At 50.4% G+C, this 72089-nt stretch overlaps 1 protein-coding gene across 1 annotated transcript; it reads left to right on the forward strand.

Moving 5' to 3' along the window:
- Positions 1–8362: 8362 nt before the first annotated feature.
- IP6K1 (inositol hexakisphosphate kinase 1) lies at positions 8363–60619 on the forward strand. Its single transcript, XM_088466222.1, has 6 exons — positions 8363–8497; positions 34889–35230; positions 40717–40936; positions 43870–44051; positions 44128–44303; positions 55962–60619. Exons 2-6 carry the CDS (start codon positions 35008–35010, stop codon positions 56385–56387), a joined length of 1227 nt encoding a protein of 408 aa, XP_088322348.1. The 5' UTR covers positions 8363–8497; positions 34889–35007; the 3' UTR covers positions 56388–60619.
- The last annotated feature ends 11470 nt before the right edge of the window (positions 60620–72089 follow it).

Consider the following 72089-nt stretch of genomic DNA (forward strand, 5'->3'; position numbering starts at 1 on the left):
GACTGCATATAACATGTATTATATAGGTGGTACTATACTCCTGAGAGACTGCATATAACATGTATTATAGGTGGTACTATACTCCTGAGAGACTGCGTATAACATGTATTATAGGTGGTACTATACTCCTGAGAGACTGCATATAACATGTATTATAGGTGGTACTATACTCCTGAGAGACTGCGTATAACATGTATTATAGGTGGTACTATACTCCTGAGAGACTGCGTATAACATGTATTATAGGTGGTACTATACTCCTGAGAGACTGCGTATAACATGTATTATAGGTGGTACTATATATACTCCTGAGAGACTGCATATAACATGTATTATAGGTGGTACTATATATACTCCTGAGAGACTGCGTATAACATGTATTATAGGTGTACTATATATACTCCTGAGAGACTGCGTATAACATGTATTATAGGTGTACTATATATACTCCTGAGAGACTGCGTATAACATGTATTATAGGTGGTACTATACTCTTGAGAGACTGCATATAACATGTATTATAGGTGTACTATACTCCTGAGAGACTGCGTATAGCATGTATTATAGGTGGTACTATATATACTCCTGAGAGACTGCATATAAAATGTATTATATAGGTGGTACTATACTCCTGAGAGACTGCATATAACATGTATTATAGGTGGTACTATACTCCTGAGAGACTGCATATAACATGTATTATATAGGTGGTACTATATATACTCCTGAGAGACTGCGTATAACATGTATTATAGGTGGTACTATACTCCTGAGAGACTGCATATAACATGTATTATAGGTGGTACTATATATACTCCTGAGAGACTGCATATAACATGTATTATAGGTGTACTATATATACTCCTGAGAGACTGCGTATAACATGTATTATAGGTGGTACTATACTCCTGAGAGACTGCATATAACATGTATTATATAGGTGGTACTATATATACTCCTGAGAGACTGCGTATAACATGTATTATAGGTGGTACTATACTCCTGAGAGACTGCGTATAACATGTATTATAGGTGGTACTATACTCCTGAGAGACTGCATATAACATGTATTATAGGTGGTACTATACTCCTGAGAGACTGCGTATAACATGTATTATAGGTGTACTATACTCCTGAGAGACTGCGTATAGCATGTATTTTAGGTGGTACTATACTCCTGAGAGACTGCATATAACATGTATTATAGGTGTACTATACTCCTGAGAGACTGCGTATAACATGTATTATAGGTGGTACTATATATACTCCTGAGAGACTGCGTATAACATGTATTATAGGTGGTACTATACTCCTGAGAGACTGCGTATAACATGTATTATAGGTGTACTATACTCCTGAGAGACTGCGTATAGCATGTATTATAGGTGTACTATACTCCTGAGAGACTGCATATAACATGTATTATAGGTGGTACTATATATACTCCTGAGAGACTGCGTATAACATGTATTATAGGTGTACTATATATACTCCTGAGAGACTGCATATAACATGTATTATAGGTGGTACTATATATACTCCTGAGAGACTGCGTATAACATGTATTATAGGTGTACTATATATACTCCTGAGAGACTGCATATAACATGTATTATAGGTGGTACTATATATACTCCTGAGAGACTGCATATAACATGTATTATAGGTGGTACTATATATACTCCTGAGAGACTGCATATAACATGTATTATAGGTGGTACTATATATACTCCTGAGAGACTGCATATAACATGTATTATAGGTGGTACTATACTCCTGAGAGACTGCATATAACATGTATTATAGGTGGTACTATATATACTCCTGAGAGACTGCGTATAACATGTATTATAGGTGGTATTATACTCCTGAGAGACTGCGTATAACATGTATTATAGGTGGTACTATATATACTCCTGAGAGACTGCGTATAACATGTATTATATGTGGTACTATATATACTCCTGAGAGACTGCGTATAACATGTATTATAGGTGTACTATATATACTCCTGAGAGACTGCGTATAACATGTATTATATAGGTGGTACTATACTCCTGAGAGACTGCATATAACATGTATTATAGGTGGTACTATACTCCTGAGAGACTGCATATAACATGTATTATAGGTGGTACTATATATACTCCTGAGAGACTGCATATAACATGTATTATAGGTGGTACTATATATACTCCTGAGAGACTGCATATAACATGTATTATAGGTGGTACTATACTCCTGAGAGACTGCATATAACATGTATTATAGGTGGTACTATATATACTCCTGAGAGACTGCATATAACATGTATTATAGGTGGTACTATATATACTCCTGAGAGACTGCGTATAACATGTATTATAGGTGGTACTATACTCCTGAGAGACTGCGTATAACATGTATTATAGGTGGTACTATATATACTCCTGAGAGACTGCATATAACATGTATTATAGGTGGTACTATATATACTCCTGAGAGACTGCATATAACATGTATTATAGGTGGTATTATATATACTCCTGAGAGACTGCGTATAACATGTATTATAGGTGGTACTATACTCCTGAGAGACTGCGTATAACATGTATTATAGGTGGTACTATACTCCTGAGAGACTGCGTATAGCATGTATTATAGGTGGTACTATATATACTCCTGAGAGACTGCATATAACATGTATTATAGGTGGTACTATATATACTCCTGAGAGACTGCGTATAGCATGTATTATAGGTGGTACTATACTCCTGAGAGACTGCGTATAACATGTATTATAGGTGGTACTATATATACTCCTGAGAGACTGCATATAACATGTATTATAGGTGGTACTATATATACTCCTGAGAGACTGCGTATAGCATGTATTATAGGTGGTACTATACTCCTGAGAGACTGCGTATAACATGTATTATAGGTGGTACTATATATACTCCTGAGAGACTGCGTATAACATGTATTATAGGTGGTACTATATATACTCCTGAGAGACTGCGTATAACATGTATTATAGGTGGTACTATATATACTCCTGAGAGACTGCGTATAACATGTATTATAGGTGGTACTATATATACTCCTGAGAGACTGCATATAACATGTATTATAGGTGGTACTATATATACTCCTGAGAGACTGCGTATAACATGTATTATAGGTGGTACTATATATACTCCTGAGAGACTGCGTATAACATGTAATATAGGTGGTACTATACTCCTGAGAGACTGCATATAACATGTATTATAGGTGGTACTATATACTCCTGAGCGCAGTCCCCCTCCTTCCGCCCATGAGTCCACACATGGACTCATGGGCGACGATTGATGTTTACTCTTTAGAAGATGTTTGATATGTACTGATTGTTTGGTCGATGTGTCATGTCACCCCCCCCCCTACTTTCCCTCCTCCTGCCCCCTGTTTACCCCCCTCTTTTCTACCAAGTATTTTGAGTAGTTTTTTTCTGTCTATTATAGTTTATAAAATTTGGTCTGTATTGGGTTTTTGTGACCCCCTCTATTTTCTTCTATGTTAAATTGTTCTCTGATTGACCATTTACAATAAAGAATTACAAAAAAATGTTTTCCTTCTTCATATAGACCTATGAGTTTATTAAATGTATATTATAAACTTTTAGCCAAAATTATGGCCACTATACTCCAGACCAGGGGTGGGGAACCTTTTTTCATCCGAGTACCATTTTAATATATATAACATTATTAACGGGCCTGGTGCAGGCCACGCCCCCTCCATGTGATGTCACACAGGGCGGGACCACAATCGCCAGTGATTACAGCTTGAAGGGCAGAGCTGTGACCGTCCGAAGTATCCTAGGGGAGCCCCAGGCGGCACTGCTGCATAGATTCCGGCTGCAGGGTGCTATGCTAGGCCAGATGAGGCTAGTAGTAAAAAGCTCAGAGGGCCAGACCAAATGATTCCGAGGGCCTTATACGGCCCCCGGGCCTGAGGTTACCCATCCCTGCTCCAGACAATACTTCCCTCAATTCTAACCGACCATGTGATGGGTTTTATGAGAGGGCGTCATGCTGTGAAGAGTATTCATACTGCACTTGCGACTGTCTCTCATTATTCTCCTGTACACCAGAATATGCGTCTGTCTCTCATTATTCTCCTGTACACCAGAATATGCGGCTGTCTCTCATTATTCTCCTGCACACCAGAATATGCGGCTGTCTCTCACTATTCTCCTGTACACCAGAATATGCGGCTACCTCTCACTATTCTCCTGTACACCAGAATATGCGGCTGTCTCTCATTATTCTCCTGTACACCAGAATATGCGGCTGTCTCTCATTATTCTCCTGTACACCAGAATATGCGGCTGCCTCTCATTATTCTCCTGCACACCAGAATATGCGTCTGTCTCTCACTATTCTCCTGTACACCACAATATGCGTCTGTCTCTCACTATTCTCCTGCACACCAGAATATGCGTCTGTCTCTCGTTAGTCTCCTGCACACCAGAATATGCGGCTGTCTCTCATTATTCTCCTGTACACCAGAATATGCGGCTGTCTCTCGTTATTCTCCTGCACACCAGAATATGCGGCTGTCTCTCGTTATTTTCCTGTACACCAGAATATGCGGCTGTCTCTCATTATACTCCTGCACACCAGAATATGCGGCTGTCTCTCATTAGTCTCCTGCACACCAGAATATGCGGCTGTCTCTCATTACTCTCCTGCACACCAGAATATGCGGCTGTCTCTCATTATTCTCCTGCACACCAGAATATGCGGCTGTCTCTCATTAGTCTCCTGCACACCAGAATATGCGGCTGTCTCTCATTAGTCTCCTGCACACCAGAATATGCGGCTGTCTCTCATTATTCTCCTGCACACCAGAATATGCAGCTGTCTCTCATTATTTTCCTGTACACCAGAATATGCGGCTTAGTGTAGATGCTCACAAAACATTCGATGTGGTTTTATGGCCTCATTTGTGGGAAGTGCTGGAAATACGGGGAGTTGAGACAGAATTTATAAATGTGATAGGTAACTTCTATCATTATCTGGTTACCTCACTGCTGGTGAACAGAACGGTGGGGGCTCATTTTCCTTCTAGAGAGAGGCACACAACAGGGTTGTCCTCTGTCCCCCTTTCTATATAATATGGCATTAGATCCCATGTTGAGGCTACTTCCAGACTGGTCTCCTTCGGCTTTGGCAGAAATTCTGCTATATATATATATATATATATATATATATATATATATATATATATATATATATATATATATATATATATATATATATATATAACCCCCCCAAAGAATAACTCTAGAGATATTGTATAGGATTGCCCTCTTCTGAGCCATTCCAGCTTTCCCGATAAATGGAGATAAATCTGCTGCATTGCTACTTCAGGGTAGATTTGTCCGTCCACCATGGGCAGCTTGTCTTCCATTACAATGGGCCATAACAGAATTACCCTACATAGGAATAACTGTACCTAGGCATCCCTCTGAATTGTATACATTAAATGTAGGTAAGTCCATACTAAATAAAACCAATGAAATCATTTGGGAGAGCGCTGGAATAAGGAATAATATTCCACAAACAGCCATTAGAAAACATAAAACAATTAAAATAAAAAATAAAATTGAAGGAGACAGTAATAATAATTGCCCAAATAAAACAGATCACTGATAAAATGAAAAAAGTGGGGGCCCACATAGGGTATAGGAAGCTGTCAGTCACACACTGGGTGGTAAACCCTCCACAGCGGGAGCCAGCGCAGAGCAACCGCGATGTCTAAACTCCCTGCAGCAATCAGCGCCACACAATTGCCCAGTATCACCTGTAGGGGGCGTCCCAGTCAGCAGCAATGGTGATGGAACAACCACACTGAGGGCAGATGTACTAAGCTCTGGAAAGTGATAAAGTGGAGAGGGATAAACTACCAACCAGCAGCTTTGCCTACCCTCCCGATTCGGCTGGGAGCCTCCGGGTAATCAGGGGCAGCTCCCGGCCCCCCGGAAAGGCAGGCAAGCTTCCCGGCGGCCGCCGATCCCCCCGACCCACCCTGCGATTAACTGTTAAACCCCCACAGCGTGGGTGACCGGTGACGCGATTCAAGCTGAATCACGTCATTTTGGCTCCGCCCCATGCTTCATAATGCCTGTATTATAGGCATTGTGTAGCGGGGCCAAAATGACGCGATCGTGTGACCCCCAACTCTGTCACGCCCACAAACGGTAGTCATACGCCCAACCACGCCCTCTTTTGTTAGCCACGCCCCCTGTGCCCTACCGATCTGACTGCTCCCTTCCAGAAGGAGCAGCCAGAAAGTCGGCAACTATGCCAACCACTCAGCTTCTGTCATGTTACAGGCTGTGTTTTGAAAATGACAGTTAGGAGCTGATTGGTTGGTAGTTTATGACTCTCCATTTTATCACTTCCGGGGTTACTCCCTGGTCTGAGGTCAAAGATACCATCACCTGACTTTTTTCTCGGCCATTGGGGAAGGGTTTCATTAGAGGTGTTCAATATTCCAAAGAACAAAAAAGAAGTAACTCGCGACCACAAACCGCTGCTGTGTCCTATCTAAGGTATACCCAAAACCTAAATATACAATTTCAAAACAACAAGATAGTGTCACTAGCGCAGTCTGTATGGAGAGGTCTACAAGGTATCCATCTTCTTCTCACAGAATGTCTTCACCACTGTTTCATTTCGAGACACGGAACCGTATTCTGGATAGAACTCACCACTGGCACTCTAATACCGTTCACTGAAAGGTTTCTTTAACACCTCCTTTTTCTTTCAACACATCACACTTCTTAGGGGTCTATCAACAGACACTCACCATAAATCCACCTTGGTTCATACGTATAAAGGTTTCTTGTTACGACTCCCCTTATATATCCAATTGATGAAAAAAATGTATCTATTTTCTTAAAACGATTCTTTATTCCAAATCGGAACCATAAAAAGTAAAAAATAGTCACATCACAAAAAAAAGCACATATAGCAGTATTGGAACTATAGGTGGCAGTAGGATATTCACAATATGGTTTTAAAACCTTTCTGATGACCCGGGCATAATCAGAGAAGGTAATCCAACTGGATGACATGTGGAAGAAAAAAACATTTAGAGAAATATCCAAAAAAAGATTGTATAATACCGCCTGTTGTCCAATTCCTGCTGCTTACTCCACCATCTACGCATTTCGGACTGATTGTCCTTCCTCAGGATGTGGAGCTGTAACCCAGGAAGGGCTTAATATACTCCTCCTCTAAATTAAAAGACAATTAACTAATTATACTAAAATTCTCAAAAAACCCTCAATAGACCACATTGTGAAACCTCCTATTACCATCTGAAGTCCCTTACAGGATATAACCTTACTTCAAAATTCATAGACATGATAATCTCCCATAGAGTATCCAAAATAACATAAAAAAGGATATAAAAAAAGGATAATATGCATTGCCACTGCCACCTATAGTTCCAATACTGCTATATGTGCTTTTTTTTGTGATGTGACTATTTTTTACTTTTTATGGTTCCGATTTGGAATAAAGAATCGTTTTAAGAAAATAGATACATTTTTTTCATCAATTGGATATATAAGGGGAGTCGTAACAAGAAACCTTTATACGTATGAACCAAGGTGGATTTATGGTGAGTGTCTGTTGATAGACCCCTAAGAAGTGTGATGTGTTGAAAGAAAAAGGAGGTGTTAAAGAAACCTTTCAGTGAACGGTATTAGAGTGCCAGTGGTGAGTTCTATCCAGAATACGGTTCCGTGTCTTGAAATGAAACAGTGGTGAAGACATTCTGTGAGAAGAAGATGGATACCTTGTAGACCTCTCCATACAGACTGCGCTAGTGACACTATCTTGTTGTTTTGAAATCATCAGAGGTGTTGCCCATAGCAACCAATCAGATTCCACTTATCAATTATATAGCACCTTCTAGAAGATAATAGCTGGAATCTGAATGGTTGCTATGGGCAACATCTCCACTTCTATAATCTCTCACTATAGCAAATATAGTAATAGTAACATTGTGCACAGAGCTCAGGCTGCCATCTGCAGCTTCTCCGCTAGAGGGCGCCAGCCAAGGTACGCTGTAAACATGGGGCCCCGCTATAGCCAATCACAGGGTAGAGGGGAGAGCACGTGACGGGACTGTGCGAGAATCTGTCAGCGAGTGACAGAACCCGCGGTGGGCGGCACCATGGAGAGTGACTGACACGGCTCTCAGCTAATAGGAGAGAGGGAAAGAGCCGGCGGCGAGAGAGTGCCGTCTCTTGATTGGATGACACTCACTGGTGGGGCCGGGTCTCAGGACTCTGTTGCCATGACAGCGGCAGCCCGCGCCGCCTTTTTCCCGGCTGGTCGCCATCTTGTTGTTGATTTGAACTGGTTCGGAGCGGGTGAGAGGAGCCGGGTCTGGGAGGAAACACCCGCGGGCAGCCGCCCCCAAATCCCAGCCGGGAGCAGTGCCCGGGAGGCGGTAACAGGTGAGGGGGCAGCGATGGAAGGAACATAGGTGGCACAGCGAGCATTGGGGTATGGGGCCCGTCATAGAACGGGGGAGGGGCATAGGCTGGCTGTGGGAGGGGCAGAGGATGTGGGAGGGGTAAATGATAGATGTGGGAGGGGCAAATGCTGGGTGTGGGAGGGGCAGAGAGAATATAAGGGGTAAATGCTGGGTGTGGGAGGGGTAAATGCTGGGTGTAGGAGGGGCAGAATCTGGGTGTAGGAGGGAGTTCTGGCATTAGCGGGGTAGAGGCAGGGTGTTTGGGGCTTGTAGAATAAGCAGGGTAGAGACTGAAGCTGCCCAGACCCCATACATACCCCATACCTCATACCAACTTTACTCCAACCGTCCAGCTAGTTGGTTGGTTGGAATGATGATCCGGTGATGTATGGGAGGAGGTGACAATCAGCCATTGGCTCCCCAGCAGCCTCTATGGCGGCAGTGCAGTGATGGGGGAAGGTTACTGCTCCGTCCACATTGTCATTTGCACCCAGACATGTAATAAGTCAGTGACTTTCCATGTGTCCTAACTCAGGATCCTCTTCCCCTCTCGCTCCTTCCCATGCTCTAACCCCTGCTAGGCCATAGAGGGTTATACAGACATGTAATAAGTCAGTGACTTTCCATGTGTCCTAACTCAGGATCCTCTTCCCCTCTCGCTCCTTCCCATGCTCTAACCCCTGCTAGGCCATAGGAGGTTATACAGACATATAATAAGTCAGTGAGTGACTTTCCATGTGTCCTAACTCAGGATCCTCTTCCCCTCTCGCTCCTTCCCATGCTCTAACCCCTGCTAGGCCATAGGGGGTTATACAGACATGTAATAAGTCAGTGAGTGACTTTCCATATGTCCTGACTCAGGATCCTCTTCCCCTCTCGCTCCTTCCCATGCTCTAACCCCTGCTAGGCCATAGGAGGTTATACAGACATGTAATAAGTCAGTGACTTTCCATGTGTCCTAACTCAGGATCCTCTTCCCCTCTCGCTCCTTCCCATGCTCTAACCCCTGCTAGGCCATAGAGGGTTATACAGACATGTAATAAGTCAGTGACTTTCCATGTGTCCTAACTCAGGATCCTCTTCCCCTCTCGCTCCTTCCCATGCTCTAACCCCTGCTAGGCCATAGGAGGTTATACAGACATATAATAAGTCAGTGAGTGACTTTCCATGTGTCCTAACTCAGGATCCTCTTCCCCTCTCGCTCCTTCCCATGCTCTAACCCCTGCTAGGCCATAGGGGGTTATACAGACATGTAATAAGTCAGTGAGTGACTTTCCATATGTCCTGACTCAGGATCCTCTTCCCCTCTCGCTCCTTCCCATGCTCTAACCCCTGCTAGGCCATAGGAGGTTATACAGACATATAATAAGTCAGTGAGTGACTTTCCATGTGTCCTAACTCAGGATCCTCTTCCCCTCTCGCTCCTTCCCATGCTCTAACCCCTGCTAGGCCATAGGGGGTTATACAGACATGTAATAAGTCAGTGAGTGACTTTCCATATGTCCTGACTCAGGATCCTCTTCCCCTCTCGCTCCTTCCCATGCTCTAACCCCTGCTAGGCCATAGGAGGTTATACAGACATATAATAAGTCAGTGAGTGACTTTCCATGTGTCCTAACTCAGGATCCTCTTCCCCTCTCGCTCCTTCCCATGCTCTAACCCCTGCTAGACCATAGGGGGTTATACAGACATGTAATAAGTCAGTGAGTGACTTTCCATGTGTCCTAACTCAGGATCCTCTTCCCCTCTCGCTCCTTCCCATGCTCTAACCCCTGCTAGGCCATAGAGGGTTATACAGACATGTAATAAGTCAGTGACTTTCCATATGTCCTGACTCAGGATCTCTTCCCCTCTCGCTCCTTCCCATGCTCTAACCCCTGCTAGGCCATAGGGGGTTATACAGACATGTAATAAGTCAGTGAGTGACTTTCCATGTGTCCTAACTCAGGATCCTCTTCCCCTCTCGCTCCTTCCCATGCTCTAACCCCTGCTAGGCCATAGGAGGTTATACAGACATATAATAAGTCAGTGAGTGACTTTCCATGTGTCCTAACTCAGGATCCTCTTCCCCTCTCGCTCCTTCCCATGCTCTAACCCCTGCTAGGCCATAGGGGGTTATACAGACATGTAATAAGTCAGTGAGTGACTTTCCATGTGTCCTAACTCAGGATCCTCTTCCCCTCTCGCTCCTTCCCATGCTCTAACCCCTGCTAGGCCATAGGAGGTTATACAGACATATAATAAGTCAGTGAGTGACTTTCCATGTGTCCTAACTCAGGATCCTCTTCCCCTCTCGCTCCTTCCCATGCTCTAACCCCTGCTAGACCATAGGGGGTTATACAGACATGTAATAAGTCAGTGAGTGACTTTCCATGTGTCCTAACTCAGGATCCTCTTCCCCTCTCGCTCCTTCCCATGCTCTAACCCCTGCTAGGCCATAGAGGGTTATACAGACATGTAATAAGTCAGTGACTTTCCATATGTCCTGACTCAGGATCTCTTCCCCTCTCGCTCCTTCCCATGCTCTAACCCCTGCTAGGCCATAGGGGGTTATACAGACATGTAATAAGTCAGTGAGTGACTTTCCATGTGTCCTAACTCAGGATCCTCTTCCCCTCTCGCTCCTTCCCATGCTCTAACCCCTGCTAGGCCATAGGAGGTTATACAGACATATAATAAGTCAGTGAGTGACTTTCCATGTGTCCTAACTCAGGATCCTCTTCCCCTCTCGCTCCTTCCCATGCTCTAACCCCTGCTAGGCCATAGGGGGTTATACAGACATGTAATAAGTCAGTGAGTGACTTTCCATGTGTCCTAACTCAGGATCCTCTTCCCCTCTCGCTCCTTCCCATGCTCTAACCCCTGCTAGGCCATAGGAGGTTATACAGACATATAATAAGTCAGTGAGTGACTTTCCATGTGTCCTAACTCAGGATCCTCTTCCCCTCTCGCTCCTTCCCATGCTCTAACCCCTGCTAGACCATAGGGGGTTATACAGACATGTAATAAGTCAGTGAGTGACTTTCCATGTGTCCTAACTCAGGATCCTCTTCCCCTCTCGCTCCTTCCCATGCTCTAACCCCTGCTAGGCCATAGAGGGTTATACAGACATGTAATAAGTCAGTGACTTTCCATATGTCCTGACTCAGGATCTCTTCCCCTCTCGCTCCTTCCCATGCTCTAACCCCTGCTAGGCCATAGGGGGTTATACAGACATGTAATAAGTCAGTGAGTGACTTTCCATGTGTCCTAACTCAGGATCCTCTTCCCCTCTCGCTCCTTCCCATGCTCTAACCCCTGCTAGGCCATAGGAGGTTATACAGACATATAATAAGTCAGTGAGTGACTTTCCATGTGTCCTAACTCAGGATCCTCTTCCCCTCTCGCTCCTTCCCATGCTCTAACCCCTGCTAGGCCATAGGGGGTTATACAGACATGTAATAAGTCAGTGAGTGACTTTCCATGTGTCCTAACTCAGGATCCTCTTCCCCTCTCGCTCCTTCCCATGCTCTAACCCCTGCTAGGCCATAGGAGGTTATACAGACATATAATAAGTCAGTGAGTGACTTTCCATGTGTCCTAACTCAGGATCCTCTTCCCCTCTCGCTCCTTCCCATGCTCTAACCCCTGCTAGACCATAGGGGGTTATACAGACATGTAATAAGTCAGTGAGTGACTTTCCATGTGTCCTAACTCAGGATCCTCTTCCCCTCTCGCTCCTTCCCATGCTCTAACCCCTGCTAGGCCATAGAGGGTTATACAGACATGTAATAAGTCAGTGACTTTCCATATGTCCTGACTCAGGATCTCTTCCCCTCTCGCTCCTTCCCATGCTCTAACCCCTGCTAGGCCATAGGGGTTTATACAGACATATAATAAGTCAGTGAGTGACTTTCCATGTGTCCTAACTCAGGATCCTCTTCCCCTCTCTCTCCTTCCCATGCTCTAACCCCTGCTAGGCCATAGGGGTTTATACAGACATATAATAAGTCAGTGAGTGACTTTCCATGTGTCCTGACTCAGGATCCTCTTCCCCTCTCGCTCCTTCCCATGCTCTAACCCCTGCTAGGCCATAGAGGGTTATACAGACATGTAATAAGTCAGTGACTTTCCATATGTCCTGACTCAGGATCTCTTCCCCTCTCGCTCCTTCCCATGCTCTAACCCCTGCTAGGCCATAGGGGTTTATACAGACATATAATAAGTCAGTGAGTGACTTTCCATGTGTCCTAACTCAGGATCCTCTTCCCCTCTCGCTCCTTCCCATGCTCTAACCCCTGCTAGGCCATAGGGGTTTATACAGACATATAATAAGTCAGTGAGTGACTTTCCATGTGTCCTAACTCAGGATCCTCTTCCCCTCTCGCTCCTTCCCATGCTCTAACCCCTGCTAGGCCATAGGGGTTTATACAGACATATAATAAGTCAGTGAGTGACTTTCCATGTGTCCTAACTCAGGATCCTCTTCCCCTCTCGCTCCTTCCCATGCTCTAACCCCTGCTAGGCCATAGGAGGTTATACAGACATGTAATAAGTCAGTGAGTGACTTTCCATGTGTCCTAACTCAGGATCCTCTTCCCCTCTCGCTCCTTCCCATGCTCTAACCCCTGCTAGGCCATAGGAGGTTATACAGACATATAATAAGTCAGTGAGTGACTTTCCATGTGTCCTAACTCAGGATCCTCTTCCCCTCTCGCTCCTTCCCATGCTCTAACCCCTGCTAGACCATAGGGGGTTATACAGACATGTAATAAGTCAGTGAGTGACTTTCCATGTGTCCTAACTCAGGATCCTCTTCCCCTCTCGCTCCTTCCCATGCTCTAACCCCTGCTAGGCCATAGGAGGTTATACAGACATATAATAAGTCAGTGAGTGACTTTCCATGTGTCCTAACTCAGGATCCTCTTCCCCTCTCGCTCCTTCCCATGCTCTAACCCCTGCTAGACCATAGGGGGTTATACAGACATGTAATAAGTCAGTGAGTGACTTTCCATGTGTCCTAACTCAGGATCCTCTTCCCCTCTCGCTCCTTCCCATGCTCTAACCCCTGCTAGGCCATAGAGGGTTATACAGATATGTAATAAGTCAGTGACTTTCCATGTGCCCTAACTAAGGATCCTCTTCCTCTCTCGCTCCTTCCTATGCTCTAACCCCTGCTAGGCCATAGGAGGTTATACAGACATGTAATAAGTCAGTCACTTTCCATGTGTCCTAACTCAGGATCCTCTTCCCCTCTCGCTCCTTCCCATGCTCTAACCCCTGTTAGGCCATAGGGGTTTATACAGACATATAATAAGTCAGTGAGTGACTTTCCATGTGTCCTAACTCAGGATCCTCTTCCCCTCTCGCTCCTTCCCATGCTCTAACCCCTGCTAGGCCATAGAGGGTTATACAGACATGTAATAAGTCAGTGACTTTCCATGTGTCCTAACTCAGGATCCTCTTCCCCTCTCGCTCCTTCCCATGCTCTAACCCCTGCTAGGCCATAGGGGTTTATACAGACATATAATAAGTCAGTGAGTGACTTTCCATGTGTCCTGACTCAGGATCCTCTTCCCCTCTCGCTCCTTCCCATGCTCTAACCCCTGCTAGGCCATAGAGGGTTATACAGACATGTAATAAGTCAGTGAGAGACTTTCCATGTGTCCTGACTCAGGATCTCTTCCCCTCTCGCTCCTTCCCATGCTCTAACCCCTGCTAGGCCATAGAGGGTTATACAGATATGTAATAAGTCAGTGACTTTCCATGTGCCCTAACTAAGGATCCTCTTCCTCTCTCGCTCCTTCCTATGCTCTAACCCCTGCTAGGCCATAGGAGGTTATACAGACATGTAATAAGTCAGTGACTTTCCATGTGTCCTAACTCAGGATCCTCTTCCCCTCTCGCTCCTTCCCATGCTCTAACCCCTGCTAGGCCATAGGGGTTTATACAGACATATAATAAGTCAGTGAGTGACTTTCCATGTGTCCTGACTCAGGATCCTCTTCCCCTCTCGCTCCTTCCCATGCTCTAACCCCTGCTAGGCCATAGAGGGTTATACAGATATGTAATAAGTCAGTGACTTTCCATGTGCCCTAACTAAGGATCCTCTTCCTCTCTCGCTCCTTCCTATGCTCTAACCCCTGCTAGGCCATAGAGGGTTATACAGACATGTATTAAGTCAGTGACTTTCCATTTGTCCTAACTCAGGATCCTCTTCCCCTCTCGCTCCTTCCCATGCTCTAACCCCTGCTAGGCCATAGAGGGTTATACAGACATGTAATAAGTCAGTGAGAGACTTTCCATGTGTCCTGACTCAGGATCCTCTTCCCCTCTCGCTCCTTCCCATGCTCTAACCCCTGCTAGGCCATAGAGGGTTATACAGATATGTAATAAGTCAGTGACTTTCCATGTGCCCTAACTAAGGATCCTCTTCCTCTCTCGCTCCTTCCTATGCTCTAACCCCTGCTAGGCCATAGGAGGTTATACAGACATGTAATAAGTCAGTGACTTTCCATGTGTCCTAACTCAGGATCCTCTTCCCCTCTCGCTCCTTCCCATGCTCTAACCCCTGCTAGGCCATAGGAGGTTATACAGACATGTAATAAGTCAGTGACTTTCCATGTGTCCTAACTCAGGATCCTCTTCCCCTCTCGCTCCTTCCCATGCTCTAACCCCTGCTAGGCCATAGGGGTTTATACAGACATATAATAAGTCAGTGAGTGACTTTCCATGTGTCCTGACTCAGGATCCTCTTCCCCTCTCGCTCCTTCCCATGCTCTAACCCCTGCTAGGCCATAGAGGGTTATACAGATATGTAATAAGTCAGTGACTTTCCATGTGCCCTAACTAAGGATCCTCTTCCTCTCTCGCTCCTTCCTATGCTCTAACCCCTGCTAGGCCATAGAGGGTTATACAGACATGTAATAAGTCAGTGACTTTCCATTTGTCCTAACTCAGGATCCTCTTCCCCTCTCGCTCCTTCCCATGCTCTAACCCCTGCTAGGCCATAGAGGGTTATACAGACATGTAATAAGTCAGTGAGAGACTTTCCATGTGTCCTGACTCAGGATCCTCTTCCCCTCTCGCTCCTTCCCATGCTCTAACCCCTGCTAGGCCATAGAGGGTTATACAGATATGTAATAAGTCAGTGACTTTCCATGTGCCCTAACTAAGGATCCTCTTCCTCTCTCGCTCCTTCCTATGCTCTAACCCCTGCTAGGCCATAGGAGGTTATACAGACATGTAATAAGTCAGTGACTTTCCATGTGTCCTAACTCAGGATCCTCTTCCCCTCTCGCTCCTTCCCATGCTCTAACCCCTGCTAGGCCATAGGGGTTATACAGACATGTAATAAGTCAGTGAGAGACTTTCCATGTGTCCTGACTCAGGATCCTCTTCCCCTCTCGCTCCTTCCCATGCTCTAACCCCTGCTAGGCCATAGAGGGTTATACAGATATGTAATAAGTCAGTGACTTTCCATGTGCCCTAACTCAGGATCCTCTTCCCCTCTCGCTCCTTCCCATGCTCTAACCCCTGCTAGGCCATAGAGGGTTATACAGACATGTAATAAGTCAGTGACTTTCCATGTGTCCTGACAGGATCCTCTTCCCCTCTCGCTCCTTCCCATGCTCTAACCCCGGCTAGGCCATAGGGGGTTATACAGACATGTAATAAGTCAGTGACTTTCCATGTGTCCTGACTCAGGATCCTCTTCCCCTCTCGCTCCTTCCCATGCTCTAACCCCTGCTAGGCCATAGGGGGTTATACAGACATGTAATAAGTCAGAGACTTTCCATGTGTCCTGACAGGATCCTCTTCCCCTCTCGCTCCTTCCCATGCTCTAACCCCTGCTAGGCCATAGGGGGTTATACAGACATGTAATAAGTCAGTGAGAGACTTTCCATGTGTCCTGACTCAGGATCTCTTCCCCTCTCGCTCCTTCCCATGCTCTAACCCCTGCTAGGCCATAGGGGGTTATACAGACATATAATAAGTCAGTGACTTTCCATGTGCCCTAACTCAGGATCCTCTTCCTCTCTCGCTTCTTCCCATAACCCCTGCTAGGCCATAGGGGGTTATACAGACATATAATAAGTCAGTGACTTTCCATGTGCCCTAACTCAGGATCCTCTTCCTCTCTCGCTCCTTCCTATGCTCTAACCCCTGCTAGGCCATAGAGGGTTATACAGACATGTAATAAGTCAGTGAGAGACTTTCCATGTGTCCTGACTCAGGATCTCTTCCCCTCTCGCTCCTTCCTATGCTCTAACCCCTGCTAGGCCACAGGAGGTTATACAGATATGTAATAAGTCAGTGACTTTCCATGTGCCCTAACTCAGGATCCTCTTCCTCTCTCGCTCCTTCCTATGCTCTAACCCCTGCTAGGCCATAGGTTATACAGACATGTAATAAGTCAGTGACTTTCCATGTGCCCTAACTCAGGATCCTCTTCCTCTCTCGCTCCTTCCTATGCTCTAACCCCTGCTAGGTCATAGGTTATACAGACATGTAATAAGTCAGTGACTTTCCATGTGCCCTAACTCAGGATCCTCTTCCCCTCTCGCTCCTTCCCATGCTCTAACCCCTGCTAGGCCATAGAGGGTTATACAGACATGTAATAAGTCAGTGAGAGACTTTCCATGTGTCCTGACTCAGGATCCTCTTCCCCTCTCACTCCTTCCCATGCTCTAACCCCTGCTAGGCCATAGAGGGTTATACAGATATGTAATAAGTCAGTGACTTTCCATGTGCCCTAACTAAGGATCCTCTTCCTCTCTCGCTCCTTCCTATGCTCTAACCCCTGCTAGGCCATAGGAGGTTATACAGACATGTAATAAGTCAGTGACTTTCCATGTGTCCTAACTGAGGATCCTCTTCCCCTCTCGCTCCTTCCCATGCTCTAACCCCTGCTAGGCCATAGGGGTTTATACAGACATATAATAAGTCAGTGAGTGACTTTCCATGTGTCCTAACTCAGGATCCTCTTCCCCTCTCGCTCCTTCCCATGCTCTAACCCCTGCTAGGCCATAGAGGGTTATACAGACATGTAATAAGTCAGTGAGAGACTTTCCATGTGTCCTGACTCAGGATCTCTTCCCCTCTCGCTCCTTCCCATGCTCTAACCCCTGCTAGGCCATAGAGGGTTATACAGATATGTAATAAGTCAGTGACTTTCCATGTGCCCTAACTAAGGATCCTCTTCCTCTCTCGCTCCTTCCTATGCTCTAACCCCTGCTAGGCCATAGGAGGTTATACAGACATGTAATAAGTCAGTGACTTTCCATGTGTCCTAACTCAGGATCCTCTTCCCCTCTCGCTCCTTCCCATGCTCTAACCCCTGCTAGGCCATAGGGGTTTATACAGACATATAATAAGTCAGTGAGTGACTTTCCATGTGTCCTAACTCAGGATCCTCTTCCCCTCTCGCTCCTTCCCATGCTCTAACCCCTGCTAGGCCATAGGGGGTTATACAGACATGTAATAAGTCAGTGAGAGACTTTCCATGTGTCCTGACTCAGGATCTCTTCCCCTCTCGCTCCTTCCCATGCTCTAACCCCTGCTAGGCCATAGGGGGTTATACAGACATGTAATAAGTCAGTGAGTGACTTTCCATGTATCCTAACTCAGGATCCTCTTCCTCTCTCGCTCCTTCCCATGACCCCTGCTAGGCCATAGGGGGTTATACAGACATGTAATAAGTCAGTGAATGACTTTCCATGTATCCTAACTCAGGATCCTCTTCCCCTCTCGCTCCTTCCCATGCTCTAACCCCTGCTAGGCTATAGGGGGTTATACAGACATGTAATAAGTCAGTGAGAGACTTTCCATGTATCCTAACTCAGGATCCTCTTCCCCTCTCGCTCCTTCCCATGCTCTAACCCCTGCTAGGCCATAGGGGTTTATACAGACATATAATAAGTCAGTGAGTGACTTTCCATGTGTCCTGACTCAGGATCCTCTTCCCCTCTCGCTCCTTCCCATGCTCTAACCCCTGCTAGGCCATAGGGGGTTATACAGACATGTAATAAGTCAGTGACTTTCCATGTGTCCTAACTCAGGATCCTCTTCCCCTTTTGCTCCTTCCCATGCTCTAACCCCTGCTAGGCCATAGGTTATACAGACATGTATTAAGTCAGTGAGTGACTTTCCATGTGTCCTGACTCAGGATCCTCTTCCCCTCTCGCTCCTTCCCATGCTCTAACACCTGCTAGGCCATAGGGGGTTATACAGACATGTAATAAGTCAGTGAGAGATTTTCCATGTGCCCTGACTCAGGATCCTCTTCCCCTCTCGCTCCTTCCCATGCTCTAACCCCTGCTAGGCCATAGGGGGTTATACAGACATGTAATAAGTCAGTGAGAGACTTTCCATGTGTCCTGACTCAGGATCTCTTCCCCTCTCGCTCCTTCCCATGCTCTAACCCCTGCTAGGCCATAGAGGGTTATACAGATATGTAATAAGTCAGTGAGAGACTTTCCATGTGTCCTGACTCAGGATCCTCTTCCTCTCTCGCTCCTTCCCATGCTCTAACCCCTGCTAGGCCATAGAGGGTTATACAGACATATAATAAGTCAGTGAGTGACTTTCCATGTGTCCTGACTCAGGATCCTCTTCCTCTCTCGCTCCTTCCCATGCTCTAACCCCTGCTCGGCCATAGAGGGTTATACAGACATATAATAAGTCAGTGAGTGACTTTCCATGTATCCTAACTCAGGATCCTCTTCCCCTCTCTCTCCTTCCCATGCTCTAACCCCTGCTAGGCCATAGGGGGTTATACAGACATGTAATAAGTCAGTGACTTTCCATGTGTCCTGACTCCGGATCCTCTTCCCCTCTCGCTCCTTCCCATGCTCTAACCCCTGCTAGACCATAGGGGGTTATACAGACATGTAATAAGTCAGTGAGAGACTTTCCATGTGCCCTGACTCAGGATCCTCTTCCCCTCTCGCTCCTTCCCATGCTCTAACCCCTGCTAGACCATAGGGGGTTATACAGACATGTAATAAGTCAGTGAGTGACTTTCCATGTATCCTAACTCAGGATCCTCTTCCTCTCTCGCTCCTTCCCATGACCCCTGCTAGGCCATAGGGGGTTATACAGACATGTAATAAGTCAGTGAATGACTTTCCATGTATCCTAACTCAGGATCCTCTTCCCCTCTCGCTCCTTCCCATGCTCTAACCCCTGCTAGGCTATAGGGGGTTATACAGACATGTAATAAGTCAGTGAGAGACTTTCCATGTATCCTAACTCAGGATCCTCTTCCCCTCTCGCTCCTTCCCATGCTCTAACCCCTGCTAGGCCATAGGGGTTTATACAGACATATAATAAGTCAGTGAGTGACTTTCCATGTGTCCTGACTCAGGATCCTCTTCCCCTCTCGCTCCTTCCCATGCTCTAACCCCTGCTAGGCCATAGGGGGTTATACAGACATGTAATAAGTCAGTGACTTTCCATGTGTCCTAACTCAGGATCCTCTTCCCCTTTTGCTCCTTCCCATGCTCTAACCCCTGCTAGGCCATAGGTTATACAGACATGTATTAAGTCAGTGAGTGACTTTCCATGTGTCCTGACTCAGGATCCTCTTCCCCTCTCGCTCCTTCCCATGCTCTAACACCTGCTAGGCCATAGGGGGTTATACAGACATGTAATAAGTCAGTGAGAGATTTTCCATGTGCCCTGACTCAGGATCCTCTTCCCCTCTCGCTCCTTCCCATGCTCTAACCCCTGCTAGGCCATAGGGGGTTATACAGACATGTAATAAGTCAGTGAGAGACTTTCCATGTGTCCTGACTCAGGATCTCTTCCCCTCTCGCTCCTTCCCATGCTCTAACCCCTGCTAGGCCATAGAGGGTTATACAGATATGTAATAAGTCAGTGAGAGACTTTCCATGTGTCCTGACTCAGGATCCTCTTCCTCTCTCGCTCCTTCCCATGCTCTAACCCCTGCTAGGCCATAGAGGGTTATACAGACATATAATAAGTCAGTGAGTGACTTTCCATGTGTCCTGACTCAGGATCCTCTTCCTCTCTCGCTCCTTCCCATGCTCTAACCCCTGCTCGGCCATAGAGGGTTATACAGACATATAATAAGTCAGTGAGTGACTTTCCATGTATCCTAACTCAGGATCCTCTTCCCCTCTCTCTCCTTCCCATGCTCTAACCCCTGCTAGGCCATAGGGGGTTATACAGACATGTAATAAGTCAGTGACTTTCCATGTGTCCTGACTCCGGATCCTCTTCCCCTCTCGCTCCTTCCCATGCTCTAACCCCTGCTAGACCATAGGGGGTTATACAGACATGTAATAAGTCAGTGAGAGACTTTCCATGTGCCCTGACTCAGGATCCTCTTCCCCTCTCGCTCCTTCCCATGCTCTAACCGCTGCTAGGCCATAGGGGGTTATACAGACATGTAATAAGTCAGTGAGAGACTTTCGATGTGTCCTGACTCAGGATCCTCTTCCCCTCTCGCTCCTTCCTATGCTCTAACCGCTGCTAGGCCATAGGGGGTTATACAGACATGTAATAAGTCAGTGAGAGACTTTCCATGTGTCCTGACTCAGGATCCTCTTCCCCTCTCTCTCCTTCCCATGCTATAACCCCTGCTAGGCCATAAGGGGTTATACAGACATGTAATAAGTCAGTGAGGGACTTTCCAGGTGTCGGGGCTGCGCTGTGGTTACCCTGCCGGTGAATGCAGAATGAATGGGTGTAATCTATGCAGCCTGTGCACCGTAACGTGTTTCAGCGCTGGCGTGACATTGGTGCGGCCAATGCATGATCCAGAGGCCAGATTTGTAGCCGTGACAAAGCATCGCTAATAGCAACAACAGCAAATAGGTTTCCTCCCTCCCTCCCTTTCTGTTCCTAGCAGAGTAGTAACTGTTCGCCATAACAATTGTCCTTGGCTGTTCCCTACAGCGAGCCCTATTTATTTTATTCCACAGAACAGGTACATTACACTCTCTCCGGGCCAGGCGGACGATCAGCAGCCTTATCTTGTGTATGATGGCGAGCGCGCAGTTCCTGTTCTTAATTCCCCACATCAGATATTTCCCAGGCAGAATGCAGTGCTACATGTTACAGGTGTCCTATAAAATGACATAACCAAGGTTTGTGTCCAATATCAGATTGGGGTCAGTATATATTTGGAGGCGGGTATAATGTACCTTACTTACTATTAGTACTCACCATGTTACGTCTGTAAATGATTGACATAAAACGTGCAGAAATATAATGTACGGATCATAGCCTTTATTCGCCAAGGTTCCCAATAATGACCTAATTATTGGGCCGCCCGTGTGCGCTGTGGCATCCCAGCTTGTTTGCACAATGGAACTATCTGCTCGCAGAACGCACTGAGACCAACTAGATTTTATGTAACGTGTACATACCTTCCACAGGTCACTGCCCAAAAAATGCAGTTACTGATATATCAATGGTTCCTAGTATAGTTACACTGATAGTAATACTTCATACGACTCTAATGTGAGTGCTTGCTGGGGGTTACAGTACAGCTGGATGATACGACTAATGTGAGTGCTTGCTGGAGGTTACAGTACAGCTGGATGATACGACTAATGTGTGTGCTTGCTGGAGGTTACAGTACAGATGGATGATACGACTAATGTGAGTGCTTGCTGGAGGTTACAGTACAGCTGGATGATACGACTAATGTGTGTGCTTGCTGGAGGTTACAGTACAGATGGATGATACGACTAATGTGTGTGCTTGCTGGGGGTTACAGTACAGCTGGATGATACGACTAATGTGAGTGCTTGCTGGGGGTTACAGTACAGCTGGATGATACGACTAATGTGTGTGCTTGCTGGAGGTTACAGTACAGCTGGATGATACGACTAATGTGAGTGCTTGCTGGGGGTTACAGTACAGCTGGATGATACGACTAATGTGAGTGCTTGCTGGGGGTTACAGTACAGCTGGATGATACGACTAATGTGAGTGCTTGCTGGGGGTTACAGTACAGCTGGATGATACGACTAATGTGAGTGCTTGCTGGGGGTTACAGTACAGCTGGATGATACGACTATTGTGAGTGCTTGCTGGGGGTTACAGTACAGCTGGATGATACGACTAATGTGAGTGCTTGCTGGGGGTTACAGTACAGCTGGATGATACGACTATTGTGAGTGCTTGCTGGGGGTTACAGTACAGCTGGATGATACGACTAATGTGAGTGCTTGCTGGGGGTTACATGGATGATACGACTAATGTGAGTGCTTGCTGGGGGTTACAGTACAGCTGGATGATACGAGTAATGTGAGTGCTTGCTGGGGTTACAGTACAGCTGGATGATACGACTAATGTGAGTGCTTGCTGGGGGTTACAGTACAGATGGATGATACGAGTAATGTGAGTGCTTGCTGGGGGTTACAGTACAGCTGGATGATACGACTAATGTGAGTGCTTGCTGGGGGTTACAGTACAGCTGGATGATACGACTAATGTGAGTGCTTGCTGGGGGTTACAGTACAGCTGGATGATACGACTAATGTGAGTGCCTGCTGGGGGTTACAGTACAGATGGATGATACGACTAATGTGAGTGCTTGCTGGGGGTTACAGTACAGCTGGATGATACGACTAATGTGAGTGCTTGCTGGAGGTTACAGTACAGCTGGATGATACGACTAATGTGAGTGCTTGCTGGGGGTTACAGTACAGCTGGATGATACGAGTAATGTGAGTGCTTGCTGGGGGTTACAGTACAGCTGGATGATACGACTAATGTGAGTGCTTGCTGGAGGTTACAGTACAGCTGGATGATACGACTAATGTGAGTGCTTGCTGGGGGTTACAGTACAGCTGGATGATACGACTAATGTGAGTGCTTGCTGGGGGGTTACAGTACAGCTGGATGATACGACTAATGTGAGTGCTTGCTGGGGGTTACAGTACAGCTGGATGACACGACTAATGTGAGTGCTTGCTGGGGGTTACAGTACAGCTGGATGATACGACTAATGTGAGTGCTTGCTGGGGGTTACAGTACAGCTGGATGATACGACTAATGTGTGTGCTTGCTGGGGGTTACAGTACAGCTGGATGATACGACTAATGTGAGTGCTTGCTGGGGGGTTACAGTACAGCTGGATGATACGACTAATGTGAGTGCTTGCTGGGGGTTACAGTACAGCTGGATGATCCGACTAATGTGAGTGCTTGCTGGGGGTTACAGTACAGCTGGATGATACGACTATTGTGAGTGCTTGCTGGGGGTTACAGTACAGCTGGATGATACGACTAATGTGAGTGCTTGCTGGGGGTTACAGTACAGCTGGATGATACGACTAATGTGAGTGCTTGCTGGGGGTTACAGTACAGCTGGATGATACGACTAATGTGAGTGCTTGCTGGGGGTTACAGTACAGCTGGATGATACGACTAATGTGAGTGCTTGCTGGAGGTTACAGTACAGCTGGATGATACGACTAATGTGAGTGCTTGCTGGGGGTTACAGTACAGCTGGATGATACGACTAATGTGAGTGCTTGCTGGGGGTTACAGTACAGCTGGATGATACGACTAATGTGAGTGCCTGCTGGGGGTTACAGTACAGCTGGATGATACGACTAATGTGAGTGCTTGCTGGGGGTTACAGTACAGCTGGATGATACGACTAATGTGAGTGCTTGCTGGGGGTTACAGTACAGCTGGATGATACGACTAATGTGAGTGCCTGCTGGGGGTTACAGTACAGCTGGATGATACGACTAATGTGAGTGCTTGCTGGGGGTTACAGTACAGCTGGATGATACGACTAATGTGAGTGCTTGCTGGGGGTTACAGTACAGCTGGAATGCAATTCAGCCCTTTTTATTTTATCTATAGTTGGATAATATTGTTACTGGATAATGCAATTTGTCTTGTATGTTGTCTCTGATTATTGTGTCATGGTATCGTATGGTGTGTGCGGTATGGTGTATGGATATAGTATGGGGTATGGTGTGGTGTATTGTATGGTATGGTGAGTGTGGTATGGTGTATGGTTATAGTATAGGGTATGGTGTGGTGTATTGTTTGGTATGGGGTATGGTTATAGTATGGGTATGGTATTAGTATGTTGTATGGTTATAGTATGGTGTATTATTTTAGGATGGTGTATGGTTATAGTATGGGGTATGGTAATAGTATATTGTATGGTTATAGTATGGTGTATTATATTAGTATGGGGTATGGTTATAGTCTAGGGCATGGGTTCCCAACCACGGTCCTCAAGGCACACTAACAGTCCAGGTTTTAAGGATAGCTATACTTGAGCACAGGAGACTTAATTAGTACCTCAATTATTTTGATTAAACCATCTGTGCTTTAGCATGTATATCACTAAAACCAGGACTGTTAAGTGTGCCTTGAGGACCGAGTTTGGGAATCACTGGTCTAGGGTATGGTGTATGGTTATAGTATGGTATGGTTATAGTATGGGGTATTGTTATAGTATGGGGTATGGTTATAGTATGGAGTATGGTGTGGTATATAGTTATAGTATGGGGTATAGTGTATTATTATAGTATGATGTGTTATGGTATGTTTATAGTATAGTTATAGTATGGTGTATGGTATGGTATATAGTTATAGTATGGGGTATAGTGTATTGTTATAGTATGGTATGGTGTGTTATAGTATGGGGTATGGTTATAGTATAGTTATAGTATGGGGTATAGTGTATTGTTATGGTATGGTGTGTTATAGTATGGGGTATTGTTATAGTATGGGGTATGGTTATAGTATAGTTATAGTATGGAGTATGGTGTGGTATATAGTTATAGTATGGGGTATAGTGTATTGTTATAGTATGATGTGTTATAGTATGGGGTATGGTTATAGTATGGAGTATGGTATATAGTTATAGTATGGGGTATAGTGTATTGTTATGGTATGGTGTGTTATAGTATGGGGTATGGTTATAGTATAGTTATAGTATGGAGTATGGTGTGGTATATAGTTATAGTATGGGGTATAGTGTATTGTTATAGTATGGTATGGTGTGTTATAGTATGGGGTATGGTTATAGTATAGTTATAGTATGGTGTATGGTATATAGTTATAGTATGGGGTATAGTGTATTGTTATAGTATGGTGTGTTGTTATAGTATGGGGTATGGTTATAGTATAGTTATAGTATGGAGTATGGTATATAGTTATAGTATGGGGTATAGTGTATTGTTATAGTATGGTATGGTGTGTTGTTATGGTATGGGGTATTGTTATAGTATGGGGTATGGTATCTCCCCAGCACTAATCTGAGGATATCGGAGAGCTTGGCATGCATTAATAGACGTATCCCCTGGAAAGATACATAGCAGGATCCTGAGTGTCTGGCTGCCTTGCTGTCTCTATTATTAGACTGCTCTCTAATAGATGTGACCTATAGGCACGTGTTATTAGGACAACATTCGTACAGTTGTAGTAAATTGCTGCTTTCGGTATCTCCTGTCTAGATATCCCATGTTTATAACGTTCCGTCCTGGTCAGTGCACAGACATTGCTGGCTGACAGTATTATCTTATCATGTATACAAAAAGGTATATACATTCCTTAGACAATGTTGATCTTCATACTGAATCCTTCTTTGTGATTACTGTGTATATGATAACTCTCCTCCGTGGAATATGAACAGTATAAAAGAAGAGAGATATCGGTGTTAGTCTAATGTGAAATCACATCTACAGGAAAGTCCCACGTGCTAGGGAGGCGTACCCCACTCACAGGAGGAATAGGGGAGGCGTACCCCACTCACAGGAGGAATAGGGGAGGCGTACCCCACTCACAGGAGGAATAGGGGAGGCATACCAAACTCACAGGAGGAATAGGGGAGATGTACCCCACTCACAGGAGGAATAGGGGAGGCATACCAAACTCACAGGAGGAATAGGGGAGGTGTACCCCACTCACAGGAGGAATAGGGGAGGCGTACTAAACTCACAGGAGGAAGAGGGGAAGAGTTCTTCAGAAGGTTTTTCTTTATATAATTCCTGCGGAATAAGCGTACCAGAGCTCACACTCTGATCAACATGATCTCGCACATCACAGATTATTCCAAAGCATAGGGATGGCGTATACGTTCCTGAGCCAAAGTGTCTCAGCATCCACATGTCACATTATTGATCGATTTACATGTACAGAGATGTGGCAGGATGACTTCACTATATATCTATCATATATATCTATCAGTGTGTACACCCAATGTCTATCATATCTCTGTGTGTACACCCAATGTCTATCATATATATCTATCAGTGTGTACACCCAATGTCTATCATATATATCTATCAGTGTGTACACCCAATGTCTATCCTATATATCTATCAGTGTGTACACCCAATGTCTATCATATCTCTGTGTGTACACCCAATGTCTATCATATATATCTATCAGTGTGTACACCCAATGTCTATCATATATATCAGTGTGTACACCCAATGTCTATCATATCTATCTATCAGTGTGTACACCCAATGTCTATCATATATATCAGTGTGTACACCCAATGTCTATCATATATATCTATCAGTGTGTACACCCAATGTCTATCATATATATCAGTGTGTACACCCAATGTCTATCCTATATATCTATCAGTGTGTACACCCAATGTCTGTCATATATATCAGTGTGTACACCCAATGTCTATCCTATATATCTATCAGTGTGTACACCCAATGTCTATCATATATATCTATCAGTGTGTACACCCAATGTCTATCATATATATCAGTGTGTACACCCAATGTCTATCCTATATATCTATCAGTGTGTACACCCAATGTCTATCATATATATCTATCAGTGTGTACACCCAATGTCTATCATATATATCTATCAGTGTGTACACCCAATGTCTATCATATATATCTATCAGTGTGTACACCCAATGTCTATCATATATATCAGTGTGTACACCCAATGTCTATCCTATATATCTATCAGTGTGTACACCCAATGTCTATCATATATATCTATCAGTGTGTACACCCAATGTCTATCATAGAGATCTATCAGTGTGTACACCCAATGTCTATCATATAGATCTATCAGTGTGTACACCCAATGTCTATCATATATATCAGTGTGTACACCCAATGTCTATCATATATATCAGTGTGTACACCCAATGTCTATCATAGAGATCTATCAGTGTGTACACCCAATGTCTATCATAGAGATCTATCAGTGTGTACACCCAATGTCTATCATATATATCTATCAGTGTGTACACCCAATGTCTATCATATATATCTATCAGTGTGTACACCCAATGTCTATCATATATATCTATCAGTGTGTACACCCAATGTCTATCATATATATCTATCAGTGTGTACACCCAATGTCTATCATATATATCTATCAGTGTGTACACCCAATATCTATCATATACATCTATCAGTGTGTACACCCAATGTCTATCATATCTCTGTGTGTACACCCAATGTCTATCATATATATCTATCAGTGTGTACACCCAATGTCTATCATATCTCTGTGTGTACACCCAATGTCTATCATATATATCTATCAGTGTGTACACCCAATATCTATCATATATATCTATCAGTGTGTACACCCAATGTCTATCATATCTCTGTGTGTACACCCAATGTCTATCATATATATCTATCAGTGTGTACACCCAATGTCTATCATATATATCTATCAGTGTGTACACCCAATGTCTATCATATCTCTGTGTGTACACCCAATGTCTATCATATATATTTTCTGTACACAAACTTTGCTTGAGCCACAAAATTTTTGAAAATATTGTATAAAATGACCTGCAGGCCGAGTGTATGAGGTGTATATAACACATACATACATTCTGTGTTGTATATTGGGGTCCCATTCTCAAGATATTTCATTATGATATGCAATTATTCTAAAATACGGAATATTCCGTTATCCAAAATGCCTCTGGTCCCAAGCATTTTGGATATGGGAGACTCAACCTGTATGTGTGTATAATATATATATATATATTAGTATCGTGTACATAACACGCTGTATAGCTGAGTGAGGCGCAGGGCGCTGTCATACCTCTGCGTTGTGTACATAGCGCGCTGTATAGCTGAGTGAGGTGCAGGGCGCTGTCATACAGACTCCGCTACCTCTGCGTTGTGTATATAGCGCGCTGTATAGCTGAGTGAGGCACAGGGCGCTGTCATACAGACTCCGCTACCTCTACGTTTGGTACATAGCGCGCTGTATAGCTGAGTGAGGCGCAGGGCGCTGTCATACAGACTCCGCTACCTCTGCGTTGTGTGCATAGCGCGTTGTATAGCTGAGTGAGGCGCAGGGCGCTGTCATGCCTCTGCGTTGTGTACATAGCGCGCTAAATAGCTGAGTGAGGCGCAGGGCGCTGTCATACAGACTCCGCTACCTCTGCGTTGTGTACATAGCGTGCTGTATAGCTGAGTGAGGCGCAGGGCGCTGTCATACAGACTCCGCTACCTCTGTGTTGTGTACATAGCGCTGTATAGCTGAGTGAGGCGCAGGGCGCTGTCATACAGACTCCGCTACCTCTGCGTTGTGTGCATAGCGCGCTGTATAGCTGAGTGAGGCGCAGGGCGCTGTCATGCCTCTGCGTTGTGTACATAGCGCGCTGTATAGCTGAGTGAGGCGCAGGGCGCTGTCATACAGACTCCGCTACCTCTGCGTTGTGTACATAGCGCGCTGTATAGCTGAGTGAGGCGCAGGGCGCTGTCATACCTCTGCGTTGTGTATATAGCGCGCTGTTTAGCTGAGTGAGGCGCAGGGCGCTGTCATACAGACTCCGCTACCTCTGCGTTGTGTACATAGCGCACTGTATAGCTGAGTGAGGCGCAGGGCGCTGTCATACAGACTCCGCTACCTCTGCGTTGTTTGCATAGCGCGCTGTATAGCTGAGTGAGGCGCAGGGCGCTGTCATACAGACTCCGCTACCTCTGCGTTGTGTATATAGCGCGCTGTATAGCTGAGCGAGGCGCAGGGCGCTGTCATACAGACCGCTACCTCTGCGTTGTGTACATAGCGCGCTGTATAGCTGAGTGAGGCGCAGGGCGCTGTCCTACAGACTCCGCTACCTCTGCGTTGTTTACATAGCGCGCTGTATAGCTGAGTGAGGCGCAGGGCGCTGTCATACAGACTCCGCTACCTCTGCGTTGTGTACATAGCGCGCTGTATACCTGAGTGAGGCGCAGGGCGCTGTCATACCTCTGCGTTGTGTACATAGCGTGCTGTACAGCTGAGTGAGGCGCAGGGCGCTGTCATACCTCTGCGTTGTGTACATAGCGCGCTGTATAGCTGAGTGAGGCGCAGGGCGCTGTCATACAGACTCCGCTACCTCTGCGTTGTGTACATAGCGCGCTGTATACCTGAGTGAGGCGCAGGGCGCTGTCATACCTCTGTGTTGTGTACATAGCGCGCTGTATAGCTGAGTGAGGCGCAGGGCGCTGTCATACAGACTCCGCTACCTCTGCGTTATGTACATAGCGCGCTGTATAGCTGAGTGAGGCGCAGGGCGCTGTCATACAGACTCCGCTACCTCTGCGTTGTGTACATAGCGCACTGTATAGCTGAGTGAGGCGCAGGGCGCTGTCATACAGACTCCGCTACCTCTGCGTTGTTTGCATAGCGCGCTGTATAGCTGAGTGAGGCGCAGGGCGCTGTCATACAGACTCCGCTACCTCTGCGTTGTGTATATAGCGCGCTGTATAGCTGAGTGAGGCGCAGGGCGCTGTCATACCTCTGCGTTGTGTACATAGCGTGCTGTATAGCTGAGTGAGGCGCAGGGCGCTGTCATACCTCTGTGTTGTGTACATAGCGCGCTGTATAGCTGAGTGAGGCGCAGGGCGCTGTCATACAGACTCCGCTACCTCTGCGTTGTGTACATAGCGCGCTGTATAGCTGAGTGAGGCGCAGGGCGCTGTCATACAGACTCCGCTACCTCTGCGTTGTGTACATAGCGCGCTGTATAGCTGAGTGAGCCGCAGGGCGCTGTCATACAGACTCCGCTACCTCTGCGTTGTGTACATAGCGCGCTGTATACCTGAGTGAGGCGCAGGGCGCTGTCATACCTCTGTGTTGTGTACATAGCGCGCTGTATAGCTGAGTGAGGCGCAGGGCGCTGTCATACAGACTCCGCTACCTCTGCGTTGTGTACATAGCGCGCTGTATAGCTGAGTGAGGCGCAGGGCGCTGTCATACAGACTCCGCTACCTCTGCGTTGTGTACATAGCGTGCTGTATAGCTGAGTGAGGCGCAGGGCGCTGTCATACCTCTGCGTTGTGTACATAGCGCGCTGTATAGCTGAGTGAGCCGCAGGGCGCTGTCATACAGACTCCGCTACCTCTGCGTTGTGTACATAGCGCGCTGTATACCTGAGTGAGGCGCAGGGCGCTGTCATACCTCTGTGTTGTGTACATAGCGCGCTGTATAGCTGAGTGAGGCGCAGGGCGCTGTCATACAGACTCCGCTACCTCTGCGTTATGTACATAGCGCGTTGTATAGCTGAGTGAGGCGCAGGGCGCTGTCATACAGACTCCGCTACCTCTGCGTTCTGTACATAGCGCGCTGTATAGCTGAGTGAGGCGCAGGGCGCTGTCATACCTCTGCGTTGTGTACATAGCGCGCTGTATAGCTGAGTGAGGCGCAGGGCGCTGTCATACAGACTCCGCTACCTCTGCGTTGTGTACATAGCGCACTGTATAGCTGAGTGAGGCGCAGGGCGCTGTCATACAGACTCCGCTACCTCTGCGTTGTTTGCATAGCGCGCTGTATAGCTGAGTGAGGCGCAGGGCGCTGTCATACAGACTCCGCTACCTCTGCGTTGTGTACATAGCGCGCTGTATAGCTGAGTGAGGCGCAGGGCGCTGTCATACAGACTCCGCTACCTCTGCGTTGTGTACATAGCGCGCTGTATACCTGAGTGAGGCGCAGGGCGCTGTCATACAGACTCCGCTACCTCTGTGTTGTGTACATAGCGCGCTGTATAGCTGAGTGAGGCGCAGGGCGCTGTCATACAGACTCCGCTACCTCTGCGTTGTGTACATAGCGCGCTGTATAGCTGAGTGAGGCGCAGGGCGCTGTCATACAGACTCCGCTACCTCTGTGTTGTGTATATAGCGCGCTGTATAGCTGAGCGAGGCGCAGGGCACTGTCATACAGACTCCGCTACCTCTGCGTTGTGTACATAGCGCGCTGTATAGCTGAGTGAGGCGCAGAGCGCTGTCATACAGACTGCGGTACCCCTGCGTTGTATACATCGCGCGCTGTATAGCTGAGTGAGGCGCAGGGCGCTGTCATACAGACTCCGCTACCTCTGCGTTGTGTACATAGCGCGCTGTATAGCTGAGTGAGGCGCAGGGCGCTGTCATACAGACTCCGCTACCTCTGCGTTATGTACATAGCGCGTTGTATAGCTGAGTGAGGCGCAGGGCGCTGTCATACAGACTCCGCTACCTCTGCGTTGTGTGCATAGCGCGCTGTATAGCTGAGTGAGGCGCAGGGCGCTGTCATACAGACTCCTCTGCGTTGTGTACATAGCGCGCTGTATAGCTGAGTGAGGCGCAGGGCGCTGTCATACAGACTCCGCTACCTCTGTGTTGTGTACATAGCGCGCTGTATAGCTGAGTGAGGCGCAGGGCGCTGTCATACAGACTCCGCTACCTCTGTGTTGTGTACATAGCGCGCTGTATAGCTGAGTGAGGCGCAGGGCGCTGTCATACAGACTGCGGTACCCCTGCGTTGTATACATCGCGCGCTGTATAGCTGAGTGAGGCGCAGGGCGCTGTCATACAGACTCCGCTACCTCTGCGTTGTGTACATAGCGCGCTGTATAGCTGAGTGAGGCGCAGGGCGCTGTCATACAGACTCCGCTACCTCTGCGTTGTGTACATAGCGCGCTGTATAGCTGAGTGAGCCGCAGGGCGCTGTCATACAGACTCCGCTACCTCTGCGTTGTGTACATAGCGCGCTGTATACCTGAGTGAGGCGCAGGGCGCTGTCATACAGACTCCGCTACCTCTGCGTTGTGTGCATTGCGCGCTGTATAGCTGAGTGAGGCACAGGGCGCTGTCATACCTCTGCGTTGTGTACATAGCGCGCTATATAGCTGAGTGAGGCGCAGGGCGCTGTCATACAGACTCCGCTACCTGTGCGTTGTGTACATAGCGCGCTGTATAGCTGATTGAGGCGCAGGGCGCTGTCATACCTCTGCGTTGTGTATATAGCGCGCTGTATAGCTGAGTGAGGCGCAGGGCGCTGTCATACAGACTCCGGTACCCCTGCGTTGTGTATATAGTGCGCTGTTTAGCTGAGTGAGGCGCAGGGCGCTGTCATACAGACTCCGCTACCTCTGCGTTGTGTACATAGCGCGCTGTATAGCTGAGTGAGGCGCAGGGCGCTGTCATACCTCTACGTTGTGTACATAGCGCGCTGTATACCTGAGTGAGGCGCAGGGCGCTGTCATACAGACTCCGCTACCTCTGCGTTGTGTACATAGCACGCTGCATAGCTGAGTGAGGCGCAGGGCGCTGTCATACAGACTCCACTACCTCTGCGTTGTGTACATAGCGCACTGTATAGCTGAGTGAGGCGCAGGGCGCTGTCATACAGACTCCGCTACCTCTGCGTTGTGTACATAGCGCGCTGTATAGCTGAGTGAGGCGCAGGGCGCTGTCATACAGACTCCGCTACCTCTGCGTTGTGTACATAGCGCACTGTATAGCTGATTGAGGCGCAGGGCGCTGTCATACAGACTCCGGTACCCCTGCGTTGTGTATATAGCGCGCTGTATAGCTGAGTTAGGCGCAGGGCGCTGTCATACAGACTCCGGTACCCCTGCGTTGTGTATATAGCGCACTGTATAGCTGAGTGAGGCGCAGGGCGCTGTCATACAGACTCCGCTACCTCTACGTTGTGTACATAGCGCGCTGTATAGCTGAGTGAGCCGCAGGGCGCTGTCATACCTCTACGTTGTGTACATAGCGCACTGTATAGCTGAGTGAGGCGCAGGGCGCTGTCATACCTCTACGTTGTGTACATATAACGCTGTATAGCTGAGAGAGGCGCAGGGCGCTGTCATACAGACTCCTCTGCGTTGTGTACATAGCGCGCTGTATAGCTGAGTGAGGCGCAGGGCGCTGTCATACAGACTCCGCTACCTCTGCGTTGTGTACATAGCGCGCTGTATAGCTGAGTGAGGCGCAGGGCGCTGTCATACAGACTCCGCTACCTCTGCGTTGTGTACATAGCGCGCTGTATAGCTGAGTGAGGCGCAGGGCGCTGTCATACAGACTCCGCTACCTCTGCGTTGTGTACATAGCGCGCTGTAGAGCTGAGTGAGGCGCAGGGCGCTGTCATACAGACTCCGCTACCTCTGCGTTGTGTGCATAGCGCGCTGTATAGCTGAGTGAGGCGCAGGGCGCTGTCCTACAGACTCCGCTACCTCTGCGTTGTGTACATAGCGCGCTGTATAACTGAGTGAGGCGCAGGGCGCTGTCATACAGACTCCTCTGCGTTGTGTATATAGCGCGCTGTATAGCTGAGTGAGGCACAGGGCGCTGTCATACAGACTCCGCTACCTCTGCGTTGTGTACATAGCGCGCTGTATAGCTGAGTGAGGCGCAGGGCGCTGTCATACAGACTCCTCTGCGTTGTGTACATAGCGCGCTGTATAGCTGAGTGAGGCACAGGGCGCTGTCATACAGACTCCGCTACCTCTGCGTTGTTTGCATAGCGCGCTGTATAGCTGAGTGAGGCGCAGGGCGCTGTCATACAGACTCCGCTACCTCTGCGTTGTGTACATAGCGCGCTGTATAGCTGAGTGAGGCGCAGGGCGCTGTCATACAGACTCCGCTACCTCTGCCGTGTTGTGTGTAGCGCACTGTATAGCTGAGTGAGGCGCAGGGCGCTGTCATACAGACTCTGCTACCTCTGCGTTGTGTGCATAGCGCGCTGTATAGCTGAGTGAGGCGCAGGGCGCTGTCATACAGACTCCGCTACCTCTGCGTTGTGTGCATAGCGCGCTGTATAGCTGAGTGAGGCGCAGGGCGCTGTCATACAGACTCCGCTACCTCTGCATTGTGTGCATAGCGCGCTGTATAGCTGATTGAGGTGCAGGGCGCTGTCATACCTCTGCGTTGTGTACATAGCGCGCTGTAGAGCTGAGTGAGGCGCAGGGCGCTGTCATACCTCTGCGTTTATGGCTGGGATGTAGCAGAGTTGCAGCGTTTCTATGGGAGATGACTGTACTGGTCTGTGTGGGGAGAATATGGCGCCTTGCTCGTCCTGTAATTGCTGCGCTGCTTGTACAGCGCTCCTGACCGTGTAGGACTGTGTACGATTTGCCGTTATTGCCTTATTCTCATCAGTACTTTCTTTTCTTACAGCACCAACAGCCGGTTCCAGGGCCCGGGAGTTACTGCCAACGTTTTCCTGACCCCAAGTGCTGCTGCCCGCCCCCCGCGCCCCTCTCCATGCCCCCGCCAAGCACAGGGTGTTTAACGCAATGTGTGTTTGTCAAACCATGGAAGTGGGGAAGTGCGTCAAGAGCACAGTGTGCGACAGGGGCCGGGGGGTCCTGCTGGAGCCGTTCATCCATCAGGTGGGAGGACACAGCAGTATGATGCGTTATGATGACCACACAGTGTGCAAGCCCCTCATTGCCCGGGAGCAGCGCTTCTATGAGTCTCTTCCACCCGAGATGAAGGAATTTACTCCGGATTATAAAGGTCTCTGCATGGACTTATTCACCTATAGTCACATCACCTGCTTATCAGTTCTGTATTCAGTCCCTATAGCTGTACTGACTGTACGACGTTACCCGGCTACCGGCTGTACGACGTTACCCGGCTACCGGCTGTACGACGTTACCCGGCTACCGGCTGTACGACGTTACCCGGCTACCGGCTGTACGACGTTACCCGGCTACCGGCTGTACGACGTTACCCGGCTACCGGCTGTACGACGTTACCCGGCTACCGGCTGTACGACGTTACCCGGCTACCGGCTGTACTCTATATTCCTCTCCCAGCGGTGTATGACATTAGTATAGAAGGATATATACAGACCCTCAGGACACACGTTCCCCTCTATATTCCTCTCCCAGCGGTGTATGATATTAGTATAGAAGTGTATATACAGACCCTAAGGACGCACGTTCCCCTCTATATTCCTCTCCCAGCTGTGTATGACATTAGTATAGAAGGATATATACAGACCCTCAGGACGCACGTTCCCCTCTATATTCCTCTCCCAGCGGTGTATGACATTAGTATAGAAGGATATATACAGACCCTCAGGACACACGTTCCCCTCTATATTCCTCTCCCAGCAGTGTATGACATTAGTATAGAAGTGCATATACAGACCCTCAGGACACACGTTCCCCTCTATATTCCTCTCCCAGCGGTGTATGATATTAGTATAGAAGGATATATACAGACCCTCAGGACGCACGTTCCCCTCTATTTTCCTCTCCCAGCAGTGTATGACATTAGTATAGAAGGATATATACAGACCCTCAGGACACGTTCCCCTCTATATTCCTCTCCCAGCAGTGTATGACATTAGTATAGAAGTGTATATACAGACCCTCAGGACACACGTTCCCCTCTATATTCCTCTCCCAGCGGTGTATGATATTAGTATAGAAGGATATATACAGACCCTCAGGACGCACGTTCCCCTCTATTTTCATCTCCCAGCAGTGTATGACATTAGTATAGAAGGATATATACAGACCCTCAGGACACACGTTCCCCTCTATATTCCTCTCCCAGCAGTGTATGACATTAGTATAGAAGTGTAGGCTTAAGCACCGTCAGTGTGGACCATTCCATAAACAATATGGTGGACGTGCCGTGTATATAACATAATGAGGCTGATCTATATGATCTCAGGGCTCCGTCCTCTGCTCGGGAGATCCTGTGTCTGAGAGCATTAGGTATTAGGTGTATATAATATAATGAGGCTGATCTATATGATCTCAGGGCTCCGTCCTCTGCTCGGGAGATCCTGTGTCTGAGAGCATTAGGTATTAGGTGTATATCTCTGACACTCACATCAGACCCCTCATTCTCAGCCAGACACAGACTGTTAGATGAACGGTACTAATGTTCCTGCTGTGGGCATTGATGTAAATCTGTATTACATACATATCATCACAATGTTACTTGGAGCTGGTACTTATTTGTAGCTCTCAGAGATGACATCTTGCACGGATTAAAGTGCTGTCTTCAGTTCGGTTGCACTTTACCTGTTTGGGTCTCGCGCACTTTATGTCAGTGGTTACGCATTTACGCTGTGCATTGTCATTTTTTTTTTCTGGTAGCATCCGATGATCTCGGAAGGAAAGGAGGACGGAGCCAAGAGATCATACAGATTGGCCTCATTATTTTATCTACTGCACACGCAGGCACCATATTGTTTATGGAATTGTCAACACTGAAGGGGCTGCGTCCTGCACTATTATACGTGTCTGTGTGTCTCCAAATAACTGGAAAACATCAGAATGGCCCAATCCAGGTGCTGGGGCTGTCTAGGGGCAGGACTGTCTAGCTGGTGGGGGTGAGGACGGGGTAGTCCAGCTGGTGGGGGCGTGGGGCTGTCCAGCTGCTGTATGGATACTATCTGTGGGTATGGGATCATTATTACTGGTACTATTTGTAGTACTCTCTGTGGGTATAGAATGGGGGGGGGTGTTTGCCTCTGAAATGACAGAACAAGCCCAGGGAAAATCATTGTCCTTTCCCTTTCTGATCTTTAGTATCTCAGTCCCTGCGTGATGAGCGGGGTCCATCCCTCCTTCAGGAGCATTGGCAACCCTTCACTCTCTGGGGAGCCGGAGACTATTGGGGCGCTGGGGACAGTGGGTCTCCATAGGTCCCAGGGTATAGAGGGGGGAGGGGATTAATACCCAGATTCCAGCTGACCCTCTCGAAACCTAGTATCCCCCAATGTACTCTGAAGAAAGGATTTAACATAAGTAGTTATATCCAATTATTTATTATTATTCATTATTATTTAGAATTATTAGTACTATCTTTGGTTATGTCATTCTATTGTTGGTATGAAATAATTACTATTACTAAGTTTCTTATTTATCACTACTACTATATTATTATTACTGCAGGTGTGTAATGAGGAGGCTGTGCTGTTACTCAGCTATGTGCTGGTCTCCTGTGCCCTATACTCCCTGCAGGTGTGTAATGAGGCTGTGCCATTACTCAGCTATGTGTTGGTCTCCTCTTCCTTATACTCCCTGCAGGTGAGGAATGGGGAGGCTGTGCCATTACTCAGCTGTGTGTTGGTCTCCTCTTCCCTATACTCCCTGCAGGTGAGGAATGGGGAGGCTGTGCTGTTACTCAGCTATGTGTTGGTCTCCTCTTCCCTATACTCCCTGCAGGTGTGGAATGAGGAGGCTGTGCCATTACTCAGCTATGTGTTGGTCTCCTCTTCCCTATACTCCCTGCAGGTGTGGAATGAGGAGGCTGTGCCATTACTCAGCTATGTGTTGGTCTCCTCTTCCCTATACTCCCTGCAGGTGAGGAATGAGGAGGCTGTGCCATTACTCAGCTATGTGTTGGTCTCCTCTTCCCTATACTCCCTGCAGGTGAGGAATGGGGAGGCTGTGCCATTACTCAGCTATGTGCTGGTCTCCTCTTCCCTGTGCTCCCTGCAGGTGTGCAATGAGGAGGCTGTGCCATTACTCAGCTATGTGTTGGTCTCCTCTTCCCTGTGCTCCCTGCAGGTGTGTAATGAGGCTGTGCCATTACTCAGCTATGTGTTGGTCTCCTCTTCCCTATACTCCCTGTAGGTGAGGAATGAGGAGGCTGTGTCATTACTCAGCTATGTGTTGGTCTCCTCTTCCCTATACTCCCTGCAGGTGAGGAATGGGGAGGCTGTGCCATTACTCAGCTATGTGTTGGTCTCCTCTTTCCTATACTCCCTGCAGGTGTATAATGAGGAGGCTGTGCCATTACTCAGCTATGTGTTGGTCTCCTCTTTTCTATACTCCCTGCAGGTGTGGAATGAGGAGGTTGTGCCGTTACTCAGCTATGTGTTGGTCTCCTCTTCCTTATACTCCCTGCAGGTGTGTAATGAGGAGGCTGTGCCATTACTCAGCTATGTGCTGGTCTCCTCTTCCCTATACTCCCTGCAGTTGTATAATGAGGAGGCTGTGCCATTACTCAGCTATGTGCTGGTCTCCTCTTCCCTATAGTCCCTGCAGGTGTGGAATGAGGAGGCTGTGCCGTTACTCAGCTATGTGTTGGTCTCCTCTTCCCTATACTCCCTGCAGGTGTATAATGAGGAGGCTGTGCCGTTACTCAGCTATGTGTTGGTCTCCTCTTCCCTATACTCCCTGCAGGTGTGTAATGAGGAGGCTGTGCCATTACTCAGCTATGTGCTGGTCTCCTCTTCCCTATACTCCCTGCAGTTGTATAATAAGGAGGCTGTGCCATTACTCAGCTATGTGCTGGTCTCCTCTTCCCTATAGTCCCTGCAGGTGTGGAATGAGGAGGCTGTGCCGTTACTCAGCTATGTGTTGGTCTCCTCTTCCCTATACTCCCTGCAGGTGTGCAATGAGGAGGCTGTGCCGTTACTCAGCTATGTGTTGGTCTCCTCTTCCCTATACTCCCTGCAGGTGTGTAATGAGGAGGCTGTGCCATTACTCAGCTATGTGCTGGTCTCCTCTTCCCTATACTCCCTGCAGTTGTATAATGAGGAGGCTGTGCCATTACTCAGCTATGTGCTGGTCTCCTCTTCCCTATACTCCCTGCAGTTGTATAATGAGGAGGCTGTGCCATTACTCAGCTATGTGCTGGTCTCCTCTTCCCTATACTCCCTGCAGGTGTGGAATGAGGAGGCTGTGCCGTTACTCAGCTATGTGTTGGTCTCCTCTTCCCTATACTCCCTGCAGGTGTGTAATGAGGAGGCTGTGCCGTTACTCAGCTATGTGTTGTCTCCTCTTCCTTATACTCCCTGCAGGTGTGTAATGAGGCTGTGCTATTACTCAGCTATGTGTTGGTCTCCTCTTCCCTATACTCCCTGCAGGTGTGTAATGAGGAGGCTGTGCCGTTACTCAGCTGTGTGTTGGTCTCCTCTTCCCTATACTCCCTGCAGATGTATAATGAGGAGGCTGTGCTGTTACTCAGCTATGTGTTGGTCTCCTCTTCCCTATACTCCCTGCAGGTGTGGAATGAGGAGGCTGTGCCGTTACTCAGCTATGTGTTGGTCTCCTCTTCCCTATACTCCCTGCAGGTGTGTAATGAGGAGGCTGTGCCGTTACTCAGCTATGTGCTGGTCTCCTCTTCCCTATACTCCCTGCAGTTGTATAATGAGGAGGCTGTGCCATTACTCAGCTATGTGCTGGTCTCCTCTTCCCTATACTCCCTGCAGGTGTGGAATGAGGAGGCTGTGCCGTTACTCAGCTATGTGTTGGTCTCCTCTTCCCTATACTCCCTGCAGGTGTGGAATGAGGAGGCTGTGCTGTTACACAGCTATGTGTTGGTCTCCTCTTCCCTATACTCCCTGCAGGTGTGGAATGAGGAGGCTGTGCCGTTACTCAGCTATGTGTTGGTCTCCTCTTCCCTATACTCCCTGCAGGTGTGGAATGAGGAGGCTGTGCCGTTACTCAGCTATGTGTTGGTCTCCTCTTCCCTATACTCCCTGCAGGTGTGGAATGAGGAGGCTGTGCCATTACTCAGCTATGTGCTGGTCTCCTCTTCCCTATACTCCCTGCAGGTGTGGAATGAGGAGGCTGTGCCATTACTCAGCTATGTGTTGGTCTCCTCTTCCCTATACTCCCTGCAGGTGTGTAATGAGGAGGCTGTGCCATTACTCAGCTATGTGTTGGTCTCCTCTTCCCTATACTCCCTGCAGGTGTGTAATGAGGAGGCTGTGCCATTACTCAGCTATGTGTTGGTCTCCTCTTCCCTATACTCCCTGCAGGTGTGTAATGAGGAGGCTGTGCCATTACTCAGCTATGTGTTGGTCTCCTCTTCCCTATACTCCCTGCAGGTGTGGAATGAGGAGGCTGTGCCATTACTCAGCTATGTGTTGGTCTTCTCTTCCCTATACTCCCTGCAGGTGTGGAATGAGGAGGCTGTGCCGTTACTCAGCTTTGTGTTGGTCTCCTCTTCCCTATACTCCCTGCAGGTGTGGAATGAGGAGGCTGTGCTGTTACTCAGCTGTGTGTTTGTCTCCTATTCCCTAGGTGTAGTGTCTGTCTGCTTTGAAGGTGACAGTGATGGTTATATAAACCTCGTTGCATACCCCTATGTGGAGAATGAGGCTGCTGATCATGAGGAACTCCCTGAAAGGGACCATCCGAGACGCAGGCATTCGCGGCGTGGGCTGCACCGCACTAATAGCACGCCCACCAGCGCTGATCACAAGGAGGAACGGCCAGCTCTGACTGGGGAGAACGCAGAGAGGTAACACGCCTGTTAGTTTTAGTGTCATAACTCTGTGACTGACAGATGAGCAGGGCCTAAAGCCAGACTCCCATCATAGGGCCCAATTCCCACATGTACACAACCCAGGATGCTTTACCTACATGTCTGATGGTTGTTGATGGATCTGTACTGCGCATGTGGAGATCTCTGTCTGCGACATCGGTCGCCGTGCCCCCTAATTTGCAGCATGATTGACTATCATGCTACGGCCTTTTGGGGGCGGGGAAAGGATGGCGATGGCCCTGATTGACTATCATGCTACGGCCTTTTGGGGGCGGGGAAAGGATGGCGATGGCCCTGTTTTCTGGGTGTGCTGGGGCCAGTGGCAACTGGTGTAGTGGGTGTAACTGCGGTAACTGGAGTAGTGGCTGCTGTGTGGATGTTCCTGGGGTAACAGGTGTAGTGCTGCTGTGTGGATGTACCTGGGGTAATAAGGTGTAGTGGCTGCTGTGTGGATGTACCTGGGGTAACAGGTGTAGTGGCTGCTGTGTGGATGTACCTGGGGTAACAGGTGTAGTGGCTGCTGTGTGGATGTACCTGCGGTATCAGGTGTAGTGGCTACTGTGTGGCTGTACCTGCGGTATCAGGTGTAGTGGCTGCTGTGTGGATGTACCTTCGGTAACTGGTGTAGTGGCTGCTGTGTGGATGTACCTGCGGTATCGGGTGTAGAGGCTGCTGTGTGGCTGTACCTTCGGTAACTGGTGTAGTGCTGCTGTGTGGATGTACCTGGGGTAATATGTGTAGTGGCTGCTGTGTGGATGTACCTGGGGTAATAAGGTGTAGTGGCTGCTGTGTGGCTGTATCTGTAGTATAAGGTGTAGTGGCTGCTGTGTGGATGTACCTGCGGTATCAGGTGTAGTGGCTGCTGTGTGGCTGTACCTGCGGTATCGGGTGTAGTGGCTGTACCTGCGGTATCGGGTGTAGTACTGCTGTGTGGATGTACCTGCGGTATCTGGTGTAGTGGCTGCTGTGTGGCTGTACCTGCGGTATCTGGTGTAGTGGCTGCTGTGTGGCTGTACCTGCGGTATCGGGTGTAGTGGCTGCTGTGTGGCTGTACCTGGGGTAATATGTGTAGTGGCTGCTGTGTGGATGTACCTGGGGTAATAAGGTGTAGTGGCTGCTCTGTGGCTGTAACTGTAGTATAAGGTGTAGTGGCTGCTGAGTGGCTGTACCTGCGGTATCGGGTGTAGTGGCTGCTGTGTGGATGTACCTGCGGTATCGGGTGTAGTGACTGCTGTGTGGATGTACCTGCGGTATCGGGTGTAGTGGCTGCTGTGTGGCTGTACCTGCGGTATCGGGTGTAGTGTCTGCTGTGTGGATGTACCTGCGGTATCGGGTGTAGTGACTGCTGTGTGGATGTACCTGCGGTATCGGGTGTAGTGTCTGCTGTGTGGATGTACCTGCGGTATCGGGTGTAGTGACTGCTGTGTGGATGTACCTGCGGTATCGGGTGTAGTGGCTGCTGTGTGGCTGTACCTGCGGTATCGGGTGTAGTGTCTGGTGTGTGGATGTACCTGCGGTATCGGGTGTAGTGTCTGCTGTGTGGATGTACCTGAGGTAACCGGTGTAGTGGCTGCTGTGTGGATGTACCTGCGGTATCGTGAGTAGTGGCTGCTGTGTGGCTGTACCTGCGGTATCTGGTGTAGTGGCCGCTGTGTGGCTGTACCTGCGGTATCGGGTGTAGTGTCTGCTGTGTGGATGTACCTGCGGTAACCGGTGTAGTGGCCGCTGTGTGGATGTACCTGCGGTATCGGGTGTAGTGGCCGCTGTGTGGATGTACCTGCGGTATCGGGTGTAGTGTCTGCTGTGTGGATGTACCTGAGGTAACCGGTGTAGTGGCTGCTGTGTGGATGTACCTGCGGTATCGTGGGTAGTGGCTGCTGTGTGGCTGTACCTGCGGTATCGGGTGTAGTGCTGCTGTGTGGATGTACCTGCGGTATCTGGTGTAGTGGCTGCTGTGTGGCTGTAACTGCGGTAACTGGAGTAGTGGCTGCTGTGTGGATGTACCTGGGGTAATAAGGTGTAGTGGCTGCTGTGTGGATGTACCTGGGGTAACAGGTGTAGTGGCTGCTGTGTGGCTGTACCTGCGGTATCGGGTGTAGTGGCTACTGTGTGGCTGTACCTGCGGTATGAGGTGTAGTGGCTACTGTGTGGCTGTACCTGCGGTATCAGGTGTAGTGGCTGCTGTGTGGATGTACATTCGGTAACTGGTGTAGTGACTGCTGTGTGGATGTACCTGCGGTATCGGGTGTAGTGGCTGCTGTGTGGCTGTACCTGCGGTATCGGGTGTAGTGTCTGCTGTGTGGATGTACCTGCGGTATCGGGTGTAGTGGCTGCTGTGTGGCTGTACCTGCGGTATCGGGTGTAGTGTCTGCTGTGTGGATGTACCTGCGGTATCGGGTGTAGTGGCTGCTGTGTGGCTGTACCTGCGGTATCGGGTGTAGTGGCTGCTGTGTGGCTGTACCTGCGGTATCGGGTGTAGTGGCTGCTGTGTTGCTGTACCTGCGGTATCGGGTGTTGTGGCTGCTGTGTGGCTGTACCTGCGGTATCGGGTGTAGTGGCTGCTGTGTGGATGTACCTGCGGTATCGGGTGTAGTGGCTGCTGTGTGGATGTACCTGCGGTATCCGGTGTAGTGGCTGCTGTGTGGCTGTACCTGCGGTATTGGGTGTAGTGGCTGCTGTGTGGCTGTACCTGCGGTATTGGGTGTAGTGGCTGCTGTGTGGCTGTACCTGCGGTATCGGGTGTAGTGGCTGCTGTGTGGCTGTACCTGCGGTATCGGGTGTAGTGGCTGTACCTGCGGTATCGGGTGTAGTGGCTGTACCTGAGGTAGTCTGGTGGGTGGTGCTGCGGGTGATCTGTGTTTCCCTGTCTGTAGCCTGAGGACCCCACTGATAAATCCCATCGCCTGCAGTGTCCCAGAGATGAACAGCCCCAAGATGGAGCTTTTGATGCAGTCGGAGGTTCCCTTTCAGATGCTGGATGGTAATAACGGGATGAGCTCTGAGCAGATTAGCTACAATCCCTGGAGCCTGCGCTGCCACAAGCAACAACTCAACCGTATGCGCTCAGAGTCCAAGGAGCGCAAGCTGTACAGTATCCTTCCGTCTGTCTCATGTCTGTATAGTAACAGTCCTGCTCCTCGTTGTGCTGGCTTAACTCTGCCTCCCAGAATTCCTACTGCTGGAGAACGTGGTTCATCACTTCCACTTCCCGTGTGTGCTGGACCTGAAGATGGGGACGCGGCAACACGGCGACGACGCCTCCGAGGAGAAGGCAGCCAGGCAGATGCAGAAGTGTGAGCAGAGCACGTCGGCCAGCTTGGGCGTGAGAGTGTGCGGCATGCAGGTAACTGGTCCTACTGAGGGCAGTGCCACTATATACCCAGCAATGGTGCTCTTCCCAGGTCACAGTGCAGGACAGTGCCACTATATGCACAGCAATGGTGCTATTCCCAGGTCACAGTGCAGGACAGTGCCACTATATACCCAGCAATGGTGCTATTCCCAGGTCACAGTGCAGGACAGTGCCACTATATACCCAGCAATGGTACTATTCCCAGGTCACAGTGCAGGACAGTGCCACTATATACCCAGCAACAGTGCTATTCCCAGGTCACCGTGCAGGACAGTGCCACTATATACCCAGCAACGGTGCTATTCCCAGGTCACAGTGCAGGACAGTGCCACTATATACCCAGCAACGGTGCTATTCCCAGGTCACAGTGCAGGACAGTGCCACTATATACCCAGCAACGGTGCTATTCCCAGGTCACAGTACAGGACAGTGCCACTATATACCCAGCAACACTGCTATTCCCAGGTCACAGTGCTGGACACTGCCACTATATACCCAGCAACAATGCTATTCCCAGGTCACAGTGCAGGACAGTGCCACTATATACCCAGCAACGGTGCTATTCCCATGTCACAGTGCTAGATAGTGCCACTATATGCACAGCAATGGTGCTATTCCCAGGTCACAGTGCTGGACAGTGCCACTATATACCCAGCAACTGTTCTATTCCCAGGTCACAGTGCAGGACAGTGCCACTATATACCCAGCAACACTGCTATTCCCAGGTCACAGTGCTGGACACTGCCACTATATACCCAGCAACAGTGCTATTCCCAGGTCACAGTGCTGGACAGTGCCACTATATACCCAGCAACGGTACTATTCCCAGGTCACAGTGCAGGACAGTGCCACTATATGCCCAGCAATGGTGCTATTCCCTGGTCACAGTGCAGGACAGTGCCACTATATACCCAGTAATGGTGCTATTCCCAGGTCACAGTGCAGGACAGTGCCACTATATACCCAGTAATTATATTCCCAGGTCACAGTGCTGAACAGTGCCACTATATACCCAGCAATGGTGCTATTCCCAGGTCACAGTGCTAGATAGTGCCACTATATGCCCAGCAACGGTGCTATTCCCAGGTCACAGTGCAGGACAGTGCCACTATATACCCAGCAACGGTGCTATTCCCAGGTCACAGTGCAGGACAGTGCCACTATATGCCCAGCAATGGTGCTATTCCCAGGTCACAGTGCAGGACAGTGCCACTATATACCCAGTAATTATATTCCCAGGTCACAGTACAGGACAGTGCCACTATATGCCCAGTAATTACATTCCCAGGTCACAGTGCAGGACAGTGCCACTATATGCCCAGCAATGGTGCTATTCCCAGGTCACAGTGCAGGACAGTGCCACTATATGCCCAGCAATGGTGCTATTCCCAGGTCACAGTGCAGGACAGTGCCACTATATGCACAGCAATGGTGCTATTCCCAGGTCACAGTGCAGGACAGTGCCACTATATGCCCAGCAATGGTGCTGTTCCCAGGTCACAGTGCAGGACAGTGCCACTATATGCACAGCAATGGTGCTATTCCCAGGTCACAGTGCAGGACAGTGCCACTATATGCACAGCAATGGTGCTATTCCCAGGTCACAGTGCAGGACAGTGCCACTATATGCACAGCAATGGTGCTATTCCCAGGTCACAGTGCAGGACAGTGCCACTATATGCACAGCAATGGTGCTATTCCCAGGTCACAGTGCAGGACAGTGCCACTATATACCCAGCAACGGTGCTATTCCCAGGTCACAGTGCAGGACAGTGCCAATATATACACAGTAATTACATTCCCAGGTCACAGTGCTGGACACTGCCACTATATACCCAGCAACGGTGCTATTCCCAGGTCACAGTGCAGGACAGTGCCACTATATGCCCAGCAATGGTGCTATTCCCTGGTCACAGTGCAGGACAGTGCCACTATATACCCAGTAATGGTGCTATTCCCAGGTCACAGTGCAGGACAGTGCCACTATATACCCAGTAATTATATTCCCAGGTCACAGTGCTGAACAGTGCCACTATATACCCAGCAATGGTGCTATTCCCAGGTCACAGTGCTAGATAGTGCCACTATATGCCCAGCAACGGTGCTATTCCCAGGTCACAGTGCAGGACAGTGCCACTATATACCCAGCAACGGTGCTATTCCCAGGTCACAGTGCAGGACAGTGCCACTATATGCCCAGCAATGGTGCTATTCCCAGGTCACAGTGCAGGACAGTGCCACTATATACCCAGTAATTATATTCCCAGGTCACAGTACAGGACAGTGCCACTATATGCCCAGTAATTACATTCCCAGGTCACAGTGTAGGACAGTGCCACTATATGCCCAGCAATGGTGCTATTCCCAGGTCACAGTGCAGGACAGTGCCACTATATGCCCAGCAATGGTGCTATTCCTAGGTCACAGTGCAGGACAGTGCCACTATATGCACAGCAATGGTGCTATTCCCAGGTCACAGTGCAGGACAGTGCCACTATATGCCCAGCAATGGTGCTGTTCCCAGGTCACAGTGCAGGACAGTGCCACTATATGCACAGCAATGGTGCTATTCCCAGGTCACAGTGCAGGACAGTGCCACTATATGCACAGCAATGGTGCTATTCCCAGGTCACAGTGCAGGACAGTGCCACTATATGCACAGCAATGGTGCTATTCCCAGGTCACAGTGCAGGACAGTGCCACTATATGCACAGCAATGGTGCTATTCCCAGGTCACAGTGCAGGACAGTGCCACTATATACCCAGCAACGGTGCTATTCCCAGGTCACAGTGCAGGACAGTGCCACTATATACACAGTAATTACATTCCCAGGTCACAGTGCTGGACACTGCCACTATATACCCAGCAACGGTGCTATTCCCAGGTCACAGTGCCACTATATGCTCAGCAATGGTGCTATTCCCAGGTCACAGCACTGGACAGTGCCACTATATGCCCAGTAATTATATTCCCAGGTCACAGTGCAGGACAGTGCCACTATATGCCCATTAATTATATTCCCAGGTCACCGTGCAGGACAGTGCCACTATATACCCAGCAATGGTGCTATTCCCAGGTCACAGTACAGGACAGTGCCACTATATACCCAGTAATTATATTCCCAGGTCACAGTGCAGGACAGTGCCACTATATACCCAGTAATTATATTCCCAGGCCACAGTGCCACTATTTCTTCTTCAGGGTCCATAGGCTCCACAGGGAGACCTTGGGGTGTAGGTGATGGATCTGGAATCTGGGCATCGCAGTTAAAAGCTTTCAGCTCCCAGGATGCAATGGTTCACTCTCCCTATACCCTGTTCCCGAGCCAGAGGCACCTCAGTGTCATTGGTGCCCGGCCAGAGCTGCATCGGGATCCGTGTTAGCCAAGGCCCCGTAGTAGGACCTAGACTGCAGCCGGACGCTAAGGGGACAGGTAAGGCGGGTCACCGCAACGCGGTAGCAGTCATACCTTTGGTCTCTGGGGATAGACCGGAGGTGCTGAGTGTGGACGCAGACTCTAACCACCGCACCCCACTAGGCCACCAGGGACAATAGGAGCGTGAACCAGGAGTTAAAAATCAGCAAGGGGAGACAGCTTCCCCATTACAGCGGCTTCTCCCCTCAGCTCAGGGCGCCATTCCTCAGGTCTGGCTTCTCTTAGCTGCTCTCCTCCTCCGGCCACTCCCCCTCTGAGGTCTGGCTTCTCTGAGCTGTTCTTCTCCTCCGGCCATGCCCCCTCTGAGGTCTGGCTTCTCTGAGCTGCTCTCCTCCTCCTTCCACTCCCCCTCTGAGGTCTGGCTTCTCTGAGCTGCTCTCCGGCTACGCCCCCTCTGAGGTCTGGCTTCTCTGAGCTGCTCTCCTCCTCTTTCCACTCCCCCTCTGAGGTCTGGCTTCTCTGAGCTGCTCTCCTCCGGCCACGCCCCCTCTGAGGTCTGGCTTCTCTGAGCTGCTCTCCTCCTCTTTCCACTCCCCCTCTGAGGTCTGGCTTCTCTGAGCTGCTCTCCGGCCACGCCCCCTCTGAGGTCTGGCTTCTCTGAGCTGCTCTCCTCCGGCCACGCCCCCTCTGAGGTCTGGCTTCTCTGAGCTGCTCTCCTCCGGCCACGCCCCCTCTGAGGTCTGGCTTCTCTGAGCTGTTCTCCGGCCACGCCCCCTCTGAGGTCTGGCTTCTATGAGCTGTTCTTCTCCGGCCACGCCCCCTCTGAGGTCTGGCTTTTCTGAGCTGCTCTCCGGCCACGCCCCCTCTGAGGTCTGGCTTCTCTGAGCTGCTCTCCTCCTCCGGCCACGCCCCCCTGAGGTCTGGCTTCTCTGAGCTGCTCTCCTCCTGCCACGCACCCTCTGAGGTCTGGCTTCTCTGAGCTGTTGCTCTCCTCCGGCCACGCCCCCTCTGAGGTCTGGCTTCTTTGAGCTGCTCTACTCCGGCCACTCCCCCTCTGAGGTCTGGCTTCTCTGAGCTGCTCTCCGGCCACGCCCCCTCTGAGGTCTGGCTTCTCTGAGCTGCTCTCCGGCCACGCCCCCTCTGAGGTCTGGCTTCTTTGAGCTGCTCTACTCCGGCCACTCTCCCTCTGAGGTCTGGCTTCTCTGAGCTGCTCTCCGGCCACGCCCCCTCTGAGGTCTGGCTTCTCTGAGCTGTTCTTCTCCTCTGGCCACACCCCCTCTGAGGTCTGGTTTCTCTGAGCTGTTCTTCTCCGGCCACGCCCCCTCTGAGGTCTGGCTTCTCTGAGCTGCTCTCCTCCTCCGGCCACGCCCCCTCTGAGGTCTGGCTTCTCTGAGCTGCTCTCCTCCTCCGGCCACGCCCCCTCTGAGGTCTGGTTTCTCTGAGCTGTTCTTCTCCGGCCACGCCCCCTCTGAGGTCTGGCTTCTCTGAGCTGTTCTTCTCCGGCCACGCCCCCTCTGAGGTCTGGCTTCTCTGAGCTGCTCTCCTCCTCCGGCCACGCCCCCTCTGAGGTCTGGTTTCTCTGAGCTGCTCTCCTCCGGCCACGCCCCCTCTGAGGTCTGGCTTCTCTGAGCTGTCCTCCTCCGGCCACGCCCCCTCTGAGGTCTGGTTTCTCTGAGCTGTCCTCCTCCGGCCACGCCCCCTCTGAGGTCTGGCTTCTCTGAGCTGTCCTCCTCCGGCCACGCCCCCTCTGAGGTCTGGTTTCTCTGAGCTGTTCTCCTCCGGCCACTCCCCCTCTGAGGTCTGGTTTCTCTGAGCTGTTCTCCTCCGGCCACGCCCCCTCTGAGGTCTGGCTTCTCTGAGCTGTTCTCCTCCGGCCACGCCCCCTCTGAGGTCTGGCTTCTCTGAGCTGTCCTCCTCCGGCCACGCCCCCTCTGAGGTCTGGTTTCTCTGAGCTGCTCTCCTCCTCCGGCCACGCCCCCTCTGAGGTCTGGTTTCTCTGAGCTGTTCTCCTCCGGCCACGCCCCCTCTGAGGTCTGGCTTCTCTGAGCTGTCCTCCTCCGGCCACGCCCCCTCTGAGGTCTGGTTTCTCTGAGCTGTTCTCCTCCGGCCACTCCCCCTCTGAGGTCTGGTTTCTCTGAGCTGTTCTCCTCCGGCCACGCCCCCTCTGAGGTCTGGCTTCTCTGAGCTGTTCTCCTCCGGCCACGCCCCCTCTGAGGTCTGGCTTCTCTGAGCTGTCCTCCTCCGGCCACGCCCCCTCTGAGGTCTGGTTTCTCTGAGCTGCTCTCCTCCTCCGGCCACGCCCCCTCTGAGGTCTGGTTTCTCTGAGCTGTTCTCCTCCGGCCACGCCCCCTCTGAGGTCTGGCTTCTCTGAGCTGTCCTCCTCCGGCCACGCCCCCTCTGAGGTCTGGTTTCTCTGAGCTGTTCTCCTCCGGCCACTCCCCCTCTGAGGTCTGGTTTCTCTGAGCTGTTCTCCTCCGGCCACGCCCCCTCTGAGGTCTGGCTTCTCTGAGCTGTTCTCCTCCGGCCACGCCCCCTCTGAGGTCTGGCTTCTCTGAGCTGTCCTCCTCCGGCCACGCCCCCTCTGAGGTCTGGCTTCTCTGAGCTGCTCTCCTCCTCCGGCCACGCCCCCTCTGAGGTCTGGTTTCTCTGAGCTGTTCTCCTCCGGCCACGCCCCCTCTGAGGTCTGGCTTCTCTGAGCTGTCCTCCTCCGGCCACGCCCCCTCTGAGGTCTGGTTTCTCTGAGCTGTTCTCCTCCGGCCACGCCCCCTCTGAGGTCTGGTTTCTCTGAGCTGTTCTCCTCCGGCCACGCCCCCTCTGAGGTCTGGCTTCTCTGAGCTGTTCTTCTCCGGCCACGTCCCCTCTGAGGTCTGGTTTCTCTGAGCTGTTCTCCTCCGGCCACGCCCCCTCTGAGGTCTGGCTTCTCTGAGCTGTTCTCCTCCGGCCACGCCCCCTCTGAGGTCTGGCTTCTCTGAGCTGTCCTCCTCCGGCCACGCCCCCTCTGAGGTCTGGTTTCTCTGAGCTGTCCTCCTCCGGCCACGCCCCCTCTGAGGTCTGGTTTCTCTGAGCTGTTCTCCTCCGGCCACGCCCCCTCTGAGGTCTGGCTTCTCTGAGCTGTCCTCCTCCGGCCACGCCCCCTCTGAGGTCTGGTTTCTCTGAGCTGTCCTCCTCCGGCCACGCCCCCTCTGAGGTCTGGTTTCTCTGAGCTGTCCTCCTCCGGCCACGCCCCCTCTGAGGTCTGGCTTCTCTGAGCTGTCCTCCTCCGGCCACGCCCCCTCTGAGGTCTGGTTTCTCTGAGCTGTCCTCCTCCGGCCACGCCCCCTCTGAGGTCTGGTTTCTCTGAGCTGTTCTCCTCCGGCCACGCCCCCTCTGAGGTCTGGCTTCTCTGAGCTGTCCTCCTCCGGCCACGCCCCCTCTGAGGTCTGGTTTCTCTGAGCTGTTCTCCTCCCGCCACGCCATTTTCAGTGTTGCAGTCGCAGCTCTCTCAGGACAGCGCGTGGTCCGGTCCCCCTACATACCTCTCCCTGGGGTCAGCGTGTGTAGCGCTATAGCCTACCAGACACTGCTTGTCTCAGTCTTTGTTTCCTAACTGTCAGCATATATCTATACCTCTAATTCTGCCCTAATACAGGTGTAGTTAGGGTGTTTCCTATACCTCACATATGTAAAAAAAAAGTAATATTTATGAGGTCTGTCACATACTGTTGTGTGCTGCTCTGTGCCATATTTAGGCAGTGGGCTCCTGCAGTTTACCCAAGCATCAGACAGGACCAGTGTATTGCTCTCCTACTAGTATCCTATATACTCGTGGTTGCATTATACACAGTGCCATATTGTATGTCATATTACTTTGCAGATATGTCTGACACGGGTAACGAGCACACTTCTGCACCCATTCTGCTATCCTGCAGACTATGTGCCGCAGGTTTCAGTGAGGAGGATTTGGTTCGGGAGGGATTATGTGTGCGGTGTTATCCTCCATGCACCTCAAACCCCCCAACACTGGCACAGGAGCCCCCTCGGGCTGCCTTTTCTCAGGTCCTGGCCTTCATTGCGGGCCGCCTAGCGGTCCCGGCTTTTTTTCCTCCTATGTGGTTTCTTCAGCAGGGACTACCACAGATTATGCCTCCACCATGGGTAGATGTTTTCTCTACCTCAGTGCAGAGCCTGGTGGCTCCTTCAGACCATGTTGCAGGGTGAGAAACCCCTAAATCCCAGCTAAGCGTCCTGTGGTGTCCTCTCAGTCCACACAGCTCTGAGTGAGATGTCATCTGACGACTGAGAGGTTACTAATGCCTCTAACCCCGAATCCCCTCAGCAACAGGCGGAGACTAAGTCAAATATTAATATTCCTGCCTTGGTGTGAGCTCTTAGGTCCATTTTGGTAATAGAGGATGACGAGCCAGCCCCTCAATCCAAACACCCTCTGTTTAAACGGGTAAAGGTGACTTCGGCAGTGTTCCCTCTGTCAGATCAGCTAGTAGAACACATGGCTGCTGCCTGGCAATCGCCTGCTAAGAGGTATCAGCTTCAAAAGCGTTTGGCCTCATGTTACCCATTTCCTGAGGCTCATTGTAAAAAATGGCAAACACCCCCTGCGGCGGATTCCCACGTTACACGTTTAAGGAAGAAATGGAAGGCATAGGTAACGTTGCACTTTTAATTAAAGGATGCTACATATAGGAAAGTGGAAACTTGCCTGAAAAAAAATAAATATATATATATATAATATAATATACACTCTTTCAGGGGCTGTTGCCCGCCTGTCCGTGGCTATCTCATAGGTAGCTAAAGCTATAAAGAGCTGGGCCGATGCACTTGAGGACTCCTCCTCGGAAGCTCCTGGAGATGAGGTGTCATTGGTTGGTCACATTAGGGATACGGCTGCATATATTTGTGAGGCTACTCTGGATGCCAGTCTACTGACCTCGAGAGTCGCGGCCGTGTCTGCTCGCCGTTCCCTGTGGCTGCGCTCTTGGAGGGCGGATGCTGATTCTAAGAAAGGCATGGAGGCCTTACCATACAATGGGGAGATCTTGTTTGGTTCAGACCTGGACAAGATTGTTGACACATTGGCAGCATCGAAATCTGCGTTTCTGCCTTCAGCATCAGCCCCTTCAAAGTCTTTCTCCTTTCGACCCCCAAGGAAAACCCAAAGGACAGTCCTTTCCTAGACAGTCAGCTGTCAAGAAGGCTGTCAAGCTTAAGAAACAGGCCTGGAGCACAAGACAAAACCTGCTTCCAAACCAGAGGATAAACCCTCAGCCTGACGGGACGGGCCTCCCTCTGGGGGATCCCAGAGTGGGAGGCCGACTTCTTCAGTTTGCCCAGTGCTGGTGTCAAACCACCAAGGACACTTGGGTAAGAGAAGTGGTCTCTCACGGGTATGCCCTCTCATTCCTTCGAAGACATCCCCACCAGTTTTTCTGCACAGGGCCTCCTTCAGACAAGAAGAAGGCCTTACAGATCCAGAAAGCCATACAGTCCTTACTGCAAGCAGGGGTAATTGTGCCAGTCCCACTATCCCAGCGAGGGACTGGTTATTATTCTACTCTCTTTCTGGTTCAGAAGCCGAATGGGTCTCATCGGCCTGTCCTCAACCTCAAATCCCTGAACAAATTCCTTAGGGTGCCCAGGTTCAGTATGAAAACCCTATGCTTCATCATAGTGGCTATGGAACCTGGGGATTTTATGGTATCGCTGGATATTCAGGATGCATACCTGCATGTCCCTATAACACCCTCTCAGCAACGTTATCTCTCTCTGCTATACTACAGCAGCACTTCCAGTTTCAGGTGCTACCCTTTGACCTGTCCACAGCTCCAAGGGTGTTTATCAAAGTTGTGGCTATCATGGCGACGCATCTACGGAGTCAGGGTGTCCAGCTACTACCATACCTGGACGACCTCCTCCTGTTGGCAGGCTCTCCAGAAGTGCTTTGCCACCACCTGCAACTGACAATTGCCTTTCTACAGGCACACGGGTGGTTAATCAATTGGAAAAAGTCCTCCCTGAATCCCCCGCAGAGGATGATTCATTTGGTGGCCCTACTGGATTCTCAACATCAGAGAATTTTCTGACCTCGGACAAAATCTCCCCATTACAACTACGAATATGCAGGGCGCAGTGACCGGTCTGCACTCTTTTCAGGGTCGTTGGACAGCAGTCGAAGCAATACTCCCAATCAACATATTGAAATTTTGGTCCGTGTACAGGGCCCTCAAGATGGCCAGACACATGCTTCACGGAAAACCCGTGCAGGTTCAGTCCGACGCCACCTAGGTAGCTTACACCAACCATCAAGCAGGCACTCAAAGTCTGGCAGCAATGACACAAGTGTCACAAATTCTGATGGGCAGAGTGTCACCTCCCGACCATCTCGGAAGTGTTAATTTTGGGAGTTCTCAATTGGGAAGCGGACTTCCTCAGCCGTCAAGACGTGCATCCAGGGGAATGGTCTCTTCACCAAGAGGTGTTTCAACTCCTAGTGGACAAATGGGGCCTCTCGACACAATCACAAATTACCAGTGTACGGGTCCAGAAGAAGAAATGCCGAGGCAACCTTGGTAGACGCACCAGTAAAGTGGCCCTTCCAGTTTGCGTACCTGTTTTCTCCAGTCTCCCGTCTTCCTCGAGTTCTTCTGAAGTTCAATCAAGACTGAGGCACGGTCCTGCTGGTGGCTCCAGCTTGGCCCAGACGTCATTGATACTCAGATCTTCAGAGTCTCTCCATCAACGTTCCTGTTGCCTCAATGTCCGGACCTGTTGTCTCAGGGTCCTTGCCTTTATCCGGACCTGGATCGTCTGTCTGTGACGGCTTGGCTCTTGAGACATCCCTCCTAAGGTCAAAGGGATTCTCTAGCTCTGTCATCCACACGATGCTTAGAGTGCGTAAGCCAGCTTCTGCTAGGATCTACCACAGTGTGTGGCATACATATTTCCAATGGTGTCGTCCAAGAAATTATGACCCTCAGGTGTTTCGGATTTCCAGAGTCCTGGCCTTCCTTCAAGCTGGATTGTACCTTGGTCTCCGCCTGGCCTCGTTGAAAGTGCATGTCTCTGCTCTGTCAGTATGGTTCCAACGTAGAATTGCTCCGCTACCGGATATCCACACCTTCCTACAGGGTGTCCTCCAGATTCAACCTCCCTTTGTCCCCTCCAGGGTCCTCCATTTGAACCACTAACTTTGGTGGAACTCAAGTGGTTAACAGCTAAGACTCTTTTTCTTCTGGTGATTGCATCCGCCAGGAGAGTGTCAAGAGTTGGGGACGCTCTCCTGTCGCTCCCCTTTTCTAATATTTCACCAGGACAGGGCTGTGCTTCAGACTCGCCCTGGGTTCCTTCCTAAAGTTGTTTCTAGTTTCCTTATTAATGGGGAAATTGTAGTCCCGGCCTTTCAATCACTGGACCTCTCAGCAGGTGAGGACTCTTTGGATGTGGTCCGTGCCCTCAAGATTTATGTGGACCGTACCAGTTCCCTCCGAAAATCGGACTCCTTATTTGTTCTCTATGGATTTACAAGAAAGGATGGCCAGCCAATAAACACACATTGGCTAGATGGCTTCGTATGACTATCTCAGAGGCCTACACACAGGCAGGCTTGCCTGTTCCGGCTTCTGTTACTGCTCATTCTACTCTCTGTGGGTTCTTCATGGGCAGCTCGCCGTGGCGCCTTGGCTGTTCAGCTGTGTAAGGCAGCCACGTGGTCTTCTGTCCAGACCTTTCTAAGGTTCTATGCCTTTGATACCTTCGCTTCCCAGAATGCTTTCTTTTTGGCGCCGGATTCTCATCTCAGCGCAGGAGTGTCCCCACCCTTAAAAGGACTGCGTTGCGACATCCTCAAGGTCTCCTTGTGGAGCTCTATGGACCCTGAAGAAGAAAATGAGTTATGGTAAGAACTTACCTTTGTTAACTCTCTTTCTTCGAAGTCCATAGGGTCCGCAGTGTTTCTGGTCAATGGTTTTCCGTCTCCTTCTTTGTGAGAATGTGAGTACCAGTCTTCCTTCTCTTTTATCCTCTTCTGGCCTTTGGCTTATTACAAACAGGTGCCTCTGGGTCGGGGACGGGGTATAGGGAGAGTGGACCAGTGCATCCTGGGAGCTGAAAGCTTTTAACTGCGTGGTGCCCAGATTCCAGATCCATCACCTACACCCCAAGGTCTCCCTGTGGACCCTATGGACTTCGAAGAAAGAGAGTTAACAAAGGTAAGTTCTTACCATAACTCTCATTTTATCAGGTTCTGTGTTGTCTGATGTGCACTTGTTATCTCCGGCAGGTCTTCCAGATGAACACGGGACATTACCTCTGTCTGAATAAGTACTATGGCCGTGGGCTGACAGCGGAGGGTTTCAGACAAGCCCTGTACCAGTATCTGCACAATGGGGTGGACCTCCGTATGGACCTGTTTGAGCCCATCCTGGACAAACTGCGACGCCTGATTTCTGTGCTGGAAATTCAGGCATCTTACCGCTTCTATTCCAGCTCCCTCCTCATCATCTATGATGGAGTCGGCCGGTCCAGAGACACCCTCGTCCAGGAACCCCCACCCCAAGTAGACGTACGCATGATTGACTTTGCGCACAGCACGTGTAAAGGCTTCCGCGATGATTCTACAGTGCATGATGGTCCGGATAAGGGTTACGTGCTGGGCCTGCGCAGTTTGATCAGAATTCTGGAGCTTATTCGAGAGGAGAACCAGTAACGCGTGTGTAACTAAGTCCCCTTATGCCTCGCCGCCTGGTCCCGTCCTCATGTGGGATTAGCCGTCAGGCTGAGAAATGCGCAGGAGCCACAGCGGAACTCTACCCCCTATTCACACATCTCGCAGTATAAACCTAATTTAGCTGGAAATGGGAGGAGCAGCATCCAGGGAGTGCATGGCGGAGCCGCGCTGAGAGATTCTCCTGCTCCCTACACACAATCGCTGCTCTGAGAAAATACAAAACGAAGGAAACTTCTCTATTTTGGGCCATTTTATTCTTCACTGAAACTGTAACCAGAGAAAAGTGGCTGCAGCTTCGCTGACCAGAAATGATTGACCATTTCCTGCCACGCAGGAAGTGATGTCGCCACTCTTGTGTATGACCATTTCCTGCCACGCAGGAAGTGATGTCGCCACTTTTGTGTATGACCATTTCCTGCCACGCAGGAAGTGATGTCGCCACTTTTGTGTATGACCATTTCCTGCCACGCAGGAAGTGATGTCGCCACTTTTGTGTATGACCATTTCCTGCCACGCAGGAAGTGATGTCGCCACTTTTGTGTATGACCATTTCCTGCCACGCAGGAAGTGATGTCGCCACTCTTGTGTATGACCATTTCCTGCCACGCAGGAAGTGATGTCGCCACTTTTGTGTATGACCATTTCCTGCCACGCATCAGTATTGGATGACGTTTTCCTCTGTGCTAAGAGATATCTGTACTAGTGGCCTCATTCCGCATCCACAGAATGTATATATTTATATTCCTATATACAGAGACACATGAGTATATATATAACAGATGAGTCTATATATTAGAGCTATATTATCCACGCTTGTGTGTGTGCAATGTCCGTCTTCCCTTATCTGAAGAGACGGGAGTTGAATATTTTGTTTTTTATGCATTGAGCGTCTTTGCGATCTTGTTTACAATGCGCAGGGATACGGGGTTACCCCCCCGCAACATATTCATTGTAAAACAATATTGAAATTGCCTTTTCTGAAATAGCGGTTTGAAGTTCTATAACACAATGTAGCGCGTCTATGCGGCAGGTTGGATCGCTGTCGTGTCCACTTAATATGAGTATTGCAACAGGTGACGTGGGATTGGGGGGAGGGGTGTACTTGGATTCATTATGTCATGGCACATTTAGATGCCCCTTCCCCCATGTGCCTAGTTTGGGCGGCGGTTCCAGGAAGTGACATCACGGCGTGGATGACTGTTCCCGTCTGTTGCAGGCGACGCTATTTTACTTGTGTTTTCTATCTATTAATTTTCCTCTTTGCTGCAAATAGAAAGTGGATCCCCAACATTTCCAGAGGTAAAGTGAAGATGCCGCATATACCCAGTGTACTAGGTGATAGAGGCACTACGTACCTTATGCCTCAGTGATTTTATGAGTGTAGGAGACTGGTCCATGTTCTCATGATAGATTGTGCCAGCTGCATAGATTGGCATGCATTGTCTGATACACCGCGTGCCATCCACCTCTGCCAGTGCGCCATGTCATTCTCATTAGGCATCTGTACTGTCACACGGGACATGGGCCCAACCAAAGGGAATGCAAACGTTTGTGAGTATCTGCTTCATTCTAGAGACGTGATCCAGGGTCTGTGTCCATTTGTCCAAAAAGGAATCGCAATCTAGAAATACTGTATACACGACCTTATACGCGGGCCGCGATATAGATATATATATATACATATATAATGTGTGCAGGACCCTGTACGCGGGCTGCAGGGGCTGCTGTACACCATGGCCTGTGTACTGACGCTTGGTGCAGGGTATTACGGCGATTGTGGAGTAGGTCCGGGACTCTATATCTGACGATTTTGTATAAATTGTTTCCAATCACTATCCGTTCCTCACCCCCATTCACAGTATTAGGGGACCTGGGTACACACTAGATGATACATTGGAGTTGACGATTTTAGATGAATTGGAACAACAAATCGTTTACATCATCCAGTGTGTACGCACTCCCGTGTGTCGTTCATCCATCTTCTGCAGTGCAGAGCTGAATATATCGCCTGCGGTGCAGTGCAGAGCTGAATATATCACCTGCAGTGCAGAGCTGAATATATCGCCTGCGGGGCAGAGCTGAATATATCACCTGCAGTGCAGAGCTGAATATATCGCCTGCGGGGCAGAGCTGAATATATCGCCTGCGGGGCAGAGCTGAATATATCGCCTGCGGGGCAGAGCTGAATATATCACCTGCGGGGCAGAGCTGAATATATCACCTGCAGTGCAGAGCTGAATATATCGCCTGCGGGGCAGAGCTGAATATATCACCTGCAGTGCAGAGCTGAATATATCGCCTGCGGTGCAGTGCAGAGCTGAATATATCGCCTGCGGTGCAGTGCAGAGCTGAATATATCACCTGCAGTGCAGAGCTGAATATATCGCCTGCAGTGCAGAGCTGAATATATCGCCTGCAGTGCAGAGCTGAATATATCGCCTGCGGTGCAGAGCTGAATATATCGCCTGCGGTGCAGTGCAGAGCTGAATATATCACCTGCAGTGCAGAGCTGAGTATATCACCAGCAGTGCAGAGCTGAATATATCGCCTGCAGTGCAGAGCTGAATATATCGCCTGCAGGGCAGTGCGGAGCTGAATATATCGCCTGCGGTGCAGTGCATATTAATGAAGGACGGAACGACACATTGTTCATTAAATCCTCTAATGTGTACCGGTAATATGGGGCAAAGGTAAATGGCCCCGACCATCGGCAAGATTGCCTGGTCGTCTAATGTGTACCCAGCTTAAGTCGGCTCCGAGACCAGGATCCTATGAGATCTCCATAGACCACCAGTGTCAGGATTAGGGATAAAGTGGTTAAAACTTACCGTAAAGCTAAAAGTGAGGGGATTATTTCTATACCTGGATCACTGGAAGCCAATCATGGAACTTGTATTATCTGTACAGCAACAGTATAAAAGCTCAAGAAATTACAAAGCCATATAGAGAGCAGATACACCGGGGTAAGGGGCATATAGAGAGCAGATACACCGGGGTAAGGGGCATATAGAGAGCAGATACATCGGGGTAAGGGGCATACAGAGAGCAGATACACCGGGGTAAGGGGCATATAGAGAGCAGATACACCGGGGTAAGGGGCATATAGAGAGCAGATACACCGGGGTAAGGGGCATACAGAGAGCAGATACACCGGGATAAGGGGCATATAGAGAGCATATACACCGGGGTAAGGGGCATATAGAGAGCAGATACACCGGGGTAAGGGGCATACAGAGGGCAGACATACCAGATACACCCGGGGTAAGGGGCATATAGAGAGCAGATACACCGGGGTAATGGGCATATAGAGGGCAGACATACCAGATACGCCGGGGTAAGGGGCATATAGAGGGCAGACATACCGGGGTAACGGGCATATAGAGGGCAGACATACCAGATACACCGGGGTAAGGGGCATATAGAGAGCAGACATACCAGATACACCGGGGTAAGGGGCTTACAGAGGGCAGACATACCAGATACACCGGGGTAAGGGGCATATAGAGAGCAGATACACCGGGGTAATGGGCATATAGAGAGCAGACATACCAGATACACCGGGGTAAGGGGCATATAGAGAGCAGACATACCAGATACACCGGGGTAAGGGGCATATAGAGAGCAGATACACCGGGGTAATGGCCATATAGAGGGCAGACATACCAGATACACCGGGGTAAGGGGCATATAGAGAGCAGACATACCAGATACACCGGGGTAATGGCCATATAGAGAGCAGACATACCAGATACACCGGGGTGAGGGGCATATAGAGGGCAGACATACCAGATACACCGGGGTAAGGGGCATACAGAGGGCAGACATACCAGATACATCGGGGTAAGGGGCATATAGAGGGCAGACATACCAGATACACTGGGGTAATGGGCATTTTAGTCTTCGGTACAAGCCATATGGAATTAACTTATTTAGGTGTTTGCAGATGTCACTTCATTTACAAAATGTGCCCACTAAGTGTAAGCTGTATACAGAGGTAGCGTAAGGGTATTCCAGTGTATATAAGGAACCTCCCAGCTGTATTATCATTTTACCTGCTTGCCTGTATGAGCACGGCTGCTGGGCAGGTGTCACCCAGGGCATGGAGCGTGCAAGGGTGATATTGGCTTTGATTGGTGGAGTGTCCTGGTCTCTGCACCATGTTCCTCTGATTTGTATGTTACTGTTTTTTATTAAATAATACTCAAACACCAGCTTCTATCTTTGATGATTATGTCTGCTGTGGGCAGTCCTCTCCTCTGGGCAGTCCTCTCCTCTCTGGGCAGTGGTCTCTGGGCAGTCCTCTCCCCTCTGGGCAGTGATCTCTGGGCAGTCCTCTCCTCTCTGGGCAGTGATCTCTGGGCAGTACTCTCCTCTCTGGGCAGTGAACTCTGGGCAGTCCTCTCCTCTCTGGGCAGTGATCTCTGGGCAGTCCTCTCCTCTCTGGGCAGTGATCTCTGGGTACTACTCTCCTCTCTGGGCCGTCCTCTCCTCTGGGCAGTGATCTCTGGGCAGTCCTCTACTCTCTGGGCAGTGATCTCTGGGAAGTCGTCTCCTCTCTGGGCAGTGGTCTCTGGGCAGTGGTCTCTGGGCAGTCCTCTCCTCTCTGGGCAGTGATCTCTGGGCAGTCCTCTCCTCTCTGGGCAGTGATCTCTGGGTACTACTCTCCTCTCTGGGCTGTCCTCTCCTCTGGGCAGTGATCTCTGGGCAGTCCTCTACTCTCTGGGCAGTGATCTCTGGGCAGTGATCTCTGGGAAGTCGTCTCCTCTCTGGGCAGTGATCTCTGGGCAGTCCTCTCCTCTCTGGGCAGTGATCTCTGGGCAGTCCTCTACTCTCTGGGCAGTGATCTCTGGGAAGTCGTCTCCTCTCTGGGCAGTGATCTCTGGGCAGTCCTCTCCTCTCTGGGCAGTGATCTCTGGGCAGTGATCTCTGGGCAGTCCTCTCCTCTCTGGGCAGTGATCTCTGGGCAGTCCTCTCCTCTCTGGGCAGTGATCTCTGGGCAGTCCTCTCCTCTCTGGGCAGTGATCTCTGGGTAGTCCTCTCCTCTCTGGGCAGTGATCTCTGGGTAGTACTCTCCTCTCTGGGCAGTGATCTCTGGGAAGTCCTCTCCTCTCTGGGCAGTGATCTCTGGGCAGTCCTCTCCTCTCTGGGCAGTGATCTCTGGGCAGTCCTCTCCTCTCTGGGCAGTGATCTCTGGGCAGTCCTCTCCTCTCTGGGCAGTGATCTCTGGGTAGTACTCTCCTCTCTGGACAGTGATCTCTGGGCAGTCCTCTCCTCTCTGGGCAGTGATCTCTGGGCAGTCCTCTCCTCTCTGGGCAGTGATCTCTGGGTAGTACTCTCCTCTCTGGGCAGTGATCTCTGGGCAGTCCTCTCCTCTCTGGGCAGTGATCTCTGGGCAGTGATCTCTGGGTAGTACTCTCCTCTCTGGGCAGTACTCTCCTCTCCTCTCTGGGCAGTGATCTCTGGGCAGTCCTCTCCTCTCTGGGCAGTACTCTCCTCTCCTCTCTGGGCATTGATCTCTGGGCAGTCCTCTCCTCTCTGGGCAGTACTCTCCTCTCCTCTCTGGGCATTGATCTCTGGGCAGTCCTCTCCTCTCTGGGCATTGATCTCTGGGCAGTCCTCTCCCCTCTGGGCAGTGATCTCTGGGCAGTCCTCTCCCCTCTGGGCAGTACTCTCCTCTCCTCTCTGGGCATTGATCTCTGGGCAGTCCTCTCCCCTCTGGGCAGTCCTCTCCCCTCTGGGCAGTGATCTCTGGGCAGTCCTCTCCCCTCTGGGCAGTACTCTCCTCTCTGGGCAGTCCTCTCCCCTCTGGGCAGTGATCTCTGGGCAGTACTCTCCTCTCCCCTCTGGGCAGTGGTCTCTGGGCAGTGATCTCCCCTCTGGGCAGTGGTCTCTGGGCAGTGAGTTACACAGATTGATTTCTAGGATTCATTCAAAGCATATGCCAGCGTTTTCCCCGACAAATGCACAAAGGCAGTGTACGTAATATAGTAACGTAATATAGTGCAGTGACGTATATATTAGTGTACAGTAAGTCTTTTATCAGAGGTTACGGAACTACAGATCCCAGCATTTGACAGACCTGACCTAAATCTGCTGCTCACATGTAATGAGCCTCATGTGATATCCCAGGTAGAGTGTGCACGGTTACAGCGCAGACCTCGCCTTGTACTGCTAACTGCATGCTCGCTTATAGCTGGCGTGATATTGTACGGGCTCATTTTATTTATGCATTTAAAATAATTATGCCATGTTTGCTCAGCTCCGCACATCCACCCCACGTTTCATGCTTTATATTGAAAATGAATTACAACTGTTGCAGGAAACTCATCAAACAAACGCTTGAAGGACTCTGAGTCCAATAGACAGCGGAGGTCACTCAGACCCGATCGCTAAGCAGCGGCCGCTCGCTTGCAAAAGGGGCCGGATATGCAAATCAAGGGACGCTCGCTATGTCCTAGAGAGCGATGGCAGTGAGCGTACACAGGACTATAAAAACCTCCCACCTGTCATTCGCTACACACGTCATCTCCAGGAAGTGTGTATTTAATCGGGAACATCGAGGGCCATAGGAGAAGCTCGCAGCGATTGTGATAGACCCTACCCTCCCGCAAGCACTGCGAGCAGTTCAGGCTAAAAAACAACCAAGTGACGTGTTCAATGACGCTACTTTGCTAATTATGCACACCCATTAAACTCCGTTCTGATGGCCAGACACGCCTGCGTTCGCACATCCACTCCCCCGTTAACAAGCACCTTCCCCTGTTACCACACACAAACAGCGCTGTCACTCAAATAACGGCCAGTCTGTGTGCAATGAGCGCTCGATTCCCGATCGCTAAGACTGGCTTGCACATGCGCATTGCGAACCATACGCATGCGCAGATGTGCAATTATCGGAAAGCGAGCAGCCGCTGCTTAGCGATCGGGCCTGAATGAGCTCCAGTGTCCGTAGAGGCACCTGCCCAGCTCCATTACAGAGGTCTGGCGCTGTCCAACCCCATTGTCTGTGTGTAAGTAAGAAAAGGCGAGGCTACATCTTCCTCTAGCTAGTTAGAGCATTAGAGCACTGTCTCCCCATATATGTGACCCATGTCCCCAAACACTGACTCACCCCGCTGCATCACTCCTGTCCCCAAACACTGACTCACCCCGCTGCATCACTCCTGTCCCCAAACACTGACTCACCCCGCTGCATCACTCCTGTCCCCAAACACTGACTCACCCCGCTGCATCACTCCTGTCCCCAAACACTGACTCACCCCGCTGCATCACTCCTGTCCCCAAACACTGACTCACCCCGCTGCATCACTCCTGTCCCCAAACACTGACTCACCCCGCTACATCACTCCTGTCCCCAAACACTGACTCACCCCGCCGCATCACTCCTGTCCCCAAACACTGACTCACCCCGCCGCATCACTCCTGTCCCCAAACACTGACTCACCCCGCCGCATCACTCCTGTCCCCAAACACTGACTCACCCCGCTGCATCACTCCTGTCCCCAAACACTGACTCACCCCGCTGCATCACTCATATCCCCAAACACTGACTCACCCCGCTGCATCACTCATATCCACAAACACTGACTCACCCCGCTGCATCACTCCTGTCCCCAAACACTGACTCACCCCGCTGCATCACTCCTGTCCCCAAACACTGACTCACCCCGCTGCATCACTCATATCCACAAACACTGACTCACCCCGCTGCATCACTCCTGTCCCCAAACACTGACTCACCCCGCTGCATCACTCCTGTCCCCAAACACTGACTCACCCCGCTGCATCACTCATGTCCCCAAGCAGGGATTCAGGTAAGTGTGGGGACAATGCATAGGAGGACTACTACTGCGGTCACTGTATAGGAGGACTACTACTGGGGGCACTGCATAGGGGGAACTACTACTGGGGGCACTGCATAGGGGGAACTACTACTGGGGGCAATGCATAGGGGGGACTACAACTGGGGCCACTGTACAGAGGGACTACTACTGGGGGCATTGTATAGGAGGACTACTACTGGGGGCAATGCATAGGGGGGACTACTACTGGGGGCACTGTATAGGGGGAACTACTACTGGGGGCAATGCATAGGGGGGACTACTACTGGGGGGCACTGTGTAGGAGGGCTACTACTGGGGGGGGGGCACTGTATAGGAGGGCTACTACTGGGGGCAATGCATAGGGGGGACTACTACTGGGGGCAATGCATAGGGGGACTACTGGGGCAATGCATAGGGGGGACTGCTACTGGGGGCACTGTATAGATTGACTACTGGGGGCAATGCATAGGGGGGGCTACTACTGGGGGCAATGCATAGGGGGGACTACTACTGGGGGCACTGTATAGAGGGACTACTACTGGGGGCAATGCATAGGGGGGACTACTACTGGGGCCACTGTATAGAGGGACTACTACTGGGGGCAATGCATAGGGGGGACTACTACTGGGGGCACTGTATAGGATGACTACTACTGGGGGCAATGCATAGGGGGACTACTACTGGGGGAAATGCATAGGGGGAACTACTACTGGTGGCAATGCATAGGGGGGACTACAACTGGGGCCACTGTATAGAGGGACTACTACTGGGGGCAATGCATAGGGAGGGCTACTACTGGGGGGCACTGTATAGGAGCGCTACTACTGGGGGGCACTGTATAGGAGGGCTACTACTGGGGGGCACTGTATAGGAGGGACTACTCCTGGGGGCACTGTATAGGAGGACTGGGGGCAATGCGTAGGGGGACTACTACTGGGGGTACTGCATAGGGGGGACTACTAATGGGGCACTGTATAGGAGGACTACTGGGGGCAATGCATAGGGAGGACTACTACTGGGGGCAATGCATAGGGGGACTACTACTGGGGGCAATGCATAGGGGGAACTACTACTGGGGGCACTGCATAGGAGGAGTACTACTGGGGGCACTGCATAGGGGGAACTACTACTGGGGGCAATGCATAGGGGGGACTACTACTGGGGGCACTGTATAGAATGACTACTGGGGGCAATGCATAGGGGGGACTACTGCTGGGGGGCACTGTATAGGAGGGCTACTACTGGGAGGCACTGTATAGGAGGGCTACTTCTTGGGGGCACTGTATAGGAGGGCTACTACTGGGGGCAATGCATAGGAGGGACTACTACTGGGGGGACTGCATAGGGGGAACTTCTACTGGGGGCACTGCATAGGAGGAGTACTACTGGGGGCACTGCATAGGGGGAACTACTACTGGGATCAATGCATAGGGGGGACTACTACTGGGAGTACTGTATAGAGGGGACTACTACTGAGAGCACTGCATAGGTGGACTACTACTGGGAGCACTGCATAGGAGAGACTACTACTGGGGGCAATGCATAGTTGGACTACTGCTGGGAGGACTATTACTGGGGGCACTGTATAGGAGGGCTACTACTGGGGGGACTACTACTGGGGGCACTGCATAGGGGGACTACTACTGGGGGCACTGCATAGGGGGAACTACTACTGGGGGCAATGCATAGGGGGGAATACTACTGGGGGCAATTCATAGGTGGGACTACTACTGGGGGCACTGTATAGAATGACTACTGGGGGCAATGCATAGGGGGGACTACTGGGGGCAATGCATAGGGGGGACTACTACTGGGGGGCACTGTATAGGAGGGCTACTACTGGGGGGCACTGTATAGGAGGGCTACTACTGGGGGGCACTGTATAGGAGGGCTACTACTGGGGGCAATGCATAGGAGGGACTACTACTGGGGCACTGCATAGGGGGGACTACTACTGGGGGCAATGCATAGGGGGACTACTACTTGGGACAATGCATAGGGGGGACTACTGCTGGGGACAATGCATAGGGGGACTACTACTGGGGGCACTGTATAGGATGACAACTACTGGGGGGACTACTACTGGGGGCACTGTATAGGAGGACTACTACTGGGGGCAATGCATAGGGTGGACTACTGGGGGCAATGCATAGGGGGGACTACTACTGGGGGCAATGCATAGGGAGGACCACTACTGGGGGCAATGCATAAGGGGGACTACTACTGGGAGTACTGTATAGAGGGGACTACTACTGAGAGCAATGCATAGGTGGACTACTACTGGGAGCACTGTATAGGGGGACTACTACTGGGGGCACTGTATAGAGGGACTACAACTGGGGCCAATGCACTGGGGGGACTACTACTGGGGGGCACTGTATAGGAGGGCTACTACTGGGGGCAATGCATAGGAGGGACTACTGGGGCACTGCATAGGGGGGACTACTACTGGGGGCACTGCATAGGGGGGACTACTACTAGGAGCAATGCATAGGTGGACTACTACTGGGAGCACTGCATAGGTGGCTACTACTGGGGGCACTGCATAGGGGGGACTATTGGGGGGCACTGCATAGGGGGACCTGACTACTACATGGGGGCACTGTATAGGGGGACCTGTCTACTGGTGGCACTGTATAGGAGGACTACTGGGGGCAATGCATAGGGGGGACAACTACTGGGGGTACTGCATAAGGGGGGACTACTACTAGGGGCACTGTATAGGAGGACTACTACATGGGGGCACTGTATAGGGAGACCTGACTACTACATGGGGGCACTGTATAGGAGGAATACTACTGGGGGCACTGCATAGAGGGACCACTACTGGGGGGACTGCATAGGAGGGGGGCATCCCTTTCCACCACCCCATAACTGACCCTTTGGATGACAGGGGCAATGCATAGGGGGGACTACTACTGGGGGCAATGCATAGGGGAGACTACTATTGGGGGCAATGCATAGGGGGGGACTACTACTGGGGACACTGTATAGGGGGACTACTACTGGGGGCAATGCATAGGGGGGACTACTACTGGGGGCACTGCATAGGAGGAGTACTACTGGGGGTACTGCATAGGGGGGGACTGCTACTGGGGGCACTGCATAGGAGGAGTACTACTTGGGGCACTATATAGGAGAACTACTGGGGGCAATGCATAGGTAGACTACTCGGGGGACTAATACTGGGGGCACTGTGTAGGCAGACTACTACTGGGGTCACTGTATAGGAGGACTACTACTGGGGTCACTGTATAGAATGACTACTACTGGGGGCAATGCATAGGGGGGACTACTACTGGGGGCACTGTATAGGATTACTACTGGGGGCAATGCATAGGGGGGACTACTGGGGGTACTGTATAGGAGGATTACTGGGGGCAATGCATAGTGGGGACTACTACTGGGGGCAATGCATAGGGGGGACAACTACTGGGGGTACTGCATAGGTGGACTACTACTGGGGGGCAATGCATAGGGGGGACTACTACTGGGGGGCACTGTATAGGAGGGCTACTACTGGGGGCACTGTATAGGAGGGCTACTACTGGGGTCACTGTATAGGAGGACTACTACTGGGGGCACTGTATAGATTGACTACTTCTGGGGGCAATGCATAGGGGGACTACTACTGGGGGCACTGCATAGGGGGAACTGCTGGGGACACTGTATAGGGGGACTACTACTGGGGGCACTGTATAGGGGGACTACTGGGGGCACTGCATAGGGGGAACTGCTGGGGACACTGTATAGGGGGACTACTACTGGGGGCACTGTATAGGGGGACTACTGGGGGCAATGCATAGGGGGACTACTACTGGGGGCAATGTATAGGGGGACTACTACTGGGAGCACTGCATAGGAGAGACTTACTGGGGGCACTGTATAGGAAGACTTCTACTGGGGGCAATGCATAGGGGGGACTACTACTGGGGATAATGCATAGGGGGACTACTACTGGGGGCACTGTATAGGGGGACTACTACTGGGGGCACTGTATAGGGGGACTACTGGGGGCAATACATAGGGGGGACTACTACTGGGGTCAATGCATAGGGGGACTACTACTGGGGGCAATGCATAGGGGGACTACTACTGGGGGCAATGCATAGGGGGACTACTACTGGGGGCAATGTATAGAGGGACTACAACTGGGGCCACTGCATAGGGGGGACTACTACTGGGGGCAATGCATAGGGGGGACTACTACTGGGGACACTGTATAGGGGGACTACTACTGGGGGCACTGCATAGGGGGAACTGCTGGGGGCACTGCATAGGGGGAACTGCTGGGGGCAATGCATAGGGGGGACTACAACTGGGGACACTGTATAGGGGGACTACTACTGGGGGCAATGCATAGGGGGGACTACTACTGGGGGCACTGTATAGAATGACTACTGGGGGCAATGCATAGGGAGGACCACTACTGGGGGGGACTACTGGGGGCAATGCATAGGGGGGACTACTACTTGGAGTACTGTATAGAGGGGACTACTACTGAGAGCAATGCATAGGTGGACTACTACTGGGAGCACTGTATAGGGGGACTACTACTGGGGCACTGTATAGGGGGACTACTACTGGGGGTAATGTATAGAGGGACTACAACTGGGGCCACTGCATAGGGGGGACTACTACTGGGGGGCACTGTATAGGAGGGCTACTACTGGGGGCAATGCATAGGACGGGCTACTACTGGGGGCAATGCATAGGACGGGCTACTACTGGGGGCAATGCATAGGAGGGACTACTACTGGGGCACTGCATAGGGGGGACTACTACTGGGGGCACTGCATAGGGGGGACTACTACTGGGAGCAATGCATAGGTGGACTACTACTGGGAGCACTGCATAGGTGGCTACTACTGGGAGCACTGCATAGGAGAGACTATTACTGGGGGCACTGTATAGGAAGACTTCTACTGGGGGCACTGTATAGGAAGACTTCTACTGGGGGCAATGCATAGGGGGGACTACAACTGGGGACAATGCATAGGGGGACTACTACTGGGGACAATGCATAGGGGGACTACTACTGGGGGCACTGTATAGGAGGAGTACTACTTGGGGCACTATATAGGAGAACTACTGGGGGCAATGCATAGGTAGACTACTCGGGGGACTAATACTGGGGGCACTGTGTAGGCAGACTACTACTGGGGTCACTGTATAGGAGGACTACTACTGGGGTCACTGTATAGAATGACTACTACTGGGGGCAATGCATAGGGGGGACTACTGGGGGTACTGTATAGGAGGATTACTGGGGGCAATGCATAGTGGGGACTACTACTGGGGGCAATGCATAGGGGGGACAACTACTGGGGGTACTGCATAGGTGGACTACTACTGGGGGGCACTGTATAGGAGGGCTACTACTGGGGGCACTGTATAGGAGGGCTACTACTGGGGTCACTGTATAGGAGGACTACTACTGGGGGCACTGTATAGATTGACTACTTCTGGGGGCAATGCATAGGGGGACTACTACTGGGGGCACTGCATAGGGGGAACTGCTGGGGACACTGTATAGGGGGACTACTACTGGGGGCACTGTATAGGGGGACTACTGGGGGCACTGCATAGGGGGAACTGCTGGGGGCAATGCATAGGGGGACTACTACTGGGGGCAATGTATAGGGGGACTACTACTGGGAGCACTGCATAGGAGAGACTGGGGGCACTGTATAGGAAGACTTCTACTGGGGGCAATGCATAGGGGGGACTACTACTGGGGATAATGCATAGGGGGACTACTACTGGGGGCACTGTATAGGGGGACTACTACTGGGGGCACTGTATAGGGGGACTACTGGGGGCAATACATAGGGGGGACTACTACTGGGGTCAATGCATAGGGGGACTACTACTGGGGGCAATGCATAGGGGGACTACTACTGGGGGCAATGCATAGGGGGACTACTACTGGGGGCAATGTATAGAGGGACTACAACTGGGGCCACTGCATAGGGGGGACTACTACTGGGGGCAATGCATAGGGGGGACTACTACTGGGGACACTGTATAGGGGGACTACTACTGGGGGCACTGCATAGGGGGAACTGCTGGGGGCACTGCATAGGGGGAACTGCTGGGGGCAATGCATAGGGGGGACTACAACTGGGGACACTGTATAGGGGGACTACTACTGGGGGCAATGCATAGGGGGGACTACTACTGGGGGCACTGTATAGAATGACTACTGGGGGCAATGCATAGGGAGGACCACTACTGGGGGGGACTACTGGGGGCAATGCATAGGGGGGACTACTACTTGGAGTACTGTATAGAGGGGACTACTACTGAGAGCAATGCATAGGTGGACTACTACTGGGAGCACTGTATAGGGGGACTACTACTGGGGCACTGTATAGGGGGACTACTACTGGGGGTAATGTATAGAGGGACTACAACTGGGGCCACTGCATAGGGGGGACTACTACTGGGGGGCACTGTATAGGAGGGCTACTACTGGGGGCAATGCATAGGACGGGCTACTACTGGGGGCAATGCATAGGACGGGCTACTACTGGGGGCAATGCATAGGAGGGACTACTACTGGGGCACTGCATAGGGGGGACTACTACTGGGGGCACTGCATAGGGGGGACTACTACTGGGAGCAATGCATAGGTGGACTACTACTGGGAGCACTGCATAGGTGGCTACTACTGGGAGCACTGCATAGGAGAGACTATTACTGGGGGCACTGTATAGGAAGACTTCTACTGGGGGCAATGCATAGGGGGGACTACAACTGGGGATAATGCATAGGGGGACTACTACTGGGGACAATGCATAGGGGGACTACTACTGGGGGCAATGCATAGGGGGACTACTACTAGGGGCAATGCATAGGGGGACTACTACTGGGGGCAATGTATAGAGGGACTACAACTGGCCACTGCATAGGGGGGACTACTACTGGGGGCAATGCATAGGAGGGACTACTACTGGGGCACTGCATAGGGGGGACTACTACTGGGGGCAATGCATAAGGGGGACTACTACTGGGGGGCACTGTATAGGAGGGCTACTACTGCGGTCACTGTATAGGAGGACTACTACTGGGGGCACTGTATAGAATGACTACTACTGGGGGCAATGCATAGGGGGGACTACTGGGAGCAATGCATAGGTGGACTACTACTGGGAGCACTGCATAGGTGGCTACTACTGGGAGCACTGCATAGGAGAGACTATTACTGGGGGCACTGTATAGGAAGACTAGTACTGGGGGAAATGCATAGAAGGGACTACAACTGGGGCCACTGTATAGAGGGACTACTTCTGGGGGCAATGCATAGGGGGGACTACTGGGGGCAATGCATAGGGAGGACTACTGGGGGGCACTGTATACTAGGGCTACTACTGGGGGGCACTGTATAGGAGAGACTACTACTGGGGGCAATGCATAGTTGGACTACTGCTGGGAGGACTATTACTGGGGGCACTGTATAGGAAGACTACTACTGGGGGCACTGTATAGGGGGACTACTACTGGGGGCAATGCATAGGGGGACTACTACTGGGGGCAATGCATAGGGGGACTACTACTGGGGGCAATGTATAGAGGGACTACAACTGGCCACTGCATAGGGGGGACTACTACTGGGGACAATGCATAGGGGGACTACTACTGGGGGCACTGTATAGGGGGACTACTACTGGGGGCACTGTATAGGGGGACTACTACTGGGGGCACTGTATAGGGGGACTACTACTGGGGTCAATGCATAGGGGGACTACTACTGGGGGCAATGTATAGGGGGACTACTACTGGGGGCAATGCATAGGGGGACTACTACTGGGGGCAATGTATAGAGGGACTACAACTGGCCACTGCATAGGGGGGA

The sequence above is a fragment of the Taudactylus pleione genome, unplaced genomic scaffold (assembly GCF_031769625.1).
Source record: "Taudactylus pleione unplaced genomic scaffold, aTauple2 ptg002674l, whole genome shotgun sequence".
Taxonomy (NCBI): Eukaryota; Metazoa; Chordata; class Amphibia; order Anura; family Myobatrachidae; genus Taudactylus; species Taudactylus pleione.

Bases quoted from the DNA above. Each gene is read 5' to 3' on its own strand.
- IP6K1 (XM_088466222.1), top strand. From the start codon at position 35,008: ATGTGTGTTTGTCAAACCATGGAAGTGGGGAAGTGCGTCAAGAGCACA. The intron at 35,231-40,716 runs GTCTCTGCATGG...CCTATTCCCTAG, and splicing joins ATTTACTCCGGATTATAAAG to GTGTAGTGTCTGTCTGCTTT. The intron at 44,052-44,127 runs GTATCCTTCCGT...TCTGCCTCCCAG, and splicing joins CAAGGAGCGCAAGCTGTACA to AATTCCTACTGCTGGAGAAC.